Below are 72089 nucleotides of genomic sequence, written 5' to 3'. Positions count from 1 at the left end.
CTCGATAATACAACATCACACACAAGCCTTGCAAGCAATGTAACTTAGTGTAAGTTGCGGGATCTTGTATTACGGAACGAGTAAAGAGACTTGTCGGTAAACGAGGTTGAAATAGGTATGCGGATACTGACGATCGAATCTCGGGCAAGTAACATACCGAAGGACAAAGGGAATGACATACGGGATTACACGAATCCTTGGCACTGAGGTTCAAACGATAAGATCTTCGTAGAATATGTAGGATCCAATATGGGCATCCAGGTCCCGCTATTGGATATTGACCGAGGAGTCTCTCGGGTCATGTCTACATAGTTCTCGAACCCGCAGGGTCTGCACACTTAAGGTTCGACGTTGTTTTATGCGTATTTGAGTTATATGGTTGGTTACCGAATGTTGTTCGGAGTCCCGGATGAGATCACGGATGTCACGAGGGTTTCCGGAATGGTCCGGAAACGAAGATTGATATGTAGGATGACCTCATTTGATTACCGGAAGGTTTTCGGAGTTACCGGGAATGTACCGGGAATGACGAATGGGTTCCGGGAGTTCACCGGGGGGGGGGGGGCAACCCACCCCGGGGAAGCCCATAGGCCTTGGGGGAGACACACCAGCCCTTAGTGGGATGGTGGGACAGCCCACAAGTGCCCTATGCGCCAAGGAGAAGAAAATCAAGAGAGAAAGAAAAAAAAAAGGAGGAGGTGGGAAGGGAGGGGGACTCCCTCCCACCAAACCTAGTCCAACTCGGTTTGGGGGGGAGAGTCCTCCCCCTTGGACTCGACCGACCCCCTTGGGGCTCCTTGAGCCCCAAGGCAAGGCCCCCTCCCTCCCACCTATATATACGGAGGTTTTAGGACTGATTTGAGACGACTTTTCCACGGCAGCCCGACCACATACCTCCACGGTTTTTCCTCTAGATCGCGTTTCTGCGGAGCTCGGGCGGAGCCCTGCTGAGACAAGGTCATCACCAACCTCCGGAGCGCCGTCACGCTGCCGGAGAACTCTTCTACCTCTCCCTCTCTCTTGCTGGATCAAGAAGGCCGAGATCATCGTCGAGCTGTACGTGTGCTGAATGCGGAGGTGCCGTCCGTTCGGTACTAGATCGTGGGACTGATCACGGGATTGTTCGCGGGGCGGATCGAGGGACGTGAGGACGTTCCACTACATCAACCGCGTTCACTAGCGCTTCTGCTGTACGATCTACAAGGGTACGTAGATCACTCACCCCATCTCGTAGATGGACATCACCATGATAGGTCTTCGTGCGCGTACGAAAATTTTTGTTTCCCATGCGACGTTCCCCAACAGTTGATGCCAGGGACACTTTGTTTTTCGAGGACCGTCTTGTCGTCCCGAAAGGTGATCTCAGGAAGGTGATCATGGAAGAAGCTCATAACTCTCTGCTTTCTATTCATCCTGGAAGTTCCAAGATGTACCACGACTTGAAGAAGACTTTATGGTGGACCCGTATGAAGCTTGAAATTGCAAAATTCATTAATGAGTGTGATGTATGCCGAAGGGTGAAAGCAGAACATCAAAGACCAGCGGGCCTCTTGCAGCCTTTGCCGATTCCCGAGTGGAAGTTCAATCACATTGAGATGGACTTCGTCACAGGTTTTCCAAAGTCCAAGAAGGGCAATGACGCTATCTTCGTCGTCATCTACAAATTGAGTAAAGTGGCGCATTTCCTTCCAGTCAAGGAGTCCATTTCAGCAGCTCAGCTGGCAGAGTTGTACACCTCGAGGATTGTCTCGTTGCACGGTGTACCTATGATGATCTCATCAGATCCTGGGAGTATCTTCACTACCAAGTTCTGGGACTCTTTTCAGTCTGCTATGGGCACGAAGATCCGCTTCAGCACAACGTTCCATCCTCAGACTAGTGGTCAAGTGGAGAGAGTGAATCAAGTTCTTGAGGACATGCTGAGAGCCTGTGTTATCTCGTTTGGCATGAAGTGGGAGGATTGTCTGCCTTTCGCGGAGTTCTCGTATAACAACAGTTATCAAGCTAGTTCTGGCAAGGCTCCGTTTGAAATTCACTATGGCAGGAAGTGCCGTACTCCGCTCAACTGGTCCCAGACAGGCGAGCGTCAGATCCTTGGCAATGATATGATAGAAGAAGCTGAGGAGATGTGTCAGATCATTCGCGACAACCTCAGAGCAGCTCAGTCCCGTCAGAAGAGCTATTACGATAGCAAGCATCGTGACATGTCGTATGAGCTTGATGATTTTGTCTATCTCAAGGTGTCACCTATGAAGGGTATGCAGCGTTTTGGCATCAAAGGCAAGCTTGCGCCTCGTTTAGTTGGTCTGTTCAGAGTGGTTGGCAAGAGGGGAGACCTCGCGTACCAGCTCGAGCTTCCGTCAACCTTTGTAAATGTCCATGATGTGTTCCATGTTTCTCCGCTTCGGAGGTGTTTCAAGAACCCCGAGCGCACTCTGCATCTTCAAGATATCGATCTTCAGCCTGACCTTTCTTATCGCGAGCATCCAGTTGCGGTTCTCGAGGCGACTGAGCGCAAGACCCGTAACAAGTCTGTCAAGTTTCTCAAAGTGCAGTAGTCACACCATTCCGATCAAGAGGCTACGTGGGAACGCGAGGATCACCTCCGTTCCGAATTCCCCGATTTCTTTCAGTCTTAGATCTCGAGGTCGAGATCTTCTTTGTACCGTGGGAGAGTTTGTAATGCCCCAAGTGTAGGACTGTCCCTTTTTGTAAGCTTCCATGTGGGACCACCTTGACTTTGTCATGAGAGTTTCTATGCATGTATGAATTCATGTGCCACCTTCTATTTTGCTTTTGCATGCATGCATCCATGCCATACCATCCTTGTCATACCTTTTGATTCTATGTCATGTTTTGATTGCATGTGATCTTGCTAGGTGTGATGTTGTGGTATTGCATTATCTTGTGTGATGCATGTGATGTTGCTGTGTGATGGGTAGGAGTGAGTGCTAGGCATTTCAAAGCTCTTTGCTATTGAAAAATCCTTTTCCCTCCTATTATCTCATGTCAAAATTCTATCTTCCCAAAAGTTATTCTAAAATGTCTGGTGTTTAGTGTAAATTGTGGTTCTGAGGAGGTGTAATTTTGCTGATTTGTTCTTTGATTTTAAAGGTGCAAATAAACCTAAAACAGTAAATTAATTACTGTTTTGCATTTATTCCAGATGGCTCCAAATATTGCTTTCCTATTTTATTCTAATAGGCCATAATTCCTTATGGCCAGGGGCATTTTTGCTTTGATTTTTACCCCATCACAAACTACTAGTGGATTTAAATCCTAGGTGAGTTTATTTTTAAAAGGAGTCAAATCCCTCTCAGTCTTTTCCTCTATCTGTCGCCTATGGCAATCAACCCCGCGGCCCAGCCCACTTCTCCCCGAGTCACGCGCGCGGGCGTCGTCCTCCTCCCCTTTCCAGCGAGGCAGTCGGCCCCACTAGTCAGTCTCTCACCTCGCCCCCTCCACGAGCCGAAGCTCCCCGCACATGGCACCGCGGCGCGTCCCTCGTTCCCCTCTCGCCCTATAAAATCCCTTGGCGTCCGTGCCTCGGCTAGGGTTTCCCTTTCGCCGCCGCTCCACCAGATCCCTTCTCCCTCCTTTCTCTCTCGTCGCGGTGAGGTAAGCCGCCGGTTCCGCCATGGCCGACGGGTGAAGGAGATCCCCGTCGTCGCCGTGGTACCTTCTCCTCCACGTCGAGGGGTCCAGGAGCACGCGGGCCTCACCACGGGCTCGTTCCCGCCGCTAGATCGACGTCCCCGACACTGCATCCTCTTCCTCCAGGAGCCCCTTCTTCTCCGACGAGCTCCGCCGCGCCGCGCTCTTCTTCCCGCTACTTCCTCTACGGTCGCTCCCTCCTCGACTCGTACACGAGGTAGTGCACCCCCTCCTTCCTGCCTGCCTTAGATCGGGCGCCGTAGCCGTAGGGATCGTCGGCGAGCTGTTTCTGTCGCCGGAGCCGCAGGTCGCCGTGGCCACGTCGCAGTAGAGCCCCTTGGGCATAGTTAGGTGCGGGGATGGATCCGTGTGGATGAGGGCTTCCTCCCCTCCACGAGCCGGAGACGAATTCGACTCGCACCGCCGGCGAGGCACCTCCCCTGTTCCGGCCAGTCATCGGTAGCAGACGAGCAGGGAGTGTTCTCTTCTGATTTGCAGCATGTATATGTTCAGACATCGATCCGTAGTGCAGTGGTAGCGAGTGTTTGTGCCTGATGAGAGGGCGCGGGTTCGATCCCCCCCTCGGCCTCTTTTTATTTTGCTATTTCTTTGCACAGTGACCAGTGAATCAGCTTACTCTGTTTCTTTCCTCTATCCTGTCGACTAGATGACAGTGGTGTAGTGGTTTGTTGCTGTTGCTGGAACCAGAGGTTCTGGGTTCGATTCCGAGGAGCCTTTGTTTCTTTTTTTTGCCGTCTTTTCTTTTCTGCCTATTTCATTTCTGTTTTTCTAACTCTTATACAAAGTGGCTTGTTAGTTCTGTTAATTCTTCTGGTTAGCTAACTCTTAGGAATAGTGGTGTTTTATTTCTGTTTCTGCTAGTATAGTTAGGGTAGATTCAATTGTGTGTGTGTTTTGCACACTAGTGTGTGATAGATGATGTTGCTAGCCTTGTGATGCTTATGGTGGTTGCACCTTTGTGATGTGAAGTTACCCTTGATAGGGGTTGATGCTAGTTGTTTTGCTAATTGTGTGTGTTGTGCTTAAGGTGTGGAAGTTGCACTAGTTAATCATGTATAGCCCCATCTTTTGAGCTTTAGTGTGGGCTAAGTTGTTCTTGTAGTCTTAATTTCTTGTATAGGTTTAGTGGGGTGTGGATGCCTCCCCCTCACCACATGTATTTGATGTGATGTGATGCACTAGGTGGCTAGCTATGATAGCATGTGAAGGTGGAGCTTCTAGATAAGCAAGGGTAGATTGTTGTGGGGGTTGCACCTTGAGGATGACATGATTCCTAGTGTGATCCTAGTGATGCATGTGAGAGGGTTTACCATCACATGCCCATATATGAGGGTGTGCAAACTCTCTTGTTAGCATAGGAATTATATTTTGTTGGGCTTGATGCTAGTGATATTGTGATATATGAGTGGGTGTTGTTGATGTGCATGACACAAACATGGGGTTCAAACCCCCATGTCACTTTGTCATTGTGCACATGAAACTCAACCTATGTGGTTGTCTTCTTAGAAGAATACCTTATGGAGTTGCATTTACAGTTTTGTTGGAAGTTTGGCCTTTGATTCCATGGTATAGATGGAGCCCAAGGGCATGGGGTTTTCTGTGTTAATATTAGGGGTTTGTGCTCAACACCATAGTGGTGTCAATTACCTATTGGTGACATGTGTGTGCAAACTAAGCCTAGACAAAGTGGGCATGTGGCTGGAAAATTCCACATTTTTGAACTCTGAAAATTTCACTAAGTCTGGGATGCTGGAAACATTTTCTTCCCCTGTAGATGAGGATGTGCTGGTCATTCTGTTGAGAACTGGCCTTAGTTCAGTGCTAGTATTTTGAACCTGGTATGTTTGTGAAGCTTCCTGGCATTTTTCAAATCATTTGGAGTCAAGTAGCTGGTGTTTTAATTGCTGTCAAAAAGCTTCAGAACAGAAACACAAACTCAGGTGCAGGAATTTTCACTAAGTCCCCGAGATCTGATGGTTTTGGGAAAGTTTGTGGCCTTGTAGCTTCTAGAGTTTAATTCCTTTTGCTCTGATTATTGCTGGTGCTTGTAGTGTTCTTCGTTGGCAACAGCCACATATATTATTTGTCATGTTTGAAGACCTGTAGCTATGTTGCATGTTGCTCCCAAACAGCTAAGATGCAAAATCTGGCAGATTATGTAGTTTTGCCATTTTTGTTCAAAGTATGTGCTTAGTTGATGTTGTGGTGTTATACCTTGCTCCATTTCATTCATGTTGGGTTATTACATGTCTTGGCTACCTGGGAATACCAGATTTGTGCCAATTGTGTGTGTGGTGTTGAATCTTTCACGTAGAGCTTCATGTCTTGTTTCGTTGATTCCCGTTGATCCGTAGCTCCGTTTGCAATGTTCTTTATATGGTTTTGCACCGTTTTTACGAGATGCATCTATTCATGTAATTCTCATGCATGTCCAAATAGCTTAGTGCACAGTTCTGTACAAAAACTTGTTGTAGTTTATTTTGCTTGTGCTAGTAATAGAAATAGTGGTGCATGCTCAACTTTCATCTCATGCATCATGTGATTGTTGCATTTTGTGGTGCTGCTGTTCATTGGCTGTTATTCTTATGTTGGGTAGCACCGGGAGCGGAGAACGAATACGTGGAGTCAGGAGAGTACGTGCAGGACGATCCAGAACCATTCCAAGCCGAGGATATCACAGGCAAGATGACATGACCTTGATTCCATCTCTAGACTTGTTATGTTAGTTTTGATTCCATGTCATATTGCTCGCCGCCTACTACTGAAATTAAATTGCCTCCTCATATGCCATGATCCTAAACACCGTACTCTTTCCTAGCGAACTTGTATGGCTAGGTAGGATTGCTCAGCTACTAATGTTAGCATTGTTAGTTGCAGGTGTTTTAAACTCATGTGATGACATGAGCTTGATATCATTATATTAAACTCTGTTATTTAATTAATGCACCTATATACTTGGTAAATGACGGGAGGCCTAGCCTTTTGCCGGGTGTCTTGTTCCGTTATTGTCGCCTTAGTTACCGGTTACCGGTGTTTGATTCCATAATGATCGCTCCTAACACGTTCGGGGTTGTTATGGGGACCCCCTTGATAAATCGCGTAGCGTTAAGGCTTGTCCAGCAGGACCCAACATTGGTGTTAATTTGCTAATAACTTAATAATAATCTGCATAGGGAGTAGCTAGCCCGAGGTTTCTTAATCAACAACCCGGGCCAGTGGTCCTCATGAGTGTTGGTCCAAACTGGGCAGACTATGGGGCCACCACAGGGCAACCTGAGGTTTGGTATACCTGTAGTGTGACTCATCCGGCGTTTCCTGAGACTGAGATACGCGGCTCTTATCAGGGTCGTCGACACGTCGGGAGGTCCTGCTAGCCTTGTCTTACCTTAGCGGTATATCTTGCGTATAGGAATCCCAGTGAAGCTTTTGTTTCACCCAGAGTTGAGGTTTTCCTCTAAGGAATCCGACGAGATCACGAGATTCGTGATAGAGGATGCCTTTGCGGCATGTGTTCGTTTCTGATGGACTAGTTGGAGCACCCCTGCAGGGTTTAATCTTTCGGAAAGCCGTGCCCGCGGTTTTGTGGCAACTTGGAATATTTTATTAACATCCGGTATTAGAGAACTTAAACATAAAGTAATAAAAATGCCAACTGTGTGCGTAACCGTGACTGTCCCTTCGAAGATATCTCTTTGATCGGGAACGCGGTGGGGGTTATGAATGCCGTAGGTAGGTGTTCAGGATCACTTTCTGATCAAGTAATCCCGACCGTTAGCGTAGACCACCTTCACTTCTCTTTTGCGTAAGTTAGCCACTTATTCAATCATGGAATGCAACAGCCTGATACACTTCATCCCTTCCTTACCCAATAACATGGCTAGTTCTGGCACCAAGGTCTTAGATTGCTGAGCCCCCGTGGCTCACGGATTCCTCCGAAACTCCCAGTAGGTACAGGTACCCCAGAGGCAGATGATCCCGACGGCGCTCGGCTGGCGTGGCAATACGACGAGGAGACAGACCGCCTTTACGTGAACTATCCCGAGGACTGAGGCGTGGTCGTGATCGTGGGCCTGCAACGGGTAGCATAGCATTTTCCTTGTTTTGTAGTCCATACCGGAACTACCTTGTTTGTATCTGCGTTGTACTCTGTATTATTAATAAGAAGACAGTTGAATCCCAAATTGTCTACTGTAATTATTATTTTGTGCTATGTTTACTTGCTTGCGAAACGCTTAGATGCGCTTCTTTCCTATTCGGGGGCCTCGACCCCCAGATCGGAAAGGACCGCATCTTGGTCGTTACATGTATATTTTGTCATTTGTTCATTATAGCTTTCATGGGCAAGCTCTTGTTTTTTTATCAGCGGTAACCTCTTTGTAAAGACTTTTAAAACCTTTTTTTATTATTAATTTATGCTTTTCTTTTGCTTTATGTATTTATTTTCTCATTTCACTATACATAGTAGAACATTGTTTCACTATTTTACCATTTACTCGACATTAGTATATTTATTTTGTTTTAGCTTAATATTCATTTGTTATTTGGAATTCCGAATTAATTACTTAAGTTATTTAGTTTTATAAAAATTGTTTCTTATATTTTTTAATTCACGGTCTCGATATAGTAATGAAGTTGAGATTAAAAAAAGGGACCGCAATTGTGGTCCGAAGAGAGTTGTCGGGCCACCTGCATGTCCAACACTAGATATGCAACTGCAGACATTATGACCAAACTGCAACTATATGTTTTCAAGAGGTGTTGTAAGTACATGTTTCTAAGACGGGATCGCAATTGTATGTTTTGAAGATAGGGTCGCGATCGTATGTATTTAGGGGAGGGGGCGTAACTACATGTTTTCAAGAGGGACCAACTGCATGTTTTTAAGATAGGATCGCAAGTGCATATTTTAAGGGGGGCAACAATTACATATTTTCAAGGCAGTGTTGCAACTGCATGTTTTAATTACGAAGTCGCAATTGCATGTTTTTTAAGGGGAGTCGCAACTGCATGTTTTCAAGACGGGGTCGCAAGTGCATGTTTTAAGGTGGGCAACAATTACATATTTTCAAGGCGGTGTCGCAACTATATGTTTTCAATACGAAGTCGCAACTGCATGTTTTCAATACGAAGTCGCAATTGCATGTTTCTTAAGGGGAGTCGCAACTGCATGTTTTCAAGGCGGGGTCGCAAGTGCAAGTTTTAAGGTGGGCTGGGCAATAATTACATATTTTCAAGGCGGTGCCGCAACTGCATGTTTTTAATGTAAAGTCGCAATTGCATGTTTTTTAACGGAAGTCGCAACTGCATGTTTTCAAGACGGGGTCGGGAGTGCATGTTTTAGGGGGGCAACAATTACACATTTTCAAGACGATGTCGCAACTGCATGTTTTTAATGCGAAGTCGCAATTGCATGTTTTTTTAAGGGGAGTCGCAACTGCATGTTTTCAAGGCGGGGTAGTGAGTACATGTTTTAAGGGGGCAACAATTAAATATTTTTAAGACGGTGTCGCAACTGCATGTTTTTAATGCGAAGTCGCAATTGCATGTTTCTTAAGGGGAGTTGCAACTGCATGTTTTCAAGACGGAGCCGCAACTGTGTTTTTAATGCGGGATCACAACTACATATTCTAAGGGTGCGCAACTTCATTTTTTAAAGACGATGTCACAACTGCATGTTTTGAAAGTGAAGTCACAATTGCATGTTTTTTAACGCGTCGTCGCAACTGCATTGATGTCAAGAGGGGACACAACTGCATATATTTAAGAGAAGGCGCAACTGCAAGTTTTTAATGCAGGATCGTAACTGTATTTTTTCACGGGACTGAAATTGCATATTTTTCAAGATGGGTCGCAGTTATATGTTTTAAGGTGTGGGGTCGCAACCGTAAGTTACTTTTCAGCCGATTGCAACTCCGATGACCATTTGTTAAATTTGTGGAAAAAAATTAAACAAGCAATTTGATTTTTCTAAAATTTTGACAATTTGAATCTCACAAGCATTTTGAAAATATTCTCATCTTAAAAAACTTAATTTTTTATTTCATGAATATATTTTTAAGAATAGATTCATGGACATTTTATAAAAATATTATTGAAAAAGAGCAGAATTTGAACATCTTAATTTTGAAATGGTGAATTTTGATTTCATGTGGTAAATTTCAATATGAATTCCCAGGCAGGTCTAAATACTCTCTCTACACCTTCCGCGAAAAAAGGTACTCTCTCCACACACACGCCCAACTCCAATGTTTCCTCACAAAGAATCACTGTATTTCTTTTCGCAGCGGAGTATGAGCCAATGAAAGGAAGCTGGGCCTAATCATAAAAACCGATACAACGAGCCTCATAAATAAAGAACTCGCTAGATAAGAAAACGGGTCCATAACTAGAAAACCAGATTGAGTGAATCGAACGGATTGCTTAGCGAGAGAAAATCATGTTTAAATTAAAAAAAAACGTTGACTGAGACATAACTATGTCTCAGCCGGCTGAGTCCCAGGCGATCCCATAGAATATAGGTAAAAGTGTGTGCATAAAGCATACGCATATAACTATACATTTAAATATCCTTGCAAAAAAACTATATATTCAAATCATTTATACTATCGGGAGGGAGGCCAGAATCATGGAGGTTGTGAGGGTACACTATATATTCAAATCATTTATACTACGGGCGGGAAATGGAGCCGAAAAAATAGCTACCGTTGAAAAAAAAAATTCCATGCACCTATTGGGTTAGCCAAGACCAATTAGTCCTGTCAGGGACTTATTGGTCTTGGCTATGCCGACAGAAACTAAGTGGCCTAGCCAAGACCGATTAGTCCGTGTCATGTACCCACATCCAGGTTGATAGGCATGTCGGCCTAGCCAAGGCCGACTGGGACTAATTGGTCTTGGCTAGGCCGATTAGTCTCTGTCGGCCACGCCTAAGCCGAGGCAGGTATATTTTTAAAAATAATTAAATTTGAGCATTATTTTTTAAACAAAATAAAAAAATGTAATATTTTAAACTCCCTGGCGACGACGAGGAGTCGCTCGGCACGTCCCTAACCTTGGAGTATGCACGCGACTTCCTCCCCGTCGACCGCCGCCCGAACAGCCCCATCAGTAGCCCCGCCAGGCTGCCGCACGGGAGGCCAAGCGCCGCCGGTACCCTCGAGGAGGCCGGGCCGCGCGCCCTCGGGCACCTCCGTGCGCCCTTGACCTGCCCCATGCAGCCGATCCTCGGCGACTCCGGCGCGACCCCGGTGTCTTCGCCGCGGTCACCGACGGGCATGCACTTCTGCCACGCCGACGGCGACAGCAGGATCGGCGAGCGAGGGGGCGCGGCGAGCATCTTTGCTGCGTCGCCCCTCGTGGGCACCGGCGGAGCGGCCTTGATCGTGACGAGCCATGCTGATGCTGGCTTGGGTGCCTCGACGCGGTGGCGCCGGTGACGTGCCGCCATGGTGGGTCTAGAGCTAGCCAGACCAACCGGCGATTGCAGCTTGCTCTCGTGTTCGATCTCTCCGGTCGCCCGTGCGCGCAAGTGGAAGTGGAACTCTCGTCTCATGTGTGCGAGCGGTTAACGGATTCAGAGCTGGTTTATATACGACGGGGCGTAGGAGACACGGTCCACGAAAACGTTAGTACACTCCTGAGCACTTTGATGATTTTTTTTTTGCGAGACAAGATAGGGATTTTTATTCCATATTGATAGTGTTACAATCATCAGCGACTAAACTACGGATACATGGAGGTGGACGCCCCAACCAGAAGGCTGTGCTATCACCACATCTAGCAAAGTTCGCTAAACAATGTGTAATCCTATTCTGTTCTCGGAGAATTTTGACAGGAACAAAAGCCCTAATGTTCATATACTCCCTGATATCCGCCACCAAGTGTCCATAAGCTGATCTGTTGGGGAAAGCATCGGCAATCATCTTGAGTGCCTCTTCACAGTCGGATTGAAGGATAAGTGTAGCCTGAGAATGCTCCGTAGCTAGTTGGAGCCCTTCTTTGATTGCATGCAGCTCAGCTTCGAGGGCATCATTGCAATGGAACATCTTACGGTATGAAGCAAATATTACCGCTCCTTCACTGTCCCGCAAAATCATGCCCGAACCAGCCGATCCATCCACAGCCTGGAATGATCCATCAACTGACAGCGCTACCTCATGTTCTGCTGGGTGTGGCCAAACCAGTTTGTACTTAGGAACATCTCTGTGAACTGGCTGATGCCCCATATCGAGCACTGGAGTCTTTCCTTTCAGGATCTCGTCGACACTTAACGAGATATGTTTGTACGTATTAAAATAGTTAGAGAGAAAAGACCGGGATGAATCCACCGGGGGGATGGTTTTGCCATGCACCAGCTCATTCCGAAGATGCCATATTCGCCAAAGTACCATAATAATCCTGCTCCTGATGTCTTCATGTGAGTCAGCAAGCAAATGTAGTAGCCATTCTGATCCTGTGCAAGGAATATCCACCCGATTAGGTAGTGGCCACGAGAGCTGCATTGCATCCCACATTAGAGCGGCATTAGGGCAGACCAAGAGAGCATGAAATGACGATTCCTCGTCTCTATAACAGAGACTGCAGTGGCCGGAATTCCCAATGTGACGTATGAACTTTTCTGCATTTGTGGGTAGAGAGCCTCAGATAACCTGCCATGCAAAATGCCTCATCTTGGGGGGAGCATCAGCACTCCACACCAACTTCCAGATCGGACGATCGCCCGTGGGTGCATTGCTTGCAGAACCGGGATTAACCTGGTCCCTTACCGATGACATAGCAAAATGGTAGGCACTACCGACTGTAACATTCCCGGATTTATCCCAAGGCCAGGAGATAAAGTCGTCCTGCTGGTTAGAGGAGGTGCGTATCTTCAGGATAGCTTCGATGTCTGGTTGGCAAAAGTATTGTTGGAGCAGGTTTAGCTGCCAATTCCCCCGCTCATCAAGGAAGTTATGGACCCTGTTAAGACGGCAGTTCCGTTTAGGTAGAATAGGAGTAAATGGAGGACCCCTAGGGATCCAAGGATCCCTCCAAACTCGAATACTTGCCCCATTGCCAACCCGCCAAATCATTCCACGTTTAACTAATTGCAACCTGTGATCAATGCCCTTCCAAACTGCTGAGCTGTTACCTGGGAAAACTGTATCCATAAGACCGCCATTAGGAAAATACTTTGCTCGGAGGATTCGAGCGCACAGCGAATCTGGTGATGTTAAAAGTCTCCAAGCCTGCTTTGCGAACAATGTCTGGTTATAGGCACGCATATCACGGAAACCAATACCTCCTTGGGCTTTAGGAAGTGTCATGCGCTCCCAAGCAATCCAAGCCATTTTCTTCTTCCCATTCTCCACTCCCCACCAGTACTGTCGCATCATTTTAGTTAGGTCATCACAAACAGAGAAAGGTAGCTTAAATATGCTCATAACATAGACCGGAATAGCTTGGGCCACAGCCTTTATAAGGACCTCCTTACTCGCAAAGGAAGAGTATTTTTCACTCCAATCCACCAAGCACTTACTCAATCTTGATTGCAAGGATTCAAAGCGTCCTTTATGCATTCGCCCTTCTGGTACTGGTAACCCCAAATACTTTGGTTCAAATTCCTGCTGTGTGATACCCAGGATCAACTTAATCTGCTCTGCAACTTCAGATGGACATCCTTCAGAGAATAGGATGGAGCACTTAGAGGGGTTAATAAGTTGACCCGTAGCTGAGGCATAAGTGCTCAAGACATCCGAAACAATCGATGCCGAATCAGTAGTTGCATTGAAGAAAAGCAGTGAATCATCCGCAAATAACAAGTGTGAGATAGCTGGAGATCTTCTACAAATTTTAATAGCTTCTAGTCCCCTCTGTTGGACTGCCTTATTAATCAGAGAAGATAGGGAGTCAGCCACGAACAGAAATAGAAAGGGTGATAATGGGTCATCTTGTCTTAGACCACGTGAGGGGGAGAACTGCTCCAGGAGACGTCCATTAAACTTCACTGAATACCGCACCGACCGTACACACTCCATGGTTTGCTTAACCCATTGTGGAGCAAAACCCCATCTCAAGAGTGCTTGGTCCAGAAAGTCCCAATCAACTCGGTCATAAGCCTTTGATAAATCTAGCTTGAGCGCACAAAGATCCTTGTTCCCTGGAGAAGACTGGATGTGGTGGATACACTCAAAGGCAACAATGGAATTGTTTGAGATTAATCTACCTGGGATGAAAGCACTCTGATTCTCAGAAATAAGCTCTGAAAGGAAAGGTCTGAGACGATTTACCATGCATTTGGACACTATCTTGTATATCACATTGCATAAGGATATAGGGCGGAAGTCTTTTAGCGATGTCGGGTGTTGGATCTTTGGGATCAGAACAATGCTAGTATCATTGACCCCTTCCGGCATATGGCTAGTAAGGAAAAACTGTCTAACAGCTGCAAATATTTCTTCCTTAAGGCAACTCCAGTTTTTCTGATAGAAACGGGACGGAAAACCATCTGGGCCTGGTGCTTTCAACGGGCCAATCTGGAAGAGCGCATCGGATATCTCTTTGTGAGATAGGGGTGCAAGCAAGCTCTCATTCATTGCATCCGACACTTTAGGTTCTACCGCAAGGGCTGCCTCCAGGACTATCGTAGGGTCCTTCGTATACACCTCTTTGAAATAAGATGCAGCCATACGTTCCATATCGGATGGGGAATTGCACCACGACCCATCAACCTTCTGTAGTCTCCGAATATTGTTTCTCATAGCTCGCCACACCGCTTGCCGATGAAAGAAGTTTGTGTTTCAATCCCCCTCCTTCAGCCAGACAATACGGCTCCGCTGCAGCCACATCATCTCCTCCCGATATAATAGTTCGTCCATGGTTGCCATCTTCTGACGGATCAGAGTACGATCCATGCTATTGAGCTGCAACGTTTCTAATTATGTCCGCAAGTTCTCGATTTGCTTCTGCACCTGTCCAAAAGTCTCCTTACTCCACTTCCGGAGGTCTGTCATGACCGTCTTCAGAGACTTGGCCACACTACCCAAATCACCCTCTGGATGTGATCGCGACCATGCCCGCGAGATTATATCCGAGAGTGTTTTATCTCGCTCCCACATGATCTCATACTTTGGAGATCCCTTGCGCGTGCGATCCTCGGTGACATCTAGGGCGAGCAGTATGGGGCAGTGATCGGAGCGGGGGGAAATCAGATGTTGCACCTTTGCATACGGAAACTCCTCCCGCCATTCATCCGTTGCACATGCCCGGTCTAGCCTCACCCTGACATTACCCTGCCCAGTCTGGCCATTATCGTATGTGAAAGGAGCTCCCGAAAACCCCAGGTCTATCAGCTCGCAGATGAACAAGGTGTCCCGAAAAGCTTCCATCTGGTTCTCACCTCTGGTGGTCCTCGAGAAGTGTTCATGTTGCCACAGAGCCTCATGAAAATCTCCACAAACTACCCACGGTAAGGCCGAGATCCCCTTTAATCTGATCAAATGTTCCCACAAGATGGCGCCGTTCAACACGTGGTTCCCCATATACGAAGGTGGACCTCCAACTTTTCCCAGAGCCTTGATCAACTATACTAACATCAATGTATCTTTTGCAAGAGTCAAGAATTGTCACATGGAGGGATTCATCCAAGAAGAGTGCCAAACCACCCCCCCTTCCATCACAGTCCACACCAGAAAAACCTCTCAATCCTAGCTTCCACTTCATTCTTTCAACTTTCGAACTTGGCTGTCGTGTTTCCACAAGAAAAACCAAGCTTGGGGAATGGGATTTTACAAGAGCCCCAACTTCACGAACTGTTCGGCGGTTCTCCGACCCCCGACAGTTCCAAAACAGCTGACTCATTGGGACTGGCGGCGCTCCGCCTGGGAGCCCGCCGAAAGATTTTCAGATGTTGATTGTTCACCAGCTAGCTTAGCTCGTTTACCCCCCGAGCTGTTACTCGGAGACGTTGCCTCTCCCGTTTCTTTACCATCAGTGCTCAGAAGCCGTCCTCCAGCAGGGATAGATAAACCCTCCTCCTGGGGTGTGACTACCCCTTCCTCCATGTTCAGCCGCTTGCGGGATGTCTTGTCGAGATCCATATCTATAGGTTGGGATGGTTTATGCGGACTAGACGCCGTGTCCTTCAGCTCCCCGTCACCCAGTCCTTCGGCCTTCCTTGCTGCTGGTTTGGGAGTTGATAAATCAACATTGGACTTTTTCCCACTACGGTTCCCCTCCCAATCCTGAGGAACACGACCCGGAGGTTCTGCATACAGATAATCACCAAATTTGAGATCTTTCTCTTCAAACACCCCATTGCCGCACTCCTTATGCTCATGCCCAATGATGCTACAGACACTACAAAATCTTGCGAGCTTCTCATACCTCACCGCATACACGCTGCGGTTCTTCCCTTTAACAATGCTAACAAACCTAGTAAGGGGCTCCTGATATCATGTCTCACCCTGACCCTCACGTAATCCCCACGAGAATTACCATTAATCCTGGTTTCTAGCACTTCTCCAGCAGATCGTAAGAGCTTCACGGTTAGCTCGTGCCTGCAATAACCATATGGCAACTTGTGGATCTGAAGCCAGATTGGCATATACAGTATTGGCACCTCTTCAGCCTTTGTGAATCCATCATACTGTGTTAGCAGGACCGCCATGTTACGGAACAGCCATGGTCCTTGGTCCATGATCCGATCCCAATCACCAAGGCAATACACCTGAATCACAAAAAGATTGGGGCCGATTGGCCCGAACCGAACAACCCGGGAGCAGTTCCACGCTGCGCGCATGTCCTTGTAGAAGGCCGCTTGGCTAAAGGTCTTCGTGGTTTGAACCCTAGCTAGGGCTATCCAACGGATTTCGTTTAGCAGCTCCGGGGCTTCCTCTTCGACCACAACATCCTCGAACTCCTCCTCCTGCAGATCTAACTTATCAAAGAAATCATCCAAGTCATCATCTTTCCCTTGGGATCCACGATTTGTGGACGAGAACGCGTCTGACGCCGACGCCATGACGAACGGACAAGAAACTGCACCACGTGCAATCCTAAACCCCGCCGGCCGGGGAACCGAAGCGAAGGTAGGGGAGTTTGGGTGGAAGGGTTCGGTGACGACCGATCCGTGAGACGGCAAGAATCGATGGTAAGATGGACTTGCGGCGGGGGGTCGCCGCAATGATATAAACCCTAGCCTATGCTAGGGGAACAGTAATTTCCCTCTATCTGCATGAGAGCTTTTCTAGCTCGAGTTTTAGGAGCATCTGTCAAGATCTACACGGAATACAAGAAGTAGATCCTGAGCACTCTGATGATGATGACAAGAATTACCGAGTCAATTAGTCAAGTCGTTGTTGGCCCATCTGTTCCAGCAAAGGGACGTTTCATAAAAATTGCACGGTTTGAATGTAGTGCTTCATTTTCATTTTTTTTTTTTGGCAAAGCATTGACTAGAGCCGGTCAGTCCAGATTGATATTTTAGCCTAGCTAGAAAGAGGAGTCCATCATGAATCATATTACGACTTTAAGTACACAGACGTGTAGAATGTCAGTGGAGTGCTCCTGGTGGTTACTGTCCGGGGACTGACCAAATTCAAGCCGTGGGGATATTGTCAGGTTGACGGCAGTGCAGACTTGAAATTGTGGACGTGTGCTTGACGTAGCAGTGCGGTCCTCCTCCCCCGGCCCGACCGCCACGCCAAGGCATGATTTGTGTGGATCGTCGAGACGGGACTGTGCACTGACCAGTGGCGAAGCCAGCCACAAAATCAGTGGGCTCATTGTTAATCTTTTTGAATTCTTTTTCTTCATGATGTACCGTAACTATTTTTCTTAACTTGTTTTAAATATTCATCATAACCATGTTAAAAAATCATCATAATCATACTTTCGTAAAATACACAATAACAACAACTCCAGCGGGCCGACCCAAACGGACGGTGCTTTTGTCTGTTTTTTTATCCGTTTGGGTAGGTCGCCCACCCGACGTCCATCCTGTTTTAGATTTGGATTGGCATTGCGTCCAACACATCGACCCATTCTATGTCCACACACAATTTTTTAAAAAGGTACGCGATCATAGATCATGCCGACATCATGCTAGCGTCGGCATACAATCACCACACAGTTCATGCTGTCACACTCGCCAGCGGTTGGCACACATGTCAGTACACAAAAAAGAGGGTGAGACTTGAGTTCCATCATGCCATCGCGGCCCCGTGGTCATGCCAGCACACCTGTCGGCATACAAAAAAAAGTCCTGTGGCCATAGATCACTTCTCGTCGAACTTGAGCATGTTGGCTTTCATCTTCTTGAACCACGGCCTCTTCCTTGGCGACACGGTGTTGAGATCCACCTTCATGATCTTCATCCCGGTCATCATGCCAGCGAGAGCCACTTCTTTCGCCTTGGCCTTGGCGTTGGCGGCCTCGATCTCTAGCATCTTGGATTGTTTCTCCGCCTCCATTTCAAGCATCTTGGCTTGCTTCTCCGCTTCCATCTCAAACCTCCTCCTTTGGATCTCCATGAAGGCGTTCATTTGCTCTTGTTTGTAACGTCGGCGCTCCTCCTCCCTTGAGTCCTTCTTGCTCATCATGCCCTCCATGCCTGCGATCAAGGCGTTGGACGCCACATTTCGCTTGTCCGTCTTCTTGGAGTTGGTCTTTCCCCGCCGTCGTGCGTTCTCGCCGTCCCTAACCTCCTCCACGGCTTGCTTCCCCCCACATGACTTGAGGGCGGAATATTGTGCCTTGAACTTCTCCTCGTCTTTGATGACCCTAAAGCAATGGGAGAGGTTGAAGCACTTGCCATTGTGTTGGACCTTGAATGCCTCCAAAGCTTGAAATGCCTACAAATGTATTTCATGCAAGCATATTGGCAAATGAAATGCGAATGAACACGCAACCATAAACTTGATGACACAAAAGAGGGCGGCTTGCTAGCATACCATGCCTTGCATGTTGATGCCGCTCATGGGGCGGCCCTTGACACTCTCAAAAGTGGCACAAAACTTGTTGCATTCTTGTTGGATCACCCTCCATCGCTTTGAAATGGACACCCATCCGCGCGTGCTTACTATTTGGTATGGCGGAAACTTCTTGCGCTCATGGAACTCACGGTGGACATGAATCCAAAAAGTTGAATGCTTTTGTTCGACGCCCGTCTTGGGGTCTTGCCCAATGTCTCTCCAACACTAACAAAGAAGCTTGTCCGAACGATCTGGTGGGCTTTGCTATCCCACACACAACAACGCTAGAAATTGACACGTTGACAGAGGCTGGACTTGCGTTGGTTTTTTCCTTAAAGAGGAAAGGGTGATGCAGCACAAGAGCAGTAATTATTTCCCTCAGTTTGAGAACCAAGGTATTGATCCAGAAGGAGGGTCTCGTCAAGTCCAGAGTACCTGCGCAAACACAAACCAGCTTGCACCCAACGCTTCAAAGGGGTTGTCAATCCCTTCAAGATTGTTTGCAAAGTGAGATCTGAAGGCGGAAAGTGCAACGAAGTAAAAAATGTAAGGCTGAAAATATGGTGTGGAGTAGACCCTCGGGGCCATAGTGTTTACTAGAGGCTTCTCTCAAAATAGCAAGTATTACGGTGGGTGAACAAATTACTGTCGAGCAATTGATAGAACCGCGCAAAGTCATGACGATATCTAAGGCAATGATCATGCATATAGGCATCACGTCCGAGACAAGTAGACCGATCATTTCTGCATCTACTACTATTACTCCACACATCGACCGCTATCCAGCATGCATCTAGTGTATTGAGTTCATGACGAACAGAGTAACGCTTTAAGCAAGATGACATGATGTAGAGGGATAATCTCAAACCAAGGATGAAAACCCCATCTTTTTACCCTTGATGGCAACAACACGATGAGTGCCTCGTTACCCCTTCTGTCACTGGGTGAGGTCACCGCACGGTATGAACCCAAAACCAAACACTTCCCCATTGAAAGAATCATAGATCTAGTTGGCCAGACAAACCCACAACTCGAAGAGAATTACAAGGATATGAAATCATGCAGAAGAGAGATCAGAAGAAACTCAAATAAGATTCATAGATAATCTGATCATAAATCCACAATTCATCGGATCTTGACAAACACACCGCAAAAGAAGATTACATCGGATAGATCTCCATGAAGATCATGAAGAACTTTGTATTGAAGATCCAAGAGAGAGAAGAAGTCATCTAGCTACTAGCTATGAACCCGTAGGTCTATGGTGAACTACTCACGCATTATCCAAGAGAGACCTCACGCATTATCGGAGAGGTCTCCGCTGCAGGCGCCGCCCGCGCCCCCCGGCGACCGTTCAGGTGCTTCCCCGGCCTCCCCGCGCCGCCGCGCTTCCGCCCCAGCCCCTCCTAGTCCGGCCGGCCCTCGCGCGCCTCCAACGTCCGAGGAACAGCGCCCGAGAGCTCGCTGCCGTGCTGCGCCCGCAAGGTGTTCGACCAAACGCCTACAAGGTATGTATTGCTCCAAACTTATGAATTTGGTGCATGTTTTGAATGGTAGTTTTTATAGTATAGTATTGAACATTGTAGATGAGTTCGTCCGAAGAAGAATTTGATATGGAAGAGGAGGAGGATCTTGCAATGATAATAGCTATGCATATCAATAAAAAACTGAAGCACGGTGGTTCGGTTATGGGTCGGGAGAAAATTTGGAGAGATAGGATTGATGCCCATAACAAATTGATGAAGAACTATTTCGTGGAGAATCCCACATAGCCGGAGTCGTAATTTCGTCGTCGGTTTAGGATGAGCACAGACTTGTTCAAGCGCATTGCAGAGAAACTAGCGAGCCATGACCGGTTTTTCCAGCAAAGGAGGAATGCCACCGGAGAGCTTGGGCATAGCACCTTTCTGAAGGTGACAGCCGCATTGCGTATGTTGGCATACGGTATCCCGGCTGATCTAGTTGATGATCACTTGGCTATGGGTGAGAGCCAAGCCATCATGTGTGTCAAGCGCTTTGCAGTGGGAATTGTGCAAGTGTTTGGCGAGGAGTATTTGAGATCTCCCACTGCTGAAGACGTCACAAGCCTATTGGCGATGAACAAGGCTCGCGGCTTTCGTGACATGCTTGGCTCAATAGATTGCATGCATTGGAGTTGGAAGAATTGTCCAAAGGCATGGCATGGGCAATTCCACGGCCAAAAAAAGGGTTTCACTATAATCCTTGAAGCGGTGGCCGATCAGGATTGCATGCATTGGAGTTGGAAGAATTGTCCAAAGGCATGGCATGGGCAATTCCACGGCCAAAAAAAGGGTTTCACTATAATCCTTGAAGCGGTGGCCGATCAGGAGACTTGGATTTGGCATGCATTCTTTGGAATGCCTGGATCTTTGAATGATATCAATGTTGTCAACCGGTCACCACTGATGAATAAGATTGCAGATGGTGAGTTGCCACCGGTGCAGTTTGTAGCAAATGGCCGTACGTACAACTATGGCTATTATCTAGCGGATGGCATCTATCTAAAGTGGCAAACCTTCGTGAAGCCGTTCAAAAAGCCGGAAGGTAAGAAAAATCTTGATTTCCACAATGCTCAGCCGGCTGCTAGAAAAGATGTGGAAAGAGCATTTGGGAATTTGCAAGCCCAATTTGCTATTGTTAGAGGACCGGCTAGATTTTGAGATCAAAAAATGCTTTGGTACATCATGCACGCTTGTGTGATCATGCACAACATGATCATCGAGAATGAGCGTGGCCAAGATTTAGATTACTCACAGTATGAGCTCTTGAAACATCCCGTGCGAGTGCGACGGAGGGCTAAAAGGATAGCCCATTTTGTTGCCTCCTATCATGACATTCGGCGTCCCGCAACGCACAATGATCTTCAGAAGGATCTGATTGAAGAGTGGTGGGCATGGCATGGACGATAAAGAGCATGATTTGATTGTGTTTATTGCATTATTTGTACTGTATTGTTCAAGAACTATTGGTTGTGTTTATTGCATTATTTGTTGTATTGAAGGATAAACTATTTGTTTGAGTTGTAAGACTATTTATTGTTGATTTATTTTGTTTGTTTGATCGTTTTTGCGTCTATTTTTTGAAATGTATATGTGGTGTATATGTAGTTTGTGCGTGCTGCGCGCGCTGTATTTTTAGGCACTGCTGAAGCGGCGGGCGCGCGCTGCATTATAGCGCGGTTGCTGGAGCCAGCGCCTAACCCCGCGCTAAACCAGTCGAAGCGCGCGCTGCAAACGCATTATTTGGACGCGGCGCGAAGCGCGGCTCTTGAAGATGCTTTTATCTCCATCGTGTCACAATTAAGAGCCACTCGTTCCACCAAGCTATTTCCATGGCAGATTTGTCTTCCCAGCTTCATCTTCATCGATCCCTTCTTGTCCCGCACCTCTCCGGCTCCTCCTACGTCTCCGCCATGGTTCATGGACGCGCTCCACACGTTGCTACCCCAAACCATGTTCGCTGCAAGGCGGCTTCAGGGAGGAAGGTGCTCTGCTGGAGATGAGGCATCGGTGCTGCAATTCGAGTTGCCATTATCCCCGCGCTGCTACAAGTTAGGAGAGGAGGACGATGTTGTCAGGCCATGGCCCGGCGGAGCTGCGTTGCAGGACGTGAGGCTTTACCAGGACAACGTTTTTGCCACACCGACGCGCACTTGCGTTGCAGCAGGATAGGCGACAAGTTGCTGCCATTGCCGCCGGCGAAGCTGCATTGCAGCAAGCGATGTCACGGCGACGCTGTTGCCAGACCGACGACGCATGTGCGTTGCAGCAGGAGAGGCGATGAGCTGCTGCCATGGCCGTCGGTGAAACTGCGATGCAGCAAGCGATGGCACGACGACGTTGTTGCCATGCCGACGGCAGAGTTGCTGCCATGGCCGATGGCGGAGCACGTGATGCTATGATGACGCTGTTGCCAGACGGCGGAGCTGCGTTGCATCAAGATAGGCGAGTTGCTTCAATGGCCGTCAACGGAGTTGGGTTGCAGCCGGAGAGACAACGATGCCGCTGCTGTCGCGCCGACGGCGGAGCTGTGTTGCAGCGGGAGAGGCGACGAACTGCTTTCATGGCCAGCGATGGAGCTGCGTTGCAGCACATGATGTTACGTTGTCGCTGTCATGGCTTCCTCGGAGCTGTGAGATGTTGCTGCCATGGACGTTCGCTGGAGCCTGGAGCTGCCCGATGTTGCCATGGACGCCATACTGCTGTAATGGGTATGAACCATGCACCGGCGTGAGGGACTACGAGGGAGCTGCCCTCATGCGTGTGTGAGGCGTGCTGGGACTTGGGATGAGCTGCTCGGGAGACTGGATCGGACGCTTGTAGATGGTGCGATCTGACGGCTATAGGGCCGGCTTATATTTAGCTTGTATCAACCGACTGATCCGTAGCAGGCTCCATTCTTTTTCTATCTAGCAGCCTTGATGAGAGGTAGTAGTAATTCTGTACTTTTCAGACTGGACATGACGGTTGTGTAGAACACTACACATATTCGGTCCACAGATGAAACAACTCCATGTAAGTATTTTTTTTCCTTATCCGTTTTGCAAAGCTGCTGCATGTAACAACCTATAGCGAAAACATCTTGAGGAAACTATACTGAAAATCCAAAATATATTACGGCAAATTGCTGAATATATCATGCCAGCCAAGCTCATGCTAGACAACAGTTAAGTGAATAAAACTGATAATAAGCCCCTACATTTAATTCAGAGCTCAAGTGGCCTCCGGCGAGCCAGCACCGCGATCCTGATTCTTGATTCCACCGGGGCCCCGGAGATCCGCTAGAGCTCGCGAAATCGTGTCGCGCCGGGCGATGGGAGAGCGGGGGGCGGGAGATGAACGCGAGAAATGATGTCGCGCGCTAGGGGTCTCTCTCTTTTGTGTGTTCTGGATGTGCGCTCGATAGCTTGAGCGGCGAGGACGACGCGGCGGCCACCGGACTGGAGGGAGGCGGCGAGGGGCGCCGGCCGGCAGCGGAGCAGCTCGACCAACTGGAATCTGTCGTGTGGGCCGAAGCTGAAAGGGATGCGCTTACAAGCTGGGGTTTGCTTCATCTAAATCGAAGTCTTATTGGCCCATACAGATTGAGGTCGAAAATGCCGGGACGACGCGCTGACTGGGCCGGCCCATTGTCGCACAGTAGATCAGGCATTTTCTGCTCCTTGCCTAAAAAAAGAGGAATTTTCGGTTCCTAAAAAAGCGTACTCTTTCTCAAAAGAAAAAGTACTCCTAGCAACTGAGAGGGGCTTCCAACAAATTGTGATTGAAAATGATTGTCAAGAAGTAGCACTTGCGTGGAATCGAGCAGATGATCGCTCAGTTGGAGGGCATATCTTCGGGGAGATGCGCACCTGTCTCTCGAATTTTCAAGGGTTTGGGTCGCGATGGACTGGTCAGGAAGTGAGCCCATATCTGTGTTAAAGAAGCTTTATCTTTAGACATCCCTTATGTCTCTTTTCCTGTAACCCCCGTTTTCCCGATTGACACTTTGCAAACGGATTCGTTCCGCCAAAATGAATAAATAGCCTTGATAGTGGTTCTTGAAAAAAAAAAAGACCAAATACTGTTGCAAATATAAAAAAATAATTTTGAAAACACGACCGGAGTGCTCTGTTATTATGTGGCATGACCGTCGTCCTTCTGGAATGTTACAACAGAAGATGTCATCCCAATCGACAGTGAGGCTGAAATGACATACTACCCGCGTGAGTTGATCCGACCTTGTTATTAGTGAATAAATCCTTTTTGAGATAGCGTGTAACATGCGTCGTGTTAGCATGTGTCTGATTTCGGAATCCATAATGGCCCCTTGCAATGTTTCACTATGTGGTATAGCTCAATTAGCTTTGTCCCACCCGTGGTGAGAAGCATAAAAGAACATCGGTGGGAGCTTGGAGGAGGACAACGGTGACGACGAGAGGTGAGGGAAAGACGCGGCCCGGGCTGAAGTTACCCGATCGGTTTGCGGTCGCCGATCTGGATCGAACGTGTATTTCGAGTGGAAAGACCTTATTTTTAGTTATTTGCTTGCAAATATGGGTACCCATGCAAGATGCACCTATATGGGTACCCTTGCAAATATAGTTACTCTGCTCGAGTATATTCGGTTATGGTGTATTTTATGAAAGTATGATTATGGTAATTTTTTTAACGTGGTTGCGATGAATATTTAAAACAAGTTAAGAAAAATAGTTACGGTACATCATGAAGAAAAAAATTCAAAAAATTAACAGTGAGCCCACTGATTTTGTGGCTGGCTTCGCCACTGGTCGGTGCACAGTCCAGTATCGACGATCCACACAAATCATGCCTTGGCGTACGTGGTCGGGCCGGGGGAGGAGGACCGCACTGCCGTCAACCTGACAACATCCCCACGGCTTGGATTTGGTCAGTCCCCGGACAGTAACCACTACGAACACTCCACTGACATTCTACACGTCTGTCTACTTAAAGTCGTAATATGATTCATGCTGGACTCGTCTTTCTAGCTAGGCTAAAATATCTTGACTGAGCGAATCAATCTGGTCTGCCCGGCTCTAGTCAATGCTTTGCCAAAAAAATATATATGAAAATGAAGCACTACAGTCAAACCGTCCCTTTGCTGGAACAGATGGGTATGCTACAATACAATGGTTCCTAGAGCCAACAACGACTTGACTAATTGACTCGGTAATGCTTGTCATCATCATCATCATAAGAATGATCAGGAGTGTACCGTGTATTAACGTTTTCGTGGACCGTGTCTCCCACGCCCTGTACGTCGCATATAAACCAGCGCTGGATCCGTTAACCCCTCGCACACATCAGACGCGAGTTCCACTTCCACTTGCGCGCACGGGCGACCGGGGATCGAACACGAGAGCAAGCTGCAATCGCCGATTGGTCTGGCTAGCTCTAGACCCACCATGGCGGCACGTCACCGGCGTCACCGCGTCGAGGCACCCAAGCCAGCATGGCTCGTCACGATCAAGGCCGCTCCGCCGGTGCCCACGAGGGGCGACGCTGCAAAGAAGCTCGCCGCGCCCGCTCGCTCGCCGATCCTGCTGTCGCCGTCGGCGTGGCAGAAGTGCATGGCCGTCGGTGACCGCGGCGAGGACACCGGGGCCGCGCCGGCGTCGCCGAGGATCGGCTGCATGGGGCAGGTCAAGGGGGCACGGAGGTGCTCGAGGGCGCGCGGCCCGGCCTCCTCTAGGGTACCGGCGGCGCCGGCCCTCCCGTGCGGCAGCCTGGCGGGGCTGGTGATGGAGCTGTTCGGGCGGCGGTCGACGGGGAGGAAGTTGCGTGCATACTCCAAGGTCAGGGACGTGCCGAGCGACTCCTCGTCGTCGTCAGGGAGCGCACGGGGTGCCCGTGCGCCGCGCCCGCTCGAGCTCGACCCGCCGTTGCCGGTGCCGGCGCCGGTGGTGAGACGGCCCGCCGTGGAAGAGAACGCCCCCTGCCTTTGGGAGCGGCGGCGCGGCGGCGCAAAGGTCCTGGAGGGTCTCCAGCTAGCGTAGGATTTGAGTTGCCGTCGCGTCGTTAAGTGCATGTATGTATAGGGATGACTTCGTATAAGAAATCTTGACTTGTGACATGAGTTACACAATGATGTTTGTGAGCTTCTACCATGCACGGTCTCTACAAAATCAATCAAATCGTCATGTTTGCAGTCTTTTTCTTCTTCTTCTTCTTCCAAAAGGAGGTTGAAACCTCCTGCCTCCGGATCATTATACATCCATGAACCAAAGATTCATGTCCCAAGCACCAGTACTACCTACAAGACCTTAAGTGCCAAATAAACAAGTCGATGTACCTCTCGTTGCACTCCATGCTCGACACGACGCCTTGCATCTTCTTGGCATTGGCCGCAAGCACCCTCCCCCCTTCTTGGCATTGACGCGTTGCACTCCATGATCGCGTCGTCCTCGGCGCTGCGGGCTCCGTCGGGCCGCGGCGGAAGCAGGCCGAGCGGGACGGCCGGCTTGCCGTGGAGGCTCGCCAGGTGCGGGAACGCGTCGGGTTCCAGCTCGGGGCAGCTCCGGAGGGCGATGAACTTGGACCTCTTCAACGTCATGAAGAAGCGGCCCATGATGGACGCCCCCGACGCGTCTTCCGCGGCGAACTCCTGCGTCGTCAGCTCAGCCTCGAACCTCGGCGCAGCGTCCATGGACCTGGAGACTGCATGCCTCTCCTCCGCGCGGGACTCCGGCGGCGGGCCGGCCAGGGCCGCGACGCCCGCGGCGCACGGGAGAAGCATAGCGCAGGGAACCTCGCGTTCCTGAGGGACAGCGGTGACCCAGTGGTGCACGAAGTCGGCCACGACCCAGTCGGGCCGCCTGCCACGGGCGCAGGCGGCGTCGAGGAAGGCCGCGAACGGCGCGGCGCGGCGAGGCCGTCGAACGCAGCCCTGTGGAGGTGGAACTTGTCGGGCGGGACATCGCTGGTGGACTCGGCGCCGTCCGGGAGGCCAGCGACACGCGGGAGCGGCAACGCGACGAGGTCGACGAGCGGCGCCAGCGTGGGACGGACCGGCGGGAGACGGGCGAGGTTGCGCGGGGTGGACACGAAGGACACGCGGTGGCCCCGCGCAGCCAGGCGCTCGGCAAGCTCGAGGCAGGGGAGATGACGACGTGCAGGTGCAGAGGCGAGGCCTCGGACTCGGAGGCGTCGATGGTGAACGACGCGAGAGGTTTGGGGGCGGGGAAACAAGGCCAAGCTGGTGCAACTTATCGCTGTGAAGGCGCATAAAACAACGGGAATCCGGGGCGATATGCTCTGATCCAAAAACGCTACACTCAAACGCCCGCCGACCTTATAAATTCGACTCCGAGCGCATCCACTGACCTCTCACATCTTAAATAATACATTTTACATTCGAAAACCTCAAATTTTATAAGACAACATTGGGTGCCGGCGCATTCGGCCGGTTTCCCCAGCCGCCCGATCTGCTATGCGATACCGTCACATCATAGTTCCTCTGCTGTTTATTTTACCTTGTTCTCGTCTCCTCGAACGTTCGCCGCGTCGACTGCCCTGTCCGGGCCACCCCGCGTTCCGCCACTCAGCTCGCCCACGGTCGCTCGCCGCCCCGGCCGCCGGTTGGAGATTCATGGATGCAGCTCGTCCCTGACCGCTCGCTGCCTCGGTCGCCCGTCGAAGCACCATGGATGCAGCTTCGCGACTCAGCTCGTTCAGACCGCTCGCCCTAACCGTTCGCTGCCCCCGTCACTCGCCGGCGCACTCGCCGCTGCTCATGCCCGTCGGTCTTCACCTCGTCGGTCGCACCTCATCCCCCTGTGTTGCAAAAGCTGGAAAAAAGCTTCAACCTAGATAAAAAAGCTTCAACCCTAAATGGAAAAAGCTTCAACTCGCACTGCGAATCACGGAAAGATACATCCGCTGACACCAAATGCTTCAACCATAGATGAAAAAAGTTTCAACCAAATGATAGAGAGAGCTTTAACCTGTTGGAAATATGTCCTAAAGGAAATAATAAAATGGTTATTATCATATTTCCTTGTTCATGATAATAGTCTATTGTTCATGCTATAATTGTATTAACAGGAAACAGTAATACATGTGTGAATAAATAGATCACAATGTGTCCCTAGCAAGTCTCTAGTTGGCTAGCTCGTTAGTCAATAGAAGATCATGGTTTCCTGATCATGGGCATTAGATGTCATTGATAACGAGATCACATCATTGGGAGAATGATGTGATGGACAAGACCCAATCCTAAGCATAGCACTAGATCGTATTGTTCGTATGCTAAAGCTTTTCTATGGTCAAGTGTCTTTTCCTTCGACCGTGAGATTGTGCAACTCCCGGATACCGTAGGAGTGCTTTGGGTGTATCAAACGTCACAACGTAACTGAGTGACTATAAAGGTGCACTACGGGTATCTCTGAAAGTGTCTGTTGGGTTGGTACGAATCGAGATCGGGATTTGTCACTCCGTGTGACGGAGAGGTATCTCTGGGCCCACTCGGTAGAACATCATCATGAGCTCAATGTGACTAAGGAGTTAGTCACACGATTACGTGCTACGGAACGAGTAAAGAGACTTACCGGTAACGAGATTGAACAAGGTATTGGTATACCGACGATCGAATCTCGGGCATGTTCTATACCGACAGACAAAGGGAATTGTATACGGGATTGATTGAATCCTTGACATCGTGGTTCATCCGATGAGATCATCGTGGATCAAGTGGGAGCCACCATGGGTATCCAGACCCCGCTGATGGTTATTGGCCGCAGAGGTGTCTCGGTCATGTCTGCGTGTCTCCCGAACCCGTAGGGTCTACACACTTAAGGTTCGGTGACGCTAGGGTTATAAGGAATTGTTATATGAGGTTATCGAAAGTTGTTCGGAGTCCCGGATGAGATCCCGGACGTCACGAGGAGCTCGGGAATGGTCCGTAGGTAAAGATTGATATATAGGACAGATGGTTTCGGACACCGGAAGTGTTTCAGGCATCACCGGTAACGTACCGGGACCACCGGGACCACCGGAGGTGGGCCCGGGGGTCCACCAAAGGGGGGCAACGACCCCGGGAGGTAAGGTGGGCCAAGTGGGGGAGGGAACCAGCCCCTAGGTGGGCTGGTGCGCCTCCCCGCTCAGCCCAATGCGCAGGGGAGAGGGAAGGGGGGGCAAACCCTAAGCCATGTGGGCCTAAGGCCTACTAGGGGTGCGCCACACCCCTCCTCCCCCCCTTGGCCGCCGCACCATCCCCATCTAGGGCTGCCGCCCCCCAGGAGAGGGAAACCCTCAAGGGGGCGCAGCCCCTCCCCCCCCCTATATATAGTGGGCACTTTTGGCCATTGGAGATCAGACTTTTGCCTCTCCCTCGGCGCATCCCTGCCCTTCTTCCTCCTACTCTCTGCCGGTGCTTGGCGAAGCCCTGCCGGGAGACCTCGTCTCTCCATCGACACCACGCCATCGTGCTGCTGGAGTTCTTCCCCAACCTCTCCCTCCTCCTTGCTGGATCAAGGTGCGGGAGACGTCACCGGGCTGCACGTGTGTTGAACGCGGAGGTGCCGTAGTTCGACACTAGATCGGAATCACACCGCGATCCGAATCGCTGCGAGTACGACTCCATCAACCGCGTTGTAGTAACGCTTCCACTTAGCGATCTTCAAAGGTATGAAGATGCTCCTAGCGCTCTCTCGTTGCTGGTCTCTCCATAGGAAGATCTGAATATGCGTAGGAAAATTTTGAATTTATGCTACGTTACCCAACAGTGGCATCCGAGCGAGGTTTTCTATGCGTAGATTCTATGCACGAGTAGAACACAAAAGTTGTGGGCGATGATTTGTCAATTTTCTTGTCGCTACTAGTCTTATTATTTTCCGGCGATATTGTGGGATGAAGCGGCCCGGACTGACTTTACACGTACGCTTACGTGAGACTGGTTCCACCGACAGACATGCACACCGTGCATAAAGGTGGCTAGCGGGTGTTTGTCTCTCCTACTCTAGTTGGATTGGATTTGATGAAAAGGCTTCTTATGAAGGGTAAATAGCTTTGGCATATCATCGTTGTGGCTGTCACGTAGGTAAGAAGGCGTTCTTGCTAGAAACCCAAATCAGTCATATAAAACTTGCAACAACAATTAGAGGACGTCTAACTTGTTTTTGCAGGGTTTGACATGTGATGTGATATGGCCAAAGTTGTGATGTTGCATGTATGATGTATGAGATGATCATGTTACTGTAATAGGTTTCACGACTTGCATGTCGATGAGTATGACAACCGGCAGGAGCCATAGGAGTTGTCTTAATTTATTGTATGAGATGCAACGCCATGTGCGTACTACTTTTACTTCATTGCTAACGGTTAGCTATAGTAGTAGTGATAGTAATAGTTGGCGTGACGACTTCACGGAGACACGATGATGGAGATCATGATGATGGAGATCATGGTGTCACGCCGGTGACGATGATGATCATGCGATGCCTGAAGATGGAGATCGAAAGGGCAAAGATGATAATAGCCATATCATGTCACTATATGATTGCATTGTGATGTTTATCATGTTTTTCATCTTATTGCTTAGAACGACGGTAGCATAATAAGATGATCCCTCTTAAAATTTCGAGAACGTATTCCCCTAAGTGTGCACCGTTGCGAAGGATCGTTGTCTCGAAGCATCACGTGATGATCGAGTGTGATAGATTCTAACGTTCGCATACAACGGGTGTAAGCCAGATTTACACACGTGAAACACCTAGGTTGACTCGACGAGCTTAGCATGTACATACATGACCTCAAATACAAGAGACCGAAAGGTCGAACATGAGTCGTATGGTTGGATACGATCAGCATGAAGTTGCTCACCATGGTGACTAGTCCGTCTCACGTGATGATCGGACACAGGTTAGTCAACATGGATCATGTATCACTTAGATGACTAGAGGGATGTCGATTTAAGTGGGAATTCATACTTAATTTGATTAAATGAACTTAATTGTCATGAACTTAGTCTAAAAGTTGTCTTTATAAATATTGTAGATGGCCAACGTCAACCTCAATTTCAACGCATTCCTAGAGAAAAACAAGCTGAAAGATGATTGTAGCAACTATGCGGACTGGGTTCGCAACTTGAAGCTCATCATTGAAGCAGCTAAAAAGGCTTATGTCTTTGATGCACCGCTAGGTGACCCTCCCGCTCCCGCAGCAGCCCAGGACATTCCGAACGTTTGGCAAACGCGGAGTGATGACTACTCTCTCGTTAGGTGTGGCATGTTATACAGTTTAGAAACGGGGCTCCAAAGGCGTTTTGAGCAACACGGAGCATATGAGATGTTCCAGGAGCTAAAGCTAGTTTTTCAAGCTCATGCCCGTGTCGAGAGATATGAAGTCTCCGACAAGTTCTTTAGCTGTAAGATGGAGGAGAACAGTTCTGTCAGTGAGCACATACTCAAAATGTCTGGGTTACACGGTCGTCTGACTTCACTTGGAGTTGAACTTCCGGATGATGCTATAATTGACAGAATCCTCAAGTCTCTCCCACCAAGCTACAAAGGCTTTGTGCTTAACTACAACATGCAAGGGATGGAGAAGACCATTCCCGAGTTGTACTCGATGCTCAAGTCTGCAGAAGTAGAAATCAAGAAAGAGCATCAAGTGTTGATGGTCAACAAGACCACTAGTTTCAAGAAGGGCAAGGGTAAGAAGAACTTCAAGAAAGACGACAAAGCTGTTGCCACGCCCGCTAAGCCAGATGCCGGGAAGAAGAAAAAGAACGGACCCAAGCCTGAGACTGAGTGCTTCTATTGCAAGGGAAAGGGTCACTGGAAGCGGAACTGCCCCAAATACTTAGCGGACAAGAAGGCCGGCAACGTTAAAGGTATATGTGATATACATGTTATTGATGTGTACCTTACCAGCACTCGTAGTAGCTCCTGGGTATTTGATACCGGTGCTGTTGCTCACATTTGCAACTCAAAGCACGAACTGCGGAATAAGCGGAGACTGGCCAAGGACGAGGTGACGATGCGCGTCGGGAATGGTTCAAAGGTCGATGTGATCGCCGTCGGCACGCTACCTCTACATCTATCGTCGGGATTAGTCTTAAACCTTAATAATTGTTATTTAGTAGCAGCTTTAAGCATGAACATTGTATCAGGGTCTTGCTTAATGCGATACGGCTACTCATTTAAGTCAAAGAATAATGGTTGTTCTATTTATATGAGTGATATGTTTTATGTTCATGCTCCGCTGGTGAATGGTTTATTCTTGATGAATCTCGATCGTGATGTTACGCATATTCATAGTATGAGTACCAAAAGATGTAAAGTTGATAATGATAGTCCCACATACTTGTGGCACTGCCGCCTTGGTCATATCGACGTTAAGCGCATGAAGAAGCTCCATACTGATGGACTATTAGAGTCTCTTGATTTTGAATCATTTGACACATGCGAACCGTGCCTCATGGGCAAGATAAATAAGACTCCATTCTCAGGACTAATGGAGAGAGCAACCGACTTATTGAAAATAATACATACTGATGTGTGTGGTCCAATGAACGTTGAAGCTCGCGGTGGCTATCGTTATGTTCTCACTCTCACCGATGATTTGAGTAGGTATGGGTATATCTACTTGATGAAGCACAAATATGAGACGTTTGAAAAGTTCAAGGAATTTCAGAGTGAGGTTGAGAATCAACGTGACAGAAAAATTAAATGTCTACGATCTGATCGTGGAGGAGAATATTTGAGTCACGAGTTTGGCACACACCTGAGGAAGTGTGGAATCGTTTCACAACTCACGTCGCCTGGCACACCACAACGCAACGGAGTGTCTGAACGTCGTAATCGCACTTTATTAGATATGGTATGATCTATGATGTCTCTTACCGACTTAACGCTATCATTTTGGGGATACACATTAGAAACTGCAGCATTCACTTTAAATAGGGCACCGTCTAAATCCGTTGAGACGACACCGTATGAACTATGGTTTGGCAAGAAACCTAAGTTATCGTTTCTTAAAGTTTGGGGCTGCGATGCTTATGTGAAGAAACTTCAACCAGAAAAGCTCGAACCCAAAGCGGAGAAATGCGTATTCATAGGATACCCTAAGGAAACTATTGGGTATACCTTCTATCTTAGATCCGAAGGTAAAACCTTTGTTGCCAAGAACGAATCCTTTCTAGAGAAAGAGTTTCTCTCGAAAGAAGTAGGTGGGAGGACGTAGAACTTGATGAGGTAATTACACCCCCTCTCGAATAGGATAGTAGCGCAACGCGGGAAGGTGTTCCTGTGATGCCTACACCAACTGAAGAGGAAGTTAATGATGATGATCATGAAGCTTCGGATCAAGTTACAACTGAACCGCGAAGGTCCACAAGGGCACGCTCCGCACCAGAGTGGTACGGCAACCCTGTGATGGAAATCATGTTGTTAGACAACGGTGAACCTTCGAACTATGAAGAAGCGATGGCGGGCCCGGATTCCAACAAATGGCTTGAAGCTATGAAATCCGAGATAGGATCCATGTATGACAACAAAGTATGGACTTTGGTGGACTTTCCCAATGACCGGCGAGCCATAGAAAATAAATGGATCTTCAAGAAGAAGACTGATGCAAATGGTAATGTAACCGTTTATAAAGCTCGACTTGTCGCAAAGGGTTTTCGACAAATTCAAGGAGTTGACTACGAAGAGACTTTCTCTCCCGTAGCAAGGCTGAAATCAGTCTGAATCATGTTAGCAATTGCCTCCTTTTATGATTATGAAATTTGGCAAATGGACGTCAAAACAGCGTTCCTTAACGGGAACCTTAAGGAAGAGTTGTATATGATGCAACCAGAAGGTTTTGTCGACCCTAAGGGTGCTAACAAAGTGTGCAAGATCCAGTGCTCCATCTATGGGCTGGTGCAAGCATCTCGGAGTTGGAACCTTTGCTTTAATGAGGTGATTAAAGCGTTTGGGTTCATACAGGTTTACGGAGAAGCCTGTCTGTACAAGAAAGTGAGTGGGAGCTCTGTAGCTTTCCTCATACTGTATGTGGATGACATATTATTGATGTGGAACAATACAGAAATGTTGGAGAGCATAAAGGCCTATTTGAACAAGAGTTTTTCAATGAAGGACCTTGGAGAAGCTGCATACATATTAGGCATCAAGATCTATAGAGATAGATCAAGACGCCTCATAGGTCTTTTGCAAAGTACATACCTTGACAAGATATTGAATAAGTTCAATATGGAAAACTCAAAGAAAGGGTTCTTCCCAGTTTTGCAAGGTATGAGATTGAGTAAGACTCAGTCGCTGACCACGGCAGCAGATAGAGAGAAGATGAGTTCTGTCCCCTACGCTTCAGCTGTGGGCTCTCTAATGTATGCCATGCTGTGTACCAGACCTGATATAAACCTTGCCATAAGTTTGGTAGGGAGATACCAAAGTGATCCCGGTATGGAACACTGGACAGCAGTCAAGAATATCCTTAAGTACCTGAAAAGGACTAAGGAAATGTTTCTCGTTTATGGAGGTGACGAAGAGCTCGTCGTAAAGGGTTACGTCGACGCTAGCTTTGACACAGATCCGGATGACTCGAAGTCACAGACCGGATACGTATATGTGTTGAATGGTGGGGCAGTGAGCTGGTGCAGCAGCGAGCAAGAAGTCGTGGCAGCATCTGCATGTGAAGCGGAGTACATAGTTGCTTCAGAAGCGGCTCATGAAGGAATTTGGATGAAGGAGCTCATCACCGACCTTGGAGTGGTTCCAAGCGCGTCGGGTCCAATGACACTCTTCTGTGATAACACTGGGGCCATTGCGATAGCCAAGGAGCCCAGGTTTCACCGGAAGACGAAGCACATCAAACGCCGCTACAACTGTTGGGGAACGTCGCATGGGAAACAAAAAATTTCCTACGCGCACGAAGACCTATCATGGTGATGTCCATATATGGGAGGGGATTTCCGATCTATGTACCCTTGTAGATCACACATCAGAAGCGTTAGTGAACGCGGTTGATGTAGTGGAACGTCCTCACGTCCCTCGATCCGCACCGCGAACCGTCCCATGAACCGTCCCACGATCTGACCCATGATCCGCTCCGATCTAGTGTCGAACGGACGGCACCTCCGCGTTCAACACACGTACAGCTCGACGATGATCTCGGCCTTCTTGATCCAGCAAGAGAGACAGAGAGGTAGATGAGTTCTCCGGCAGCGTGACGGCGCTCCGGAGGTTGGTGGTGATCTAATCCTATATATCAATCTTCATTTCCGGACCATTCCGGAAACCCTCGTGACGTCCGTGATCTCATCCGGGACTCTGAACAACATTCGGTAACCAACCATATAACTCAAATATGCATAAAACAACGTCGAACCTTAAGTGTGCAGACCCTGCGGGTTCGAGAACTATGTAGACATGACCCGAGTGACTCCTCGGTCAATATCCAATAGCGGGACCTAGATGCCCATATTGGATCCTACATATTCTACGAAGATCTTATCGTTTGAACCTCAGTGCCAAGGATTCATATAATCCCGTATGTCATTCCCTTTGTCCTTTGGTATGTTACTTGCCCGAGATTCGATCGTCAGTATCCGCATACCTATTTCAATCTCGTTTACCGGCAAGTCTCTTTACTCGTACCGTAATACAAGATCCCGCAACTTACACTAAGTCACATTGCTTGCAAGGCTTGTGTGTGATGTTGTATTACCGAGTGGGCCCCGAGATACCTCTCCATCACACGGAGTGACAAATCCCAGTCTCGATCCATACTAACTCAACGAACACCTTCGGAGATACCCGTAGAGCATCTTTATAATCACCCAGTTACGTTGCAACGTTTGATACACACAAAGCATTCCTCCGGTGTCAGTGAGTCATATGATCTCATGGTCATAGGAACAAATACTTGACACGCAGAAAACAGTAGCAACAAAATGACACGATCAACATGCTACGTCTATTAGTTTGGGTCTAGTCCATCACATGATTCTCCTAATGATGTGTTCCCATTATCAAGTAACAACACTTGCCTATGGCCAGGAAACCTTGACCATCTTTGATCAACGAGCTAGTCAACTAGAGGCTTACTAGGGACAGTGTTTTGTCTATGTATCCACACAAGTATTGTGTTTCCAATCAATACAATTATAGCATAGATAATAAACGATTATCATGAACAAAGAAATATAATAATAACTAATTATTATTGCCTCTAGGGCATATTTCCAATAGTCTCCCACTTGCACTAGAGTCAATAATCTAGTTCACATCACCATGTGATTTCAACGAATCCAACACCCATATAGTTATGGGGTGTGATCACGTCTTGCTCGTGAGAGAGGTTTTAGTCAACGGTTCTGAAACTTTCAGATCCGTGTGTTCTTTACAAATCTTTATGTCATCTTATAGATGCTGCTACTATGTGCTATTCGGAAATACTCCAAATATCTACTCTACTATACGAATCCGTTTCACTACTCATAGTTATTCGGATTAGTGTCAAAGCTTGCATCGATGTAACCCTTTACGACGAACTCTTTAACCACCTCCATAATCGATAAAAAATGCCTTAGTCTATCAGTTACTAAGAATAAATTTTGACCGATGCTAGTAATTTAATCATGGATCACTCTCTGTACCTCTCAACAGACTTTGAGTCAAGGCACACATCAGGTGCGGTACCCAGCATGGCATACTTGAGATTCTACGGCCAAGGCATAGAAGACGACCTTCGTCTATTCTCTTTATTCTGCCGGGGTCGGGTTTTTAGTCTTACTCAAATTCACACCTTACAACGCAACCAAGAACTCCTTCTTTGTTGATCTATTTTGAACTCATTCAAAAACTTGTCAAGGCATGCATCTTGTTGAAACTTCCATTAAGCGCTTTCGATCTATCTCCATAGATCTTTGATGCTCAACGTTCAAGTAGCGCAATCCAGGTATTCCTTTGAAAAACTCCTTTCAAACAACCTTGTATGCTTTACAGAAATTCTACATTACTTCTGATCCACAATATGTCAACCACATATTCTTATCAGAAATTCTATAGTGCTCCCACTCACTTCTTTGGAAATACAAGTTTCTCATAAACCTTGTACAAACCCAAAATATTTGATCATCTCATCAAAGTGTATATTCCAACTCCGAGATGCTTGCACGAGTCCATTGAAGGATCGCTGGAGCTTGCATACTTGCTAGTATCTTTAGGATCGACAAAACCTCCTGGTTGTATCACATACAATGTTTGATCAAGGAAACCGTCGAGGAAACAATGTTTTGACATCCTATGTGCAATATTTCATAAATAATGCAGCAACTACTAACATAATTCTAACAGACTTTTAGCATCGCTACGAGTGAGAAAGTCTCATCATAGTCAACTGTTTGATCTTGTCGGAAACATCTTTGCGACAAGTCGAGCTTTTCTTAATAGTGACTTATCATCATCATCGTCTGTCTTCCTTTTAAAGATCCATCTTTACTCAATAGTCCTATGACCATCAAGTAGTTCTTCCAAAGTCTACACTTTGTTTTCATACATGGATCCTCTCTCGGATTTCATGGCTTCGAGCCATTTGTCGGAATCCGGGCCCACCATTGCTTTCTCCATAACTCGTAGGTTCACTGTTGCTTAACAACATGACCTCCAAGACAGGGTTACCGTACCACTCTGCAGTAGTACGCGACCTTGTCAACCTACGAGGCTTGTAGTAACTTGATCCGATGCTCGATGATCACCATCATCAGCTTTCACTTCAATTGGTGTAGGCGCCACAGGAACAACTTCATGCGCCCTGCTACACACTGGTTGAAGTGATGGTTCAATAACCTCATCAAGTTCTACCACCCTCCCACTCAATTCTTTCGAGAGAAACCTTTCCTCGAGAAAGGATCCGTTTCTAGAAACAAACACTTTGCTTTCGGGTCTGAGATAGGAGATGTACCCAACTGTTTTGGATATCCTATGAAGATGCATTTATCCGCTTTGGGTGAGAGCTTATCAGACTGAAACTTTTTCACATAAGTGTCAAAGCCCCAAACTTTCAAGAAACGGCGGTTTAGATTTCTATAAACCTCAGTCTATATTGTGTCATCTCAACGGAAATACGCGGTGCCCTATTTTAAAGTGAATGCGGTTGTCTCTAATGCATAACTCATAAACGATAGTGGTAATTTGATAACAGACATCATAGCATGCACCATACCAAATAGTGCGTGGCTATGACGTTCAGAAACATCATCATACTATGATGTTCCAGGTGGCATGAACTGCAAAACAATTTCCACATTGTCTTAACTGCGTACCAAAACTCGTAACTCAGATATTCATTTCTATGATCATATCGTAGACAGTTTATCCTCTTGTTACGACAAACTTCACTCCGAAACAGAATTGAACTTTTCAATATTTCCGACTTGTGATTCATTAAGTAAATACTCTTGTATCTACTCAAATCGTCATTGAAGTAAGAACGTAATGATATCCACTGCGTGCCTCAGCACCCATTGGACTGCATACATCAAAATGTTCACTTCCAACAAGTTACTATCTTGTTTCATCTCAATGAAAACAAGACCTTGCTCATGTGGTATGATTTGCATGTCACTAGTGATTCAAAATCAAGTGAGTATAAAGATCCATCAGCATGGAGCCTCTTCATGCAATTTATACCAACATGACTCAAGCGGCAGTGCCACAAGTAAGTGATACTATCATCATTACCTCGTATCTTTTGGCACCAATATCATGAACATGTATAACAGTACGATCGAGATTCAATAAACCATTGAAGGTGATTATTCAAGCAAATAGAGTAACCATTATTCTCTTTAAATGAATAATCGTTTTGCCATAAACACAATCCAATCATGTTCATGCTTAACGCAAGCACCAAATAACAATTATTTAGGTTTAACACCAATCCCGATGGTAGAGGGAGCATGCGACGTTTGATCATATCAACCTTGGAAACACTTCCAACATGTATCGTCACCTCGCCTTTAGTGTAATGCCCAAGTGTAGGTCTTTCCCTTTTTGTAACCTTCCATGTGGGGCCACCTTGTCAGAGATTGTGATGATATCATTTTTGTGCCATGATTTCATGTGTGTTCCTTAGTGCTTACTTCCCTTGCATGCATGCATAACATATCATTCCTTGCCTTACCTTATGATTGCATGTCATGATCATGTTGCATTTGATTTTACTTGGAGTAGTGTTGTGGTGTTGAGAGTGCAGGTGATCTTGCTAGGGTTAAGTGGTGGTTTTGCACTACCTTGTGATGCATGTGAGAATGGTGTGTGTGATGTAGGAGTGAGTGCTAGTCTTTTTAAGCTCTTGCCTTTTAAACTCCTTTTCCCTCCTATTGTTATTCATGTCAAAATTCCTTCTTCCCAAAAATGATTCTAAAATGTCTGGTGGTTAGATAAAAATGTGGTTATGAGGAGGAGTATTTTTTTCTGTCTTGTTATTTGTTTAAAAGGTGCAAATAAATCCAAAACAGCAAATTAATTCCTGTTTTGCATTTATTTCAAACAGCTCCAAATATCGTTTACCTATTTTTCCATATTGGGCTATTATTTCTTATGTCTAGCAGGATTTTTCCTTTTAATTTTTAACCCAATAGTTATTTTGGGTAATTTGTTTTTTTCCTTCCGTGGGTGCATTTGTTTTTCTGCTCACCAAATTGGAAAACCTCCTGTGAAATTATTTCATTCCCTGGCCCATTATGCCTTCCTCCCGTGCTGGCCCAGTAGGTCTCTAACCCCGCGCTAGGAGCCCAGGCGAAGCCTTCCCTCCCTCCTTCCTGACGGCGCTTCCTCCTTCCCTCGCTGTCCTCTTTCCGTCAGCACGTGTGAGAGAGAGAGAGCTGACGGCGCCGTGAGCAGCACGTCGGGGACCCCCTATAAGATGCATTGGCGTCCGTGCCCGTAGCCTAGGGTTCCTCTTCTCCCCTCAGCCGCCGCCGCCACCTCTCCCAACCCCATATCCATCTATTCGTTTCCTCCCAGGTGAGCTACCTGTAGCTAGCAGAGGGTGCAGAGAGAGAGAGAGAGACGCCGGCGTCGTCCGGCGGCACGGCCGCCATGTCCGGGGGCTCGGGGCGGCTCCCCGCATCCCATTCCCGGCGTTAGGACCCCGAGGAGCGACCCCCCCCCCCCCCGTCGAGCTCGTCCTCGTCAACGGGGCGAACCGGGCGAACTTCTTCCGTGCTTCGGTCTACGTCGGAGGAGCTTCTTCGGCGTTCTCCTCCCCGGTTCGGCGCTCCTCCTCCCCGTTCGGCGCCCATCTTCCCCCAAGGTGAGGCCGCGTCCTCCCCCTTCCTTCCTCCTCCGCGGTTCGGCTCGTTCCCGGTGTGGCGCGTGCTTCTCTGTTCCCTAGCAGCGTGTTGGGGATGCAGTAGTTTCGGATGGTGCTGAGTAGTGTAGAGCTATGGGGGTGCCGCGCAGAGGACGGCTTCCTCCCCCCTCTCTGCAGCAGCGCTGTGGCCAGAGGAACCCTCCTCGCCGCCGGCAGCTGCGGCTTCCTGTCACCTCGGTCGCGGTAGACGCAGAGCAACAGCGTAGTGCTTGCGGTTTGCAGCAGGGGCTCCTCCCCGCGTAGATGGGTGCCCAGCAGGTGCGGGTTCTTCTCCTCGCCGGCTCTCATCATCGTATGCACGAGCTCAGCGCCGGCAGTGCAGCGTAGCAACGCCGGACAGGATAGCCGTCAGGTTCCCTGTCTGTCGTTCCCAGTAGTCAGTCAGAGCGCGATTTCGGATGCTATTCCTGTATGAGACTCTCCTCTCTGTCAGTAGCCGTGTTATAGCCGAGTGGTAACCAGCGTGGTGCGCCTGTAGGAGGGCGTGGGTTCGAGTCCCCCCCTCGGCGCCTTTTGGTTCTTTTGTTTTGATTTATTCCTGCAGGTAGCTTACCTTGCCAATTGCTCTTCTCCTGTCAACAGCTAGTGCCGCAGCGCAGTGGTGTGAGTGTGTGGTGCTGGACACCAGGGGCCTGAGTTCGAATCCCAGCAGCCCCTGATTCTTTTTTTTTTGCTTTCTTTTCTTTTCCTGCCTATTTAATTTCTTTTTCCCTAACTCCTATACAAAGTGGTTTGTTAGTTTTGTTAATTCTTCTGTTTAGCTATCTCTTTTACACAGTGGAGTGGTATTTTGTTCCTGCTAATATAATTAGGGTAGACTTAGTTATGTGTGTGTGTTGCACACAAGTGTTGTTATGTGATGCTAACCTTGAGATGCCTATGTGATTACATCTAGTGGTGTGAAGGACACTTGGTAGGGGTGTGTGCTTGTGATGTGCTTTTCTTGTGAGAGATGTTTTTAAGGGGTGATAGAGTCACTAGCTACACATGGTTGGTCACATCTTTTGAGCTTAAGAGGGTCAAAGTTGATCTTGTAGTTTTATTTGTTTGCATAGATTTAGTGGGGTGTGGGAGCCTCCCCCTCACCACATGTTTTGATGTGATGTGAAGATCTAGGTGACTATCTATGCTAGCATGTGAAGGTGTGGATGTTGTGGTGGTTGCATATAGAGGATGATATGATTACTAGGAAGATCCTAGTGATGCTTGTGAGAGTGTGCACCATCACATGCCCATATGTGGGGGTGTGCATACTCTCTTGTTAGTTTAAAGTTTCTTTTGTGTGAGCTTGATGCTAGTGCTTGTGAGGAATTGTGTGTGTTGGAGTTGTTGATATGCATGACACAAACATGGGGTTCAAACCCCCATGTCACTTTGTCATTGTGCACATAAAACCCTCCTATGTATTCGTCATCTTGTAAGCATACCTTATTGGGTTGCATTTTCATTTTGTTGAAAGTTTGGGCTTTGTTTCCATGGTATAGATGGAGCCCAAAGGCATGGATCTTGGTGTGTTAGTGGTAGGGGTTTGTGCTCAACACCATAGTGGTGTCAAACACCTCTTGGGAACATGTGTGTGCAAACTATGCCTAGACAAAGTGGGCATGTGGTTGGAAAATTCCAGATTTTTGAACTCTGAAAATTTCACTAAGTCTGGAATGCTGGAGACATTTTCTTCCCCTGTAGATAAGGATGTGCTGGTCATTCTGTTGAGAACTGGACTTAGTTCAGTGCTAGTGTTTTGAACCTGGTATGTTTTTGAAGCTTCCTGTCAATTTTCAAGTCATTTGGAGTCCAGTAGCTTGTGTTTGATTGCTGTCAAAAAGCTTCAGAACAGAAACAGAATCTCAGGTGCAGGAATTTTCACTAAGTCCCTGAGAACTGATGGTTTTGGGAAAGTTTGTGGCCTTGTATCTTCTAGAGTTTAATTCCTTTTGTTGTGGTTCTTGCTGTAGCTTGTAGTGTTCTTGGTTGGCAACATCCACATATATTATTTGTCAATTTTGAAGACCTGTAGCTATGTTGCATGTTGCTCACAAACAGCTAAGATGCAGAAACTGGCAGATTGCGTAGTTTTGCCATTTTGTTCAAAGTTTGTGTTTAATTGTTGTTGGGGTGCTCTACCTTGCTCCATTTCATTCATGTTGGGTTAATATATGTCTTGGCAACCTGGGAACATCAGTTTTGTGCCAATTGTGTGTGTGGTGATGAATCTTTCACGTAGGGCTTCATATCGTGTTTCGTTGATTCCCGTTGATCCGTAGCTCCGTTTGCAAAGTTCTTTATATGGTTTTGCACCAGTTTTAAGAGATGCATCTGTTCATATCATTCCCATGCATGCCCAGATAAATTAGTGCAAAGTTCTGCCCAGGAACTTGTTGTAGTTTTTTTTGTGCTTGTGCTAGTGATGGAAATAGTAGTGCATGCTCAACTTTCATCTCATGCATTATGTGATTGTTGCATTTTGTGGTGCTGCTGTTCATTGGCTGTTATTCTTGTGTTGGGTAGCACCGGGAGCGGAGAACGAATACGTGGAGTCAGGAGAGTACGTGCAGGACGATCCAGAACCATTCCAAGCTGAGGATATCACAGGCAAGATGATATGACCTTGATCCCATCTCTAGACTTGTTATGTTAGTTTCGATTCCATGTCAAATTGCTCGCTGCCTACCACTGAAAATATATTGCCTCTTCATATGCCATGAGCCTAAACACCTTACTCTTTCCTAGCAAACTTGCATGGCTAGGTTGGCTTGCTCAGCTACTAATGTTAGCGTTGTTAGTTGCAGGTGATTTAAACTCATGTGATGACATGAGATTGATATCATTATATCATTTTTTACTGTTATTTAATTAATGTATCTGTATACTTGGTAAATGACGGGAGGCCTAGCCTTTTGCCGGGTGTCTTGTTCCGTTATTGCCGCCTTAGTTACCGGTTACCGGTGTTTGGTTCCATAATGATCGCTCCTAACACGTTCGGGGTTGTTATGGGGACCCCCTTGATAAATCGCGTAGCGTTAAGGCTTGTCCGGCAGGACCCAATTTTGGTTTTAAACTGCTAATCACATAATAATCTGCATAGGGAATAGCTACCCCGAGGAATTTAATCAACAACCCGGACCAGTGCTCCCCATGAGTGTTGGTCCCACATGAGCGATGTCCGGGGCCCCACTGGTCACCCAAAGGTTTAGCTATCCCGACGTCTAGCTCATCTGTCGTGTCTTGAGACTGAGATACGCGGCTCTTATCGGGGTCGTCGACACGACGGGAGGTCCTGCTAGCCTTGTCTTGCCTTAGCGGTATATCTTGCGTATAGGAATCCCGGTGAAACTTTGGTTTTCCCCAGAGTTGAGGTTTTCCTCTAAGGAATCCGACGAGATCACGAGATTCGTGATAGAGGATGCCTTTGCGGCCTGTGTTCGTTTGTGATGGACTAGTTGGAGCACCCCTGCAAGGTTTAATCTTTCGGAAAGCCGTGCCCACGGTTATGTGGCAACTTGGAACATTTTGTTAACATCCGGTTTTAGAGAACTTAAACCTAAACAAATAAAAATTCCAACTGTGTGCGTAACCGTGACTGTCCCCTTCGAAGATCTATCTTCGACCGGGAACACGGTGGGGTTATGATTGCCGTAGGTAGGTGTTCAGGATCACTTTCTGATCAAGTATTCCCGATCGTTAGCGTAGACCACTTTCACTTCCTTCTCGCGTAAGTTAGCCACTTATTCAATCATAGGGTGCCGCAGCCTGAAACACTTCACCCCCTTCCTTACCCAAATAACGTGACTAGTTTTGGCACCAAGGTCTTAGATTGCTGAGTCCCCGTGGCTCACGGATTCCTCCGAAACTCCCAGCAGGTACATGTACCCCAGAGGCAGATGATCCCGACGGCACCCAGCTGGCGTGGCAGTACGACGAGGAGACAGATCGCCTTTACGTGAACTATCCAGAGGACTGAGCCGTGGTCGTGATCGTGGGCCTGCAGCGGGTAGCATAGCATTTTCCTTGTTTTGTAGTCCGTACCGGAACTACCTTGTTTGTATCTGCGTTGTACTCTGTATTTTAATAAGAAGACAGTTGAATCCCAGATTGTCTACTGTAAGTATTATTATATGCTATGTTTACTTGCTTGCGAAACACTTAGATGCGCTTCTTTCCTATTTGGGGGCCTCGACCCCCAGATCGGAAAGGACCGCATCTTGGTCGTTACATTTAGCTAGTCTCCGTTTATGCCGTAGCTTTCATTTCGTGTTACTAATCACTTAGCAACCGAGCCGGTATCCAATACCCTCGTGCTACTAGGAGTACTAGTAAAGTACACATCAACATCATGTATATCAAATATACTTCTTTCGACTTTTGCCAGCCTTCTTATCTACCAAGTATCTAGAGTTGCTCCGCCTCAGTGACCGTTCCCCTCATAACAGAAGCACTTAGTTCCGGGCTTGGGTTTAATCTGGGGTCTCTTCATTAGTGCAGCAACTGCTTTGCCGTTTCACGAAGTATCCCTTCTAGCCCTTGCCTTTCTCGAAACTTAGTGGTTTTACTAACCATCAACTATTGATGCTCCTTCTTGATTTCTACTTTCGCAGTGTCAAACATCGCGAATCGCTCAAGGATCATTGTATCTATCCTTGACATGTTATAGTTCATCACGAAGCTCTCACAGCTTGGTGGTAGTGATTTTGGAGAACCATCACTATCTTATCTGGAAGATCAACTCCCACTTGATTCAAGCGACTGTTGTACTCAGATAATTTGAGCACACGCTCAATGATTGAGCTTTTCTCCTCTACTTCGTGGGCAAAGAATCTTGTCGGAGGTCTCATACCTCTTAACAAGGGCACAAGCATGAAATCACAATTTCACCTTTTAGAACATCTCTTATGTTCTGTGACGTTTCAAAAACGTCTTCGGCGCCTTGCTTCTAAGCCATTAAGTATTTTGTACTGAACTATCGTGTAGTCATCAGAAACGTGTATGTCGGATGTTCACAACATCTACAGACGACGCTCGAGGTGCAGCACACCGAGTGGTGCATTAAGGACATAAGCCTTCTGCGCAGCAACGAGGACAATGCTCGGTTTTAAAGACTCGGTCTGCAAAGTTTGCTACTATCAACTTTCAACTAAATTTTCTCTAGGAACATATAAAAACAGTAGAGCTATAGCGCAAGCTACATCGTAATTCGCAAAGACCATTAGACTATGTTCATGACAATTAGTTCAATTAATCATATTACTTAAGAACTCCCACTCAAAAAGTACATCTCTCTAGTCATTTGAGTGGTACATGATCCAAATCCACTATCTCAAGTCCGATCATCACGTGAGTCGAGAATAGTTTCAATGGTAAGCATCTCTATGCTAATCATATCAACTATACGATTCATGCTCGACCTTTCGGTCTCATGTGTTCCGAGGCCATGTCTACACATGCTAGGCTCGTCAAGCTTAACCCGAGTGTTCCGCGTGTGCAACTGTTTTGCACCCGTTGTATGTGAACGTTGAGTCTATCACACCCGATTATCACGTGGTGTCTCGAAACGAAGAACTGTCGCAACGGTGCACAGTCGGGGAGAACACAATTTCGTCTTGAAATTTTAGTGAGAGATCACCTCATAATGCTACCGTCGTTCTAAGCGAGATAATGTGCATAAAGGATTAACATCACATGCAATTCATAAGTGACATGATATGGCCATCATCATGTGCTTCTTGATCTCCATCACCAAAGCACCGGCACGATCTTCTTGTCACCGACGTCACACCATGATCTCCATCATCATGATCTCCATCAACGTGTCGCCATCGGGGTTGTCGTGCTACTCATGCTATTACTACTAAAGGTACGTCCTAGCAATATAGTAAACGCATCTGCAAGCACAAACGTTAGTTTAAAGACAACCCTATGGCTCCTGCCGGTTGCCGTACCATCGACGTGCAAGTCGATATTAACTATTACAACATGATCATCTCATACATCCAATATATCACATCACATCGTTGGCCATATCACATCATAAGCATACCCTGCAAAAACAAGTTAGACGTCCTCTAATTGTTGTTGCATGTTTTTACGTGGTGACCATGGGTATCTAGTAGGATCGCATCTTACTTACACAAACACCACAACGGAGATATATGAATTGCTATTTAACCTCATCCAAGGACCTCCTCGGTAAAATCCGATTCAACTAAAGTTGGAGAAACCGACACCCGCCAGTCATCTTTGAGCAACGGAGTTACTCGTGGCGATGAAACCAGTCTCTCGTAAGCGTACGAGTAATGTCGGTCCGAGCCGCTTCGATCCAACAATACCGTGAAATCAAGAAAAGACTAAGGAGGGCAGCAAGACGCACATCACTTCCCACAAAAACTTTTGTGTTCTACTCGAGATTACATCTACGCATGAAACTAGCTCATGATGCCACTGTTGGGGAACGTCGCATGGGAAACAAAAAGTTTCCTACGCGCACGAAGACCTATCATGGTGATGTCCATCTACGAGAGGGGATTTCCGATCTACGTACCCTTGTAGATCGCACAGCTGAAGCGTTAGTGAACGCGGTTGATGTAGTGGAACGTCCTCACGTCCCTCGATCCGCCCCGCGAACCGTCCCACGAACCGTCCCGCGATCTGACCCATGATCCGCTCCGATCTAGTGCCGAACGGACGGCACCTCCGCGTTCAGCACACGTACAGCTTGACGATGATCTCGGCCTTCTTGATCCAGCAAGAGAGACAGAGAGGTAGATGAGTTCTCCGGCAGCGTGACGGCGCTCCGGAGGTTGGTGGTGATCTAATCTCAGCAGGGCTCCACCCGAGCTCCGCAGAAACGCGATCTAGAGGTAAAACCGTGGAGGTATGTGGTCGGGCTGCCGTGGCAAAGTTGTCTCAAATCAGCCCTAATAGCTCCATATATATAGGAGGAGGGGAGGGGAGGCTTGCCTTGAGGCTCAAGGAGCCCCAAGGGCTGCGCCACCAAGGGAGGAGGAGTCCTCTTCCAATCCTAGTCCAACTAGGATTGGAAGGTGGAGTCCTTCTCTCCTTTCCCACCTCCTTTTTTTTCTTTTCTCTTTGATTTTCTATCTATGGCGCATAGGACCTTCTTGGGCTGTCCCACCAGCCCACCAAGGGCTGGTGCGCCACCCCCAAGGCCTATGGGCTTCCCCGGGGTGGGCTGCCCTCCCCCGATGAACACCCGGAACCCATTCGTCATTCCCGGTACATTCCCGGTAACTCCGAAAACCTTCCGGTAATCAAATGAGGTCATCCTATATATCAATCTTCGTTTCCGGACCATTCCGGAAACCCTCGTGACGTCCGTGATCTCATCCGGGACTCCGAACAACATTCGGTAACCAACCATATAACTCAAATACGCATAAAACAACGTCGAACCTTAAGTGTGCAGACCCTGCGGGTTCGAGAACTATGTAGACATGACCCGAGTGACTCCTCGGTCAATATCCAATAGCGGGACCTAGATGCCCATATTGGATCCTACATATTCTACGAAGATCTTATCGTTTGAACCTCAGTGCCAAGGATTCATATAATCCCGTATGTCATTCCCTTTGTCCTTTGGTATGTTACTTGCCCGAGATTCGATCGTCAGTATCCGCATACCTATTTCAATCTCGTTTACCAGCAAGTCTCTTTACTCGTTCCGTAATACAAGATCCCGCAACTTACACTAAGTCACATTGCTTGCAAGGCTTGTGTGTGATGTTGTATTACCGAGTGGGCCCCGAGATACCACTCCGTCACACGGAGTGACAAATCCCAGTCTCGATCCATACTAACTCAACGAACACCTTCGGAGATACCTGTAGAGCATCTTTATAGTCACCCAGTTACGTTGCGACGTTTGATACACACAAAGCATTCCTCCGGTATCAGTGAGTCATATGATCTCATGGTCATAGGAACAAATACTTGACACGCAGAAAACAGTAGCAACAAAATGACACGATCAACATGCTACGTCTATTAGTTTGGGTCTAGTCCATCACATGGTTCTCCTAATGATGTGATCCCGTTATCAAGTAACAACACTTGCCTATGGCCAGGAAACCTTGACCATCTTTGATCAACGAGCTAGTCAACTAGAGGCTTACTAGGGACAGTGTTTTGTCTATGTATCCACACAAGTATTGTGTTTCCAATCAATACAATTATAGCATGGATAATAAACGATTATCATGAACAAAGAAATATAATAATAACTAATTATTATTGCCTCTAGGGCATATTTCCAACAACAACTCCATCCAGGACCATGTCCAGAATGGAGTGATAGATATTTGTAAAGTACACACGGATCTGAATGTTGCAGACCCGTTGACTAAACCTCTTCCACGAGCAAAACATGATCAACACCATAATGCTCTGGGTGTTCGATACATCACAATGTAACTAGATTATTGACTCTAGTGCAAGTGGGAGACTGTTGGAAATATGCCCTAGAGGCAATAATAAAATGGTTATTATCATATTTCCTTGTTCATGATAATAGTCTATTGTTCATGCTATAATTGTATTAACAGGAAATAGTAATACATGTGTGAATAAGTAGATCACAATGTGTCCCTAGCAAGCCTCTAGTTGGCTAGCTCGTTAGTCAATAGATGATCATGGTTTCCTGATCATGGGCATTAGATGTCATTGATAACGAGATCACATCATTGGGAGAATGATGTGATGGACAAGACCCAATCCTAAGCATAGCACTAGATCGTATTGTTCGTATGCTAAAGGTTTTCTAATGTCAAGTGTCTTTTCCTTCGACCGTGAGATTGTGCAACTCCCGGATACCATAGGAGTGCTTTGGGTGTATCAAACGTCACAACGTAACTGGGTGACTATAAAGGTGCACTACGAGTATCTCTGAAACTGTCTGTTGGGTTGGTATGAATCGAGATCGGGATTTGTCACTCCGTGTGACAGAGAGGTATCTCTGGGCCCACTCGGTAGAACATCATCATGAGCTCAATGTGACTAAGGAGTTAGTCACACGATGACATGCTACGGAACGAGTAAAGAGACTTACCGGTAACGAGATTGAACAAGGTATTGGTATACCGACGATCGAATCTCGCGCAAGTTCTATACCGACAGACAAAGGGAATTGTATACGGGATTGATTGAATCCTTGACATCGTGGTTCATCCGATGAGATCATCGTGGAGCAAGTGGGAGCCACCATGGGTATCCAGATCCCGCTGATGGTTATTGGCCATCGACGTGTCTCGGTCATGTCTGCCTGTCTCCCGAACCCGTAGGGACTACACATTTAAGGTTCGGTGACACTAGGGTTATAAGGAATTGTTATACGAGGTTATCGAAAGTTGTTTGGAGACCTGGATGAGATCCCGGACGTCACGAGGAGCTCCGGAATGGCCCGGAGGTAAAGATTGATATATAGGACGGATGGTTTCGGACACCGGAAGTGTTTCGGGCATCACCGGTAACGTACCGGGACTACCGGGACCACCCGAGGTGGCCCCGGGGGTCCACCGAAGGGGGGCAACGACCCTGGGAGGTAAGGTGGGCCAAGTGGGGGAGGGAACCAGCCCCTAGGTGGGCTGGTGCACCTCCTCACTCAGCCCAATGCGCAGGGGAGAGGGAAGGGGGGCAAAACCTAAGCCAGGTGGGCCTAAGGCCCACCAGGGGTACGCCACACCCCTCCTCCCCCCCTTGGCCGCCGCACCAGCCCCATCTAGGGCTGCCCCCCCCCCCCAGAAGAGGAAAACCCTCAAGGGGGCGGAGCCCCTCTGTCACGCCTAAGATGCGACCCTATCCTCAATTTGGCACGAAGGCCTCGTCAGGGATAGAAGCGCATCTCGTTGTGTCGCAAGAATGGATATCGTTACAAGTACATGTACTGAAAAGAAGAGATATATAAAGAGAGTTGGCTTACACTCGCCACAAGCTACATCAGAGTCACAGCAGTACATTACATAAACATCATGAAGAAGAGCAGGGTCCGACTACGGACGAAAACAAACGAGAAAATGAAACGACGTCCATCCTTGCTATCCCAGGCTGCCGGCCTGGAACCCATCCTAGATCGATGAAGAAGAAGAAGAAGAAGAAGCAACTCCAAATGAACAATCAACGCGCTCGCGTCAAGTAACCTACCTGTACTTGCAACTGGTGTTGTAGTAATCTGTGAGCCACAGGGGACTCAGCAATCTCATTTCCAAAGGTATCAAGACTAGCAAAGCTTAATGGGTGAGGCATGGTTAAGTGGTGAGGTTGCAGCAGCGGCTAAGCATATATTTGGTGGCTAACTTACGAGTACAAGAAATAAGAGGGGGAAGATCTATGCATAACGGACGTGAACTACTGATGATCAAATGAATGATCCTGAACACCTACCTACGTCAGACATAACCCCACCGTGTACTCGATCGGAGAAGGAACTCACGAAAGAGACAGTCACGGTTACACACATAGTTGGCATATTTTAATTAAGTTAACTCCAAGTTATCTAGAACCAGTGTTAAACAAATCTTCCACGTTGCCACATAACCGCGGGCACGGCTTTCCGAAAGATTTAACCCTGCAGGGGTGCTCCAACTAGTCCATCATAAATTACCACAAGTCGCATAGAAATCCTCAATCACGAAGCTCGCGATCTCGTCGGATTCCCTAGTGGAAAACCTCAACTCTGAGATTACCCAAAGCATCACTGGAATCCCGATGCACAAGATATTCCGTCAAAGGTAAAACTAATCCAGCAAGGCCGCCCGACGTGTCGACGAACCCGATAGGAGTCGCGTACCTCGTTCTCAGGACACGACGGATGGGTCACACTAGGAGAACCAAACCTCGGGTTGCCCCGCGGTGGCCCCGTAGTCTGCCAATTTGGACCAACACTCATGAGGAGCACTGGCCCGGGGGTTGATTAAATTTCCTCGGGTGCCGGCAGGTCCCTATGCAATTTTATTAGGTGATTAGGCAAATGTAGTACCAAAGTTGGGCCTTGCCAGACCAGTCTTAATCTAAAATGAATTATCAAGGGGGTCCCCATAACAACCCCGATCGTGTTAGGAGCGCTCAATTATGGAACATAACACCGGTAGCCGGAAACTAAGGGCACTACTGGAATCAGAAATTTTGTCGTCTGCCTACTCTTTGCCGTCAGCTAGCAGACGGCAAAGACACTCTTTGCCATCAGCTTCAGCAAAACTGACGACAAAGAACTAGCTGATGGCAAAGAAGGTCTTTGCCAGGAATCAGCTCTTTGCCGTCCGCGGCAGACGGCAAAGAAGGCGCCAGCAGACGGCAAAGAAGCTCATCTGGCCGGGGGAACCTTAGGTCAACCTACTCCCTTCTTTGCCGTCTACTGGTTGACGGCAAAGATGCCAGAGGCAGACGACAAAGAGTATAGACCCCTTTGCCGTGTGCCAGCAGACGGCAAAGGTCTTGAATTAGTAGCGGCTGTCCCACCCCCACCGCGGCCCTCTCTCTCTCTCAAACGGCCCCTCCCTCTCTCTCTCTCCTACCCCGACGCCCAACGCCGCCACCACTGTCGCTCGGCCACCCCCGGCGCCGCCCCGGTGCCCCTGGTGCCGCCCCGAAGCCCCACAACCCCCCCGGCGCCCCCTGGTGCCGCCCCTCAAGCCCCACCGCCGCGCCCCGTGGTGCCCCTGTTGCGCCCCCGCTGCCCCACCCCCAGCGCCCCTGGTGCCGCCCCCCGCAGCCCCACCGCCGGCGCCGCCAGCCCAGCCACTGCCCCGCAGGCCTCGGCGCCGCCCCCGCAGCCCCACTGCCGGTAAGCCCATCCACCCCTGCCCCCTTGATTTTTTATTTTTTGGTATTTAGTTCTTTGGAATTAGATTATAACTACCGGCATGATTTTTTATTGTTGTTGTAGTAGTTGTTCTTGTTATTGTAGTAGTTGTTGTTATAGTAGTTGTTGTGGCATATATAGTTTAGTTGGTAGGTTAGTTAATTAGTAGTTTTAGTGGTAGTTTAGTTAGTTGGTAGATTTAGTTAGTTAATTAGTATATTTAGTAGGTAGTTTAGTGGTAGATTTTGTTTTGTTATTTAGTGATAGCTAGATTATTTTTTAGTTACTTAGTGGTAGATTCTATTTTTATTATTTTTTTGCTGTTTAGTGCTATCTAGGTTTAGCGATAGGTTTAGTTAGCTTGGTTAGTTAGGTTAGTTAGTTAGCTAGCTTACTAGAAAGAATAGGAAGAAGAAGAAGAGGAGGAGGAGGATAAGAGGAGAAGAGGAGGAGGAGGAGGAGGAGAATAAGAAGAAGAAGAAGAAGAATAGGAGGAGGATAAGAAGAGGAGAAGGAGGAGGAGAAGAGGAGAAGAAGAATAGGAAGAAGAAGAAGAGGAGGAGGAGGAGAAGAGGAGAAGAGGAGGAGGAGGAGGAGAAGAAGAAGAAGAAGAATAGGAAGAAGAAGAAGAAGAAGAAGAATAGGAGGAGGAGAAGACAAAAAGAAGATCACATGTTTGGTATTTAGTTTTTTGGAATTAATTAGCCCATTTAGCTCCAAAATACCATAATAAGCTCAAAATGGCACAAGAACCTTGGTTAGCTCATTAATATTATATACTTAGCTTGTTTTCCTCTAAAATGACATAATTGGAACATTTAGCTCAAAAAAGACATAATTAGATAGTTTAGCTCCAACAAGAGGAGAAGTGGAGAAGAAATAGGCAAAATGAAAAGATAGAAGAAGAAGAAGAAGAGAAGAAGAAGAAGAGAAGAAGAAGAAGAGAAGAAGAAGGAGGAGGAGGAGGAGGAGGAGGAGGAGGAGAAGGACTAGAAGGTTCTTCTTCTCCTCCTCCTCTTGTTTCTTCTCCTCTTTCATATTATCCTTGCAATTGCTTTAATTTCCCCAACAATGACATAATTAGTCCATTTAGCTCCAAAATACCATAATAAGCTCAAAATGGCATAAGAACCTTGGTTAGCTCTTTAATATTATATACTTAGCTTGTTTTCCTCTAAAATGGGATAATTAGCCCATTTAGCTCAAAAAAGACATAATTAGGTAATTTAGCTCCAACAAGAGGAGAAGAGGAGAAGAAATAGGCAAAATGAAAAGAAAGAAAGAAGAAGAAGAAGAAGAAGAAGAAGAAGAGAAGAAGGAGAAGGAGGAGGAGGAGGAGGAGAAGGCCAAGGACCTTCTATCCTTCTTCTCCTCCTCCTCCTCCTCCTCCTCCTTCTTCTTGATTTCTTCTTCTTCTCCTCCTCCTCCTCTTTCTTCTCCTCTTTCATATTATCCTTGCTTTAATTAACCCAACAATGACATAATTAGCCCATTTAGCTCCAAAATACCATAATAAGCTCAAAATGGCACAAGAACCTTGGTTAGCTCATGAATATTATATACTTAGCTTGTTTTCCTCTAAAATGACATAATTGGAATATTTGTGTTGATCAAAGGATTTACATGTGATAGTTGTCTCATCGCTGTGAGGTCTGCTGTGCGAAGACCTGCCCGTGCGTTGTACGAGCTCCGCCCCTGCATTCGTGGGTCAGTACAAATTTCATCTGCTCCCCGCCCCCCTTCATTTACCGTGGCTCGGTTTCCGGATGAAACTTTCTAGATTTAGGTAATTCAATTAATTTATCAGTATGCGTGACCAGTATGTGTCTCCCGTTCGAAAGGGCGACATCTATAAATATGCATGTCTTTGCATATTTATAACCGCCATCCTTTCGAATTGTCCAACATTATCCATGGACAACCCGAGTATGTGTAGATTGGGTTCGTTTTCCCGTATGCTGTGCTCTGGATCCGATGCGGAATTTCGTCAGTGCCTCCCTGTTGTTCTCCGGATGCACATCCTCTATGTTTATTACGGAGACGTGTATCAGGAGAACAGCGGGGAGGTGCTGCCGAAATTTTGCGTTGGATCCGGAGCAGAGCATGGGAAAACGAACCCAATCTACACATACTCGGGTGGGATTAGGATCTATCTTTACCTATTAGCGTGTAGGTTGCCTGGACGTAATAAAAATGGCGAACCTGATTAACCGATGAATATAAATGCTAAATTATATATAAATATATTTCTTCTGTCTTTAGTAGCTACGCAAGATGAGTGATCGTGCGTGGATGTATATCGGTCACCCTAGTCAGAAAGAGATGACGAAAGAATGGTTTTTAAAAACAAAGGAATTTGTGAAAGCCGCATTCGCAAATGGCCAGGAAAGAAACTATTGCCCCTGTCCTGGATGCGACAACTATAAAAAGACGACAGAGGCTGTAATGATTAAACACCTGCAGAGGAGGTGTTTTAAGCCTAATTATATGGTGTGGACATTTCATGGTGAGTCTATACAACGCACAAGAGCTGAGGTGGTCCGTCGTCGCACGGACGAGTATGGTACTGGGACCGAAGACATGGTGCAAGACTTTGATGATGCTCGGGATTCGGAAGATGAGATGGAGGAATCTGCAAAGGCCTTTTATGAAATGTTGGAGTCTTCAAAACGTCCTCTCCATGAGCACACTGAGCTCTGTCAGCTGGATGCAATTGCACAAGTAATGGCTCTGAAGGCTCAGTTCAACTTGGGAAGAGAATGCTACGACGCGATGATGATACTATTTGGACGTTTCCTACCCAAAGCCCATGTCATGCCTGCAAACCTGTACCAGTCGGACAAAATACTTCGTGTACTTAAGATGCCCTATGAGAAGATAGATGCATGTGAGAAAGGATGTGTCTTATTTAGGAGGGAGTATGCACACTTGGACTATTGTCCCAATTGCGAGTCTTGCAGGTATCTTCTGGTAGACAATGGTATGGGTGAGAAGAGGCAGACCAAAATCGCAGTTAGTGTTCTTCGGTATATGCCAATCGTACCAAGACTTCAACGTCTTTTCATGGTCGAAGAGACAGCCAGACAGATGACATGGCACAAATTGGGCAAAAGAACCGAACTAGATGCGGATGGGAATAAGATGATGGTACACACATCGGATGGGGAAGCATGGAAACATTTCGATGGATTGCATCAGGATAAAGCGGCAGATCCAAGGAATCCTCGAGTCTGCGCCGCCACGGATGGTTTTAATCCCTTCGGCATGACGGCAACCCAATACAGTTGTTGGCCTGTATTTGTCATTCCACTCAATCTCCCCCCCCCCGGGCAGATTATGCAAAGAAAGAACATATTTCTGACGTTGATAATTCCAGGGCCCAATTATCCGGGGAAGAATATGAATGTGTACCTGCAACCGCTTAAGGATGAATTGGAAGAAGCTTGGGAAAATGGGGTCAAGACATACGATGCCGCTAGAAAAGAAAACATCAAAATGCATGTGTGGTACATGTACTCTATGCCTGACTTGCCAGCGTATGCGCTATTCTCTGGATGGTGTGTGCATGGAAGGTTCCCGTGCCCCCAATGCAAGGCAGCTCTTCAGTTTCATTGGTTGCAGGAGGGTCGGAAGTATTCTTACTTTGACTTGCATAGACAGTTCCTGGATCCTGACCATCAGTTCAGAAAAGACAAGAAGAACTTTACCAAAGGTAAAGTTGTCAAAAACTTGGCACCACCTGCGTTCACAGGCCAACAGATCCTGGATCAGTTAAACGCCCTTGAGCCTGATCCAGAGCGTCGAGGGTATTTCAAGGGGTATAATTCAAAACATGCCTGGACTCACAAGCCATGCTTGTGGGATCTGCCTTACTTCAAAGACCTCCTTCTTCCACACAATATCGACATGATGCACACTGAAAAGAATATCGGAGAGGCTATTTTTGGTACATTGTTTGACATAGATGGGAAGACAAAGGATAATATTAAGGCTAGAGTCGATCAAGAGACACTATGTCATAGACCGTTACAAAACATGCAAGAAGGCAAAGGAAAGCAGAAGTGGTCGAAGCCAAAGGCCTGGTTCAATCTTGGAAGGCCAGCTATGAGGGAAATTATCTTGTGGGTCAAAATGCACTTGATGTTCCCCGATGGGTATGCAGCGAATCTAAAGAGGGGAGCGAGTCTTGAAAAATTAAAAATCTTTGGTCTCAAGAGTCATGATTGGCACATATGGCTAGAGCGGGTAATGCCGGTGATGTTACGTGGCTTTATTCCTGAGGATGAATGGCTAGTACTGGCGGAGCTGAGCTATTTCTTCCGTGTTCTTTGTGCGAAAGAATTGTCGCCTGGCGTGGTAGAAGACATGGAGGAGTTTGCACCGGAGTTGTTGTGCAAGTTAGAGAAGATCTTTCCACCGGGCTTCTTTAATCCAATGCAGCATTTGATTTTACATCTACCGACCAAGGCAAGATTGGGTGGGCCCGTGCAAGATCGTTGGTGCTATGCAACTGAGAGGATGCAGAAGACCCTTCGAGCTAAATGTAAAAATAAGCGTAGAATTGAAGCATCGATGGCTGAGGCATTCATTACTGAGGAGGTGGCAAACTTTGTGACAGCACACTACGAAGCCAAAAATCATCATTTGCATAATCCGAAGCCTCGGCACAATGATGGAGACCCCAAAAAAGGTGGGTCCAACCTCAGCCTATTCAAAGGGAAGCTCGCACCAGCCGGTGCTTCGAAACCAATAACGGTGGATATCGAAGAATGGCGGAACATTTCGTTGTATATCTTCAACAACCTAACAGAAGTGCAGCCATACATCGAGTGAGTTCTCGGCACATTTTCCCGTAACTTCTATTTCATTTGAACTGCTCTTATTCCCGGATATTTCAAACAGCCGTTACGTCATCAAATTCTCGGATGGAGCGGTGATCGAAAATGATTCTGTCGAAGAGTATGAGCTTCTGTCAAAGACAGGAGGCGGCTATCCCGGTTTCATCTCTTGGTTCAAACAAACGGTAATTATCAATAATGGACCATTTCATTCTTGGTCTAACTTGCGGCTAATGCAACAACCGTTTCGTATTAAACTTGTAGGCTAATTCAGAGTCTATGGACGCCGAATTGAGACAAGTCGCTAATGGTTTTGACTATAAGGTCCGTTCATTTGAGAAATACAACATCAACGGGTATCTCTTTCGTACCTTTGGCAAAGAGCTATCTATGCCCGACCGGAAATCTACAAATTGTGGTGTCTCTGCTATCGGCGAAGGTGTTATCGAGTATTATGGAAGAGTTGAAGCAATTTATGAACTTCCATTCTATGGTGAAAACCCACCGAATGTCGTAGTCTTCAAATGTTATTGGTTCCAGCCGAAAAAGACTAGAAGGACTCATGAACATATAGGACTAGTCGAAATCAATCCAAACACCCATTTAGATGTTCCCGATGTCTATATTACGGCTCAACAGGCGACCCAAGTTTTCTATCTACCGTGGGCATGCCAAACGGATAAGAATCTGGAAGGTTGGTATGTTGTTTATGAAGTGCCGCCACATGTCAGACCACCTCTCCCAAATGAACAGGATTATGAACCTCACATTAACCCGGACACATATGATGGAGAATTCTTCCAAGAAGCACGTCTTTCCAAGAAATGTTTCAAGAACCGCCATGCTTCATCCAAGAACATGGAAGTAGACAGCGATAATGAATCCGACTCCAACCCTGAGCCGGAACCAGAAGACCTGGAACTCGTAGAGGTTACTGATGCGGATGACCTGTCAATGCTTCAACGATTAAAGGAAGGCCTTTCACAACTTCACGCCGTTGAACCCGATGAGCACGTCATTCATGAAGACATGCGTGATAGTGATGATGATGATGCATTTATTGATGATGATTATTAGTTTGTAAGATTCACAACTTAAATTATATATATTTGAATCTTTATTATTCATGTACATATTATTAATCATGTCAGTCATTCAATTTTTTTATTTGTACTAATATCTTTTAATCTTTATCATGGCAGGTGTTGAAAGATGGTGGGCGCGGGTCCAGAGCGCTCGACGGGTTCTTCCCAAGCGCCCCGCACGAGGGGTGGTACTTCCCTTCCACCCCTATCTCTCCGTAGAGCCTTGGCAGACAGTCTTTCGACACCCGCCGGGGGTTCTTCTTCGTCGGCGGCATTGCCCACTGGGAGAGGTGTTGGTCGGGTAGGGAGGAAGGGGAAGGGTACAGGGAGAGGTGGTGGCCGCGGAAGATCCAGGAGGACTGTTGAGCCGTCCTCGCCACCACCACCAGCTCATTCACCCGAGCATAGGACTAGTATGGTCGACCCGTTTGCGGAGGAGGCTACGGGGACTCCGGTCCAGGAGCCTGGTGTTCACGGGCATTCGTTCCATGAGACTCCGGTCCAGGAGCAGCCTCGGGTCGAGGTGCATTCGGCCCAGGAGCAGCCGGAGGAGACTATGGTTCCGGAGGCTTCACCCGACGTGGAGAGGGCCGGATGGGAGCCTTGGCCGGATCGTACCGAGTTGTCGGATTGGACCGAGGGTCCGGGTGGCTCAGGGGGCGGGGATGGCGGGGATGAGCTTACGGATAGTGAGGGCGATGTGCAGGTGGACGGGGCCACCGTGTACAAGTGTGGTAGTACACGTCTCTCGGTCGCCCCGGCTACCCGCGAGCAGAGGCCGGTGATTAAACCTGAAGGAGATAGGTAAGTACATTTACCCTTTTTTTAGCTTTTGCCTTCAAGTTTGTTCAAATATCTAATGCGCTGACCTTATCATACTGCAGGGGATGGGTACACCCTCTTGGAGTCCGCAGGCCGAACTCCGTCCTTGGTGTGCTTTGCCAGACAAATTTCCCGGGGTTTGTCACGTTGCCTGGTGAGGGTTAGGTTCCTACACTAGGATTTACCTGGGAGCACTACCAGGCTGCGCAGGCCCCGCCGGAGGAGATTATAGATGGTGTCTTGTGTCACACGAGGGCCGAGATGGTGATCAGGAGCTTTTGGGTAAATTATCCTTTTACAGAATCTAAAATTAACAATATACCTAATTATTGTACTAATCAGTGTTTTCACGTTTGATTGCAGACCTTCTATAGGTGTGAGGATGGATATGAGGAGGAGACGGCCAGGGTTCTCGAGGTCGAGTGTAGGCGGTTACTACAGAACTTGCGCCACGAGGCTAGGCCGCAGGCTATTCGAGATTACTACGCCACGCGTGGTATTAAGAAGGAGAAGAAGGATTGCCGCGGAAAGTTTCTGAAGAAGGAGCAATACATGAAGGTAATTACCTATTCTTAAGTCCTTCTACGTAGTTTTCTTGATTTCATTCATAGGCGTAGAGTTGAAAATTCTTTCTAATAACTTACAGGTGCCCCCGAGATGGTGTGCGGATAAGATGGATTGTTGGGGGGCGTTGGTTGATGAGTGGTGCACAGGCAGCTGGCGAGCCGTCCACGAGAATGCGAAGGATCGGCGTAGCCAAATGGTTGGTGTGCCACACCATCAAGGCAGCGCCAACTTACTTCAGTTTGGACGAAACTGGGTATGTGATTTGCTTCATGATTCATGCAATTCATTCTTGATGCTAATATTTTGTTCCTCTCTTTTAGGCGCATCACAATAATACTGAGATGCCACACTTGTACGACCTTTATGGCATGGCCCATACTGTCTCGTACAAGAAGGCGAAGGCATTCTCTGAGTCTGACCTGGATGATCCCAGTAACTTCACCAACATATCATCCCACCAGAAGCTCGTGGCATACAGGGACGCGGGGAAGGCTACGAAAGGGGATGACTTTAACCCTAGCCAGGATGTTGGGGAACGTCGCATGGGAAACAAAATTTTTCCTACGCGCACGAAGACCTATCATGGTGATGTCCATCTACGAGAGGGGATGAGTGATCTACGTACCCTTGTAGATCATACAGCAGAAGCGTTAGAGAACGCGGTTGATGTAGTGGAACGTCCTCACGTCCCTCGATCTGCCCCGCGAACAATCCCGCGATCAGTCCCACGATCTAGTACCGAACGGACGGCACCTCCGCGTTCAGCACACGTACAACTCGACGATGATCTCGGCCTTCTTGATCCAGCAAGAGAGACGGAGAGGTAGAAGAGTTCTCCGGCAGCGTGATGGCGCTCCGGAGGTTGGTGATGATCTTGTCTCAGCAGGGCTCCGCCCGAGCTCCGCAGAAACGCGATCTAGAGGAAAAACTATGGAGGTATGTGGTCGGGCAGCCGTGAGAAAGTCGTCTCAAATCTGCCCTAAAAGCTCCATATATATAGGAGGAGGGAGGGGGACCTTGCCTTGGGGTCCAAGGGACCCTCAAGGGGTCGGCCGAGCCAAGGGGGGGAGGACTCACCCCCCAAACCGAGTTGGATTTGGTTTGGTGGGAGGAGTCCCCCTCCCTTCCCACTTCCTCCCTCTTTTTTTTTTTCTTTTTCCTTTGATTCTTTATCCTTGGCGCATAGGCCCCCTTGGGGCTGTCCCACCAGCCCACTAAGGGCTGGTGTGTCTCCCCAAAGCCTATGGGCTTCCCCGGGGTGGGTTGCCCCCCCCCCCCGGTGAACTCCCGGAACCCATTCGTCATTCCCGGTACATTCCCGGTAACTCCGAAAACCTTCCGGTAATCAAATGAGGTCATCCTATATATCAATCTTCGTTTCCAGACCATTCCGGAAACCCTCGTGACGTCCGTGATCTCATCCGGGACTCCGAACAACATTCGGTAACCAACCATATAACTCAAATACGCATAAAACAACGTCGAACCTTAAGTGTGCAGACCCTGCGGGTTCGAGAACTATGTAGACATGACCCGAGAGACTCCTCGGTCAATATCCAATAGCGGGACCTGGATGCCCATATTGGATCCTACATATTCTACGAAGATCTTATCGTTTGAACCTCAGTGCCAAGGATTCATATAATCCCGTATGTCATTCCCTTTGTCCTTCGGTATGTTACTTGCCCGAGATTCGATCGTTAGTATCCGCATACCTATTTCAATCTCGTTTACCGGCAAGTCTCTTTACTCGTTCCGTAATACAAGATCCCGTAACTTACACTAAGTCACATTGCTTGCAAGGCTTGTGTGTGATGTTGTATTACCGAGTGGGCCCCGAGATACCTCTCCGTCACACGGAGTGACAAATCCCAGTCTCGATCCATACTAACTCAACGAACACCTTCGGAGATACCTGTAGAGCATCTTTATAGTCACCCAGTTACGTTGCGATGTTTGATACACACAAAGCATTCCTCCGGTGTCCGTGAGTTATATGATCTCATGGTCATAGGAACAAATACTTGACACGCAGAGAATAGTAGCAACAAAATGACACGATCAACATGCTACGTCTATTAGTTTGGGTCTAGTCCATCACATGATTCTCCTAATGATGTGATCCCGTTATCAAGTGACAACACTTGCCTATGGCCAGGAAACCTTGACCATCTTTGATCAACGAGCTAGTCAACTAGAGGCTTACTAGGGACAGTGTTTTGTCTATGTATCCACACAAGTATTGTGTTTCCAATCAATACAATTATAGCATGGATAATAAACGATTATCATGAACTAAGAAATATAATAATAACTAATTTATTATTGCCTCTAGGGCATATTTTCAACAGTCTCCCACTTGCACTAGAGTCAATAATCTAGTTCACATCACCATGTGATTCCAACGAATCCAACACCCATATAGTTATGGGGTCTGATCACGTCTTGCTTGTGAGAGAGGTTTTAGTCAACGGTTCTGAAACTTTCAGATCCGTGCGTTCTTTACAAATATTTATGTCATCTTATAGATGCTGCTACTACGTGCTATTCGGAAATGCTCCAAATATCTACTCTACTATACGAATCCGTTTCACTACTCATAGTTATTCGGATTAGTGTCAAAGCTTGCATCGACGTAACCCTTTACGACAAACTCTTTAACCACCTCCATAATCGAGAAAAATTCCTTAGTCCATTAGTTACTAAGGATAAATTTTGACCGCTGCTAGTGATTCAATCATGGATCACTCTCTGTACCTCTCAACATACTTTGAGTCAAGGCACACATCAGGTGCGGTACACAGCATGGCATACTTTAGATTCTACGGCTAAGGCATAGAAGACGACCTTCGTCTATTCTCTTTATTCTGCCGTGGTCGGGTTTTGAGTCTTACTCAAATTCACACCTTACAACACAACCAAGAACTCCTTCTTTGCTGATCTATTTTTGAACTCATTCAAAAACTTGTCAAGGCATGCATCTTATTGAAACTTTCATTAAGCGCTTTTGATCCATCTCCATAGATCTTTGATGCTCAACGTTCAAGTAGCGCAATCCAGGTATTCCTTTGAAAACTCCTTTCAAACAACCTTGTATGCTTTACAGAAATTCTACATTACTTCTGATCCAAAATATGTCAACCACATATACTTATCAGAAATTCTATAGTGCTCCCACTCACTTCTTTGGAAATACAAGTTTCCCATAAACCTTGTACACACCCAAAATCTTTGATCATCTCATCAAAGTGCTTATTCCAACTCCGAGATGCTTGCACTAGTCCATTGAAGGATCGCTGGAGTTTGCATACTTGTTAGTATCCTTAGGATCGACAAAACCTCATGGTTGTATCTCATACAATGTTTACTCAAGGAAACCGTCGAGGAAACAATGTTTTGACATCCTACGTGCAATATTTCATAAATAATGCAGCAACTACTAACATAATTCTAACAGACCTTTAGCATCGCTACGAGTGAGAAAGACCCATCATAGTCAACTGTTTGATCTTGTCGAAAACATCTTTGCGACAAGTCGAGCTTTTCTTAATAGTGACTTATCACCATCATCGTCTGTCTTCCTTTAAAGATCCATTTTACTCAATAGTCCCATGACCATCAAGTAGTTCTACCAAAGTCTACACTTTGTTTTCACACATGGATCCTCTCTCGGATTTCATGGCTTCCAGCCATTTGTCGGAATCTGGGCCCACCATCGCTTTCTCCATAACTCGTAGGTTCACTGTTGCTCAACAACATGACCTCCAAGACAGGGTTACCGTACTACTCTACAGCAGTATGCGACCTTGTCGACCTACGAGGTTTGCAGTAACTTGATTCGAAGCTCAATGATCACCATCATCAGCTTCCACTTCAATTGGTGTAGGCGCCACAGGAACAACTTCCTACGCCCTGCTACACACTGGTTGAAGTGATGGTTCAATAACCTCATCAAGTTCAACTACCCTCCCACTCAATTCTTTCGAGAGAAACATTTTCTCGAGAAAGGATCCGTTTCTAGAAACAAACACTTTGCTTTCGGATCTGAGATAGGAGATGTACCCAACTGTTTTGGATATCCTATGAAGATGCATTTATCCGCTTTGGGTTCGAGCTTATCAGACTGAAACTTTTTCACATAAGTGTCGAAGCCCCAAACTTTCAAGAAACGATAGTTTAGATTTCTCTAAACCTCAGTCTATACTGTGTCATCTCAACGGAAATACGTGGTGCCCTATTTAAAGTGAATGCGGTTGTCTCTAATGCATAACCCATAAACGATAGTGGTAATTCGATAAGAGACATCACAACATGCACCGTACTAAATAGTGCGTGGCTATGACGTTCAGACACATCATCACACTATGATGTTCCAGGTGGCATGAACTGTGAAACAATTTCCACATTGTCTTAACTGTGTACCAAAACTCGTAACTCAGATATTCATTTCTATGATCATATCGTAGACAGTTCATCCTCTTGTTACGATGAACTTCACTCTGAAACGGAATTGAACTTTTTCAATATTTCAGACTTGTGATTCATTAAGTAAATACTCCTGTATCTACTCAAGTCGTCAGTGAAGTAAGAACATAATGATATCCACTGCGTGCCTCAGCACTCATTGGACTGCATACATCAAAATGTATCACTTCCAACAAGTTACTATCTTGTTTCATCTCAATGAAAACAAGGCCTTGCTCATGTGGTATGATTTGCATGTCACTAGTGATTCGAAATCAGGTGAGTAAAGATCCATCAGCATGGAGCCTCTTCATGCAATTTATACTAACATGACTCAAGCGGCAGTGCCACAAGTAAGTGGTACTATCATCATTAACTCATATCTTTTGGCACCAATGTGTAACACTACAATCGAGATTCAATAAACCATTGAAGGTGATTATTCAAGCAAATAGAGTAACCATTATTCTCCTTGAATGAATAATCGTATTGCAATAAACACGATCCAATCATGTTCATGCTTTAACGCAAGCACCAAATAACAATTATTTAGGTTCAACACCAATCCCGATGGTAGAGGGAGCGTGCGACGTTTGATCATATCAACCTTGGAAACACTTCCAACACGTATCGTCACCTCGCCTTTAGCTAGTCTCCGTTTATGCCGTAGCTTTCATTTTGCGTTACTAATCACTTAGCAACCGAACCGGTATCCAATACCCTCGTGCTACTAGGAGTACTAGTAAAGTACACATCAACATTATGTATATCAAATATACTTCTCTCGACTTTTGCCAGCCTTCTTATCTACCAAGTATCTAGAGTTGCTCCGCCTCAGTGACTGTTCCCCTTATTACAGAAGCACTTAGTCTCGGGTTTGGGTTTAATCTTGGGTCTCTTCATTAGCGCAGCAACTGTTTTGCCGTTTCACGAAGTATCCCTTCTAGCCCTCGCCTTTCTTGAAACTTAGTGGTTTTTCAAACCATCAACTATTGATGCTCCTTCTTGATTTCTACTTTCGCACTGTCAAACGCCGCGAATCGCTCAAGGATCATTGTATCTATCCTTGATATGTTATAGTTCATCACGAAGCTCTCAAAGCTTGGTGGCAGTGACTTTTTGGAGAACCATCACTATCTCATCTGGAAGATTAGCTCCCACTTGATTCAAGTGATTGTCGTACTCAGACAATCTGAGCACACGCTCAACGATTGAGCTTTTCTCCTTTACTTTGTGGTCAAAGAATCTTGTTGGAGGTCTCGTACCTCTTAACAAGGGCACAAGCATGAAATCACAATTTCATCTCTTTAGAACATCACTTATGTTCCGTGACGTTTTAAAACGTTTTCGGTGCCTTGCTTCTAAGCCGTTAAGTACTTTGCACTGAACTATCGTGTAGTCATCAGAAACGTGTATGTTGGATGTTCACAGCATCCACAGACGACGCTCAAGGTGCAGCACACCGAGTGGTGCATTAAGGACATAAGCCTTCTGCGCAGCAACGAGGACAATCCTCGGTTTTACAGACTCAGTCTGCAAAGTTTGCTACTATCAATTTTCAACTAAATTTTCTCTAGGAACATATAAAAAACAGTAGAGCTATAGCGCAAGCTACATCGTAATTCACAAAGACCATTAGACTATGTTCATGACAATTAGTTCAATTAATCATATTACTTAAGAACTCCCACTCAAAAAGTACATCTCTCTAGTCATTTGAGTGGTACATGATCCAAATCCGCTATCTCAAGTCCGATCATCACGTGAGTCGAGAATAGTTTCAGTGGTAAGCATCTCTATGCTAATCATATCAACTATACGATTCATGCTCGACCTTTCGGTCTCATGTGTTCCGAGGCCATGTCTGCACATGCTAGGCTCGTCAAGCTTAACCCGAGTGTTCCGCGTGCGCAACTGTTTTGCACCCGTTGTATGTGAACGTTGAGTCTATCACACCCGATCATCACGTGGTGTCTCGAAACGACGAACTGTAGCAACGGTGCACAGTCGGGGAGAACACAATTTCGTCTTGAAATTTTAGTGAGAGATCACCTCATAATGCTACCGTCGTTCTAAGCAAAATAAGGTGCATAAAAGGATTAACATCACATGCAATTCATAAGTGACATGATATGGCCATCATCACGTGCTTCTTGATCTCCATCACCAAAGCACCGGCACGATCTTCTTGTCACCGGCGCCACACCATGATCATCCATCAACGTGTTGCCATCGGGGTTGTCGCGCTACTTATGCTATTACTACTAAAGCTACATCCTAGCAAAATAGTAAACGCATCTGCAAGCACAAACGTTAGTATAAAGACAACCCTATGGCTCCTGCCGGTTGCCGTACCATCGACGTGCAAGTCGATATTTCTATTACAACATGATCATCTCATACATCCAATATATCACATCACATCATTGGCCATATCACATCACAATCATACCCTGCAAAAACAAGTTAGACGTCCTCTAATTTTGTTGTTGCATGTTTTACGTGGTGACCAAGGGTATCTAGTACGATCGCATCTTACTTACGCAAACACCACAACGGAGATATATGAGGTTCTATTTAACCTCATCCAAGGACCTCCTCGGTCAAATCCGATTCAACTAAAGTTGGAGAAACCGTCACTTGCCAGTCATCTTTGAGCAAAGGGGGTTACTCGTAACGATGAAACCAGTCTCTCGTAAGCGTACGAGTAATGTCGGTCCAAGCCGCTTCAATCCAACAATACCGCGGAATCAAGAAAAGACTAAGGAGGGCAGAAAAACGCACATCACCGCCCACAAAAACTTTTGTGTTCTACTCGAGAAGACATCTACGCATGAACCTAGCTCATGATGCCACTGTTGGGGAACGTCGCATGGGAAACAAAAAATTTCCTACGCGCACGAAGACCTATCATGGTGATGTCCATCTATGAGAGGGGATGAGTGATCTACGTACCCTTGTAGATCGTAAAGCAGAAGCGTTAGAGAACGCGGTTGATGTAGTGGAACGTCCTCACGTCCCTCGATCTGCCCCGCGAACAATCCCGCGATCAGTCCCACGATCTAGTACCGAACGGACGGCACCTCCGCGTTCAGCACACGTACAACTCGACGATGATCTCGGCCTTCTTGATCCAGCAAGAGAGACGGAGAGGTAGAAGAGTTCTCCGGCAGCGTGACGGCGCTCTGGAGGTTGGTGATGATCTTGTCTCAGCAGGGCTCCGCCCGAGCTCCGCAGAAACGCGATCTAGAGGAAAAACTATGGAGGTATGTGGTCTGGCAGCCGTGAGAAAGTCGTCTCAAATCTGCCCTAAAAGCTCCATATATATAGGAGGAGGGAGGGGGACCTTGCCTTGGGGTCCAAGGGACCCTCAAGGGGTCGGCCGAGCCAAGGGGGGGAGGACTCCCCCCCCCCCCAAACCGAGTTGGATTTGGTTTGGTGGGAGGAGTCCCCCTCCCTTCCCACTTCCTCCCTCTTTTTTTTCTTTTTCCTTTGATTCTTTATCCTTGGCGCATAGGCCCCCTTGGGGCTGTCCCACCAGCCCACTAAGGGCTGGTGTGTCTCCCCAAAGCCTATGGGCTTCCCCGGGGTGGGTTGCCCCCCCCCCCCCCCCCGGTGAACTCCCGGAACCCATTCGTCATTCCCGGTACATTCCCGATAACTCCGAAAACCTTCCGGTAATCAAATGAGGTCATCCTATATATCAATCTTCGTTTCCGGACCATTCCGGAAACCCTCGTGACGTCCGTGATCTCATCCGGGACTCCGAACAACATTCGGTAACCAACCATATAACTCAAATACGCATAAAACAACGTCGAACCTTAAGTGTGCAGACCCTGCGGGTTCGAGAACTATGTAGACATGACCCGAGAGACTCCTCGGTCAATATCCAATAGCGGGACCTGGATGCCCATATTGGATCCTACATATTCTACGAAGATCTTATCGTTTGAACCTCAGTGCCAAGGATTCATATAATCCCGTATGTCATTCCCTTTGTCCTTCGGTATGTTACTTGCCCGAGATTCGATCGTCAGTATCCGCATACCTATTTCAATCTCGTTTACCGGCAAGTCTCTTTACTCGTTCCGTAATACAAGATCCCGTAACTTACACTAAGTCACATTGCTTGCAAGGCTTGTGTGTGATGTTGTATTACCGAGTGGGCCCCGAGATACCTCTCCGTCACACGGAGTGACAAATCCCAGTCTCGATCCATACTAACTCAACGAACACCTTCGGAGATACCTGTAGAGCATCTTTATAGTCACCCAGTTACGTTGCGACGTTTGATACACACAAAGCATTCCTTCGGTGTCCGTGAGTTATATGATCTCATGGTCATAGGAATAAATACTTGACACGCAGAAAACAGTAGCAACAAAATGACACGATCAACATGCTACGTCTATTAGTTTGGGTCTAGTCCATCACATGATTCTCCTAATGATGTGATCCCGTTATCAAGTGACAACACTTGCCTATGGCCCTGAAACCTTGACCATCTTTGATCAACGAGCTAGTCAACTAGAGGCTTACTAGGGACAGTGTTTTGTCTATGTATCCACACAAGTACTGTGTTTCCAATCAATACAATTATAGCATGGATAATAAACGATTATCATGAACTAAGAAATATAATAATAACTAATTTATTATTGCCTCTAGGGCATATTTCCAACACAGGAACCTTTGGATCCAGAGATGGTGATGATATCTGGTGGCGGGAGGCCCCATGGCTCGATAGCCATTGGAGATGGGATAATACGTTGTCCACTCACTCTTCCGGAGATCAAGGCGCGCCAGTCGAGGAGATGTCCTGAGATAACGCCTCGTCCACGACCAGTCGAACTTGCCATCGAGGTTAGTTGTACGGACTAAGAACACTTTCATCCATTTCATTATGTGTGTCACCATAGATCATTACTGTGGTAACGAGGAATGGTTTTTCAGGCTGCTCTTCAGAAAGAGAGAGCGGCAAACCAGGCTGCTCTTGTGAAAGAGAGATTGGCAAGCCAGGCTGCTCTTCAGGCTGCTCTTGATGAGAGGGACCAGACCACGGCACGATTGCTTGAGGAGGAGAGGGCCCGAAATGAGGCGGGTCAACGGGCCCTGTACGAGCTTTTTGTGGTATGTTTTTTTTCACATTAGCCAAATCATGTGTGTAATGTCTGTTTCAATACTAACTAATACGACCCACTCTTCAGGGTCTGTGCGAGAAGAGCGGTCAAGTCCCTCCGCCGATGCCCGTCTTCTCTTCGATTGGCACGGTGAGAATTATTATAAACTAGTATTAATAATTGAGTGTCATCATGCTAACTGAGACATTGCAAAATATCTTTTCTGCAGAATAACTCCCGAGCGGCATCGCACGACCCTTCTCCAGGGCAACCTTCTCCAAACGAAGCCGGCGCGACCAACCGTGGTGTTTCTCCTCCTTGATGACCACTACGGTAAGTTTCTCCTCCAAACTTAGCTTGTTTTCCTCTAAAATGAGATAATTAGCCCATTTAGCTCGAAGAAGACATAATTAGGTAATTTAGCTCCAACAAGAGGAGAAGAAATAGGAAAAATGAAAAGAAAGAAGAAGAAGAAGGAGGAGGAGGAGGAGGAGAAGGCCAGAAGGTCCTTGGCCTTCTCCTCCTCCTCCTTCTCCTCCTCCTCCTCCTTCTTCTTTATTTCTTCTTCTTCTCCTCCTCCTCCTCTTTCTTCTCCTCTTTCATATTATCCTTGCTTTAATTAACCCAACAATGACATAATTAGCCCATTTAGCTCCAAAATACCATAATAAGCTCAAAATGGCACAAGAACCTTGGTTAGCTCATTAATACTATATACTTAACTTGTTTTCCTCTAAAATGACATAATTGGAACATTTAGCTCAAAAAAGACATAATTAGATAATTTAGCTCCAACAAGAGGAGAAGAGGAGAAGAAATAGGCAAAATGAAAAGATAGAAGAAGAAGAAGAAGAGAAGAAGAAGAAGAGAAGAAGGAGAAGGAGGAGGAGGAGGAGAAGGCCAAGGACCTTCTAGTCCTTCTCCTCCTCCTCCTTCTCCTTCTCCTCCTCCTTCATTTCTTCTTCTTCTCCTCCTCCTCCTATTTCTTCTCCTCTTTCATATTATCCTTGCAATTGCTTTAATTTCCCCAACAATGACATAATTAGTCCATTTAGCTCCAAAATACCATAATAAGCTCAAAATGGCATAAGAACCATGGTTAGCTCATTAATATTATATACTTAGCTTGTTTTCCTCTAAAATGGGATAATTAGCCCATTTAGCTCAAAAAATACATAATTAGGTAATTTAGCTCCAACAAGAGGAGAAGAGGAGAAGAAATAGGCAAAATGAAAAGAAGAAGAAGAAGAAGAAGAAGAAGAAGAAGAAGAAGAAGAAGAGAAGAAGGAGAAGGAGGAGGAGGAGGAGGAGGAGGAGAAGGCCAAGGACCTTCTATCCTTCTCCTCCTCCTCCTCCTTCTTCTTGATTTCTTCTTCTTCTCATCCTCCTCCTCCTCTTTCTTCTCCTCTTTCATATTATCCTTGCTTTAATTAACCCAACAATGACATAATTAGCCCATTTAGCTCCAAAATACCATAATAAGCTCAAAATGGCATAAGAACCTTGGTTAGCTCATGAATATTATATACTTAGCTTGTTTTCCTCTAAAATGACATAATTGGAATATTTAGCTAAAAAAGACATAATTAGGTAATTTAGCTCCAACAAGAGGAGAAGAGGAGAAGAAATAGGCAAAATGAAAAGATAGAAGAAGAAGAAGAGATGAAGAAGGAGGAGGAGGAGGAGAAGGCCAAGGACCTTCTATCCTTCTCCTCCTCCTCCTTCTCCTCCTCCTCCTCCTTCTTCTTGATTTCTTCTTCTTATGCCATTTTCTTTCTTATCCTCTTTCATATTATCCTTGCTTTAATTAACCCAACAATGACATAATTAGCCCATTTAGCTCCAAAATACCATAATAAGCTCAAAATGGCATAAGAACCTTGGTTAGCTCATGAATATTATATAGTTAGCTTGTTTTCCTCTAAAATGACATAATTGGAATATTTAGCTCAAAAAGAAGGAGAAGGAAGAAGAAGAAGAAGAAGAAGAGAAGAATAAGAGAAGGAGAAGGAGAAGGAGAAGAAGAAGGAGGAGGAGGAGGAGAAGAAGAGAAGAAGAAGGAGAAGGAGGAGAAGAAGAAGGAGAATGAGCCCTCCTTCTTCTCCTTCTTCTTCTCTCCTTCTTCTCCTCCTTCTTCTCCTTCTTCTTCTCTTCTTTTTTCTTCTTCTCCTCCTCCTTCTCCTTCTCCTTCCCCTTCCCCTCCTCCTCCTCCTTCTTGTTTTTCTTCTCCTTGTTCTCTTCTTGCTTCTTCTCTTTCTTCTTCAATTTAGCTTATTTGTAATATATATGTTGTTGTTCTTCTTCTTCTGACTTTCTTATTCCCATTTTGCAGATTGGATGTACTACATGCATGGAAGCTGGCGTTGGAGTGCTTTAGTTTCCGTTTTTATTTGAGTTGATGAACAATGTGTTGGTTCTTTGTATGTGTTGATGAACAATATATGTGCAACTATATGTATGTATATATGGATGAAACTTTGTATGTGTTGGTTCTTTTGACATATGGGATGTACGTTGATGACCAAATGGCATTGATGAGCTTTATATTATATCATATATGTGTTGTGATCTATTTATGATATATGTGCTATGAATTATATGTATATGTGCTGTGAAATAGAAAAAATAAATAAAAATGTGATAATATAAGCTCTTTGCCGTCTGCCAGCTGATGGCAAAGGCCTTTGCCGTCAGCCAGCCGACGGCAAAGGTGACACGTGGCGCCCAGCTGTGCAACCTGGGCAGTAGCAGCTGGCCATATAGTCTCTTTGCCGTCTGCTTCCTAGGGGGCAGACGGCAAAGAAGAGGAGGCAGACGGCAAAGAGTGGAGAGAGGGGGGAGGGGAGGACCCGGCAGATGGAAAAGATGGTCGTGGAGGCAGACGTCAAAGATGGAGGGGAGGGGAGGGGAGGAGAAGGC

At 46.8% G+C, this 72089-nt stretch overlaps 1 pseudogene; it reads right to left on the bottom strand.

Annotated features, from left to right (window-relative positions):
- Nucleotides 1-26399: 26399 nt before the first annotated feature.
- Nucleotides 26400-40193, bottom strand: LOC123450186 (annotated as a pseudogene).
- Nucleotides 40194-72089: the final 31896 nt, after the last annotated feature.

This window comes from Hordeum vulgare, chromosome 4H, assembly GCF_904849725.1.
Source record: "Hordeum vulgare subsp. vulgare chromosome 4H, MorexV3_pseudomolecules_assembly, whole genome shotgun sequence".
Lineage (NCBI taxonomy): Eukaryota > Viridiplantae > Streptophyta > Magnoliopsida > Poales > Poaceae > Hordeum > Hordeum vulgare.
Note: the sequence above shows the minus strand (reverse complement) of the source record. Positions and strands in the feature narration are given on the sequence as shown.